This window comes from Rhinopithecus roxellana, chromosome 8 (assembly GCF_007565055.1).
Source record: "Rhinopithecus roxellana isolate Shanxi Qingling chromosome 8, ASM756505v1, whole genome shotgun sequence".
NCBI lineage: Eukaryota > Metazoa > Chordata > Mammalia > Primates > Cercopithecidae > Rhinopithecus > Rhinopithecus roxellana.
The window spans coordinates 40,549,942-40,605,318 of NC_044556.1; the positions used below are offsets into that span (position 1 = coordinate 40,549,942).

General features: G+C 48.5%; 1 protein-coding gene and 1 non-coding gene across 2 annotated transcripts; one reads left to right on the forward strand and one right to left on the reverse strand.

Moving 5' to 3' along the window:
- Positions 1-243: 243 nt before the first annotated feature.
- On the forward strand, positions 244-45,443 carry IQGAP3 (IQ motif containing GTPase activating protein 3). The gene is made up of 38 exons (XM_010356416.2): positions 244-299; positions 3,574-3,661; positions 6,472-6,628; positions 6,914-6,991; positions 8,344-8,420; positions 9,198-9,265; positions 9,356-9,469; positions 9,710-9,888; positions 10,353-10,431; positions 11,014-11,177; positions 11,998-12,085; positions 14,116-14,279; positions 16,398-16,555; positions 18,665-18,786; positions 18,890-19,053; positions 20,393-20,483; positions 21,982-22,149; positions 22,243-22,382; positions 22,487-22,657; positions 26,504-26,587; positions 26,749-26,820; positions 26,922-26,991; positions 30,360-30,568; positions 31,285-31,437; positions 31,736-31,899; positions 32,240-32,464; positions 33,633-33,773; positions 35,707-35,791; positions 36,192-36,424; positions 36,784-36,916; positions 37,050-37,152; positions 37,789-37,915; positions 39,624-39,711; positions 40,565-40,777; positions 41,773-41,939; positions 42,245-42,346; positions 42,797-42,905; positions 44,251-45,443. Exons 1-38 carry the CDS (start codon positions 263-265, stop codon positions 44,362-44,364), a joined length of 4,899 nt encoding a protein of 1,632 aa, XP_010354718.2. The 5' UTR covers positions 244-262; the 3' UTR covers positions 44,365-45,443.
- LOC115899489 lies at positions 41,440-41,539 on the reverse strand. Its single transcript, XR_004059186.1, has one exon. It is a non-coding gene; the product is annotated as a small nucleolar RNA U13 (small nucleolar RNA).
- Positions 45,444-55,377: the final 9,934 nt, after the last annotated feature.

Below are 55,377 nucleotides of genomic sequence, written 5' to 3' on the forward strand. Positions count from 1 at the left end.
GCAGGGGCAGCAGCTAGAATAAGACTGTTTAGCAGAAAAGGAGCCTGGGAGGAACAAGGCGAGGAACTGCTGTAAGGGGAACGGTACTGCCCCGGCCTGGTGTGCCTCTTCTCCCAGCACGTGGGCGGCCCCGCTCCGCGGACTGGAACTACGAATCCCAGGATTCTCAGCGGTGTGGACAGGAAGTGTCCTGTCCGGCGGTGGCGACGGTGACGGGCGGCGGCCCAACGGCGGGAGATTCAAACCTGGAAAAAGGAGGAACATGGAGAGGAGAGCAGCGGGCCCAGGGCGGGCAGCGTGTGAGTGCGGGAAGGGTCTGGGAAGGGTCTGGGAAGGGTCTGGGAAGAGTCTCGCAGTGGTGCCGCTGGTCGGGGGCTTGGCTGTCCTGGGAGAGATTGGGGCGTGTGTCGGGCGTGGAGCCTGAGGGGCGAGGGCGGTGGGACTGCTCAGTGGGACGGGAGTCCTCAGCCCGGGCGCCGCGGGCCAGAGTGGAACTGTGAGCGGCGCATTGTCCCCCGAATAATGTGCTTTAAAGCTTACAAAGAATTTTTCCCTATTTCCAAGTTCTGGGGTTCCGGAGTCGGGAGAATGTAGGTGGTCCTAATGGCTCCTTAAAATTCAGCAGTTACTGCTGGCTACCATACTTGTCCAGCGCTGCCACGGGACAAGACGCCTCAAGGGATCTGGGGGACTCTTGGGCTTTGAGATGCCGCTTTCAGACAATGCCTGTCAAACAGGGGGCTGAAATTACCCGGGCAGCTTGTTTGAAATGCAGATTCCTGGGTCCTGTCCCAGAGCTTCAGTTCCAGAAGGTCTGGTTTGGGGCCCATAATCTGCATTTATAACAAGCACTGCTGTGCTTCTTCCCTGAACCCAGGTGATTGTGAGGAAGGTAGTCCCTGGGCCACATTTTCAAAAACACTGTTTTAGAGAGAGAGAGACTGGAGTTGGAAGGACGGAAGGGGCAGAAAGGTTCTATCTGATTTTCTGAATGAAAGGCAAAACCTGCTCCTTCTTCCACCCCTCCCTTCCTCTCTATTAGGATTCAAAAAGCAAAGTCCATGTCCAGTTTTCTGTTAAAGGAAAACTAGTTCCAGACCTGAGAAGGACAAGAAAACCGTTTTTTGGTTTTTTATTTTTTTGAGACAGCGTGTGTATGTACAAAATCCCTCCCATCGCCCACAGTCCTCAGTTCATAACTCTGAGGTGATGTCATTCACTTACTGGTTTATTTTCCATGCTTAACAACCAACACTTGTTCCTTGTACACCCTGTTGGAGGAACTGATGGCTTTCCTGTGGTTGGCCAGTGTTTTCAAATCTGTATTTGGAGGGGTGTGTGTGTGTGTGTGCTCGCGCATGTGTTTTAATTTACTTAACTGCTCATTCAAATAAGCCCTGCCCTTGCCTGAATCATTGCAGAATATGCAATATAAGGAAATAGGATAAAAACCGGGAATGACATAAAGTACTGAGTCAAAGACAGATTGGCCAAGCTCTGCCTTTTTTCAAGCCCTCTGAGTTTATTTTCTTACTGTGTGTGTAGTTTTCTCTTACTCTTTCTGTTTGATTTTGTATCGTGTTTCTCAAGGGAAATAGAGAGAGGGGAAAGGAGAAGGATTAAGGGAGGCTAAACTAAGGTAAATTATGATTGCTGTCTCACTTGAGGGATTTGCTATTCTTGGATTTGGAATCAGTACTCTGTATTTTATTTAGCTTGAAGATTCTTTTCCTCCTTGGGTGACCTATACCAAAAAGGATAGTGAAGGTACCTTTGTGATCTTTTAAAATTTTCTTTGTCCTTCCACTTAATCTCAAGTGAGTGGCATGTTTCCCTCTGTTGGACTGCCTTTCTCCATGTTCTGCCTATTTATTCCTTAAGATCTAGTTCAGAGCTAGAATCCTTTGCTTCCTCTGCTGCTTCCATAGATTTTATTCATGGGCCATAATCATACTTATCACATTAGATTAATTTATTTAGATGTTTTTCTCTTCTAATAATAATAATCTTTGCGCGCTGTGGTTTACGCCTGTAATCCCAGCACTTTGGGAGGCCAAGGTGGGAGGATCACTTGAGCCCAGGAGTTCAAGACCAGCCTGGGCAACATGGTGAGACCCAGTCTCAACAAAAAATACAAGAATTAGCCAGACATGGTGGTGCCCTGTTTCAAAAACAAACCCACCAGTAACTCTATTGTCCAGGCTGGAGTGCAGTGGCACGATCATGGTTCACTGCAGCCTAGGAGTCCTGGGCTCAGGTGATCCTCCCACCTCAGCCCTGCCCCGAGTAGCTGGGACTACAGGTGTGCACCATCACTCCAGGCTAATTTTTGCATTTTTTGTCGAGACGGGGTCTCAACATGTTACCCAGGCTGGTCTCAAACTCCTGAGCTTAAGTGATCCACCTGCCTCAGCGTCCAGAAATGCTGGGATTATAGGCATGAGCCACCATGCAGGCCTTTATCTCTGCATTTCTTAAGAGTAGGGGGGCCGGGCACGGTGGCTCAAGCCTGTAATCCCAGCACTTTGGGAGGCCGAGACGGGCAGATCACAAGGTCAGGAGATCAAGACCATCCTGGCTAACCCGGTGAAACCCTGTCTCTACTAAAAAATATAAAAAACTAGCCAGGCAAGGTGGCGGGCGCTTGTAGTCCCAGCTACTGGGGAGGCTGAGGCAGGAGAATGGCGTAAACCCAGGAGGCGGAGCTTGCAGTGAGCTGAGATCCGGCCACTGCACTCCAGCCTGGGCGACAGAGCGAGACTCCTTCTCAAAAAAAAAAAAAAAAAAAAAAAAAAAGAGTAGGGGTCTGCTAGTCCAGTGCCTGGCATAAAGGAGGTATTGATGAATGAATAAATGAGTGAATGATGAATCCTGGTTGGTTCTATTACCTAACCTCTGAGAGAGTAACCAACAAGGATGACACAGGTCCAGTTCTTGGATAATTCAGTCTAATTAGGGATAAGAAAAGGAGTTAAGTTTAAAGCCAAAGAAGGCTCTGGATGTCTCAGCTGGGAGGCACTGAGGGAAGTTCCATTAGTAGACTTGAGGAGGAAGAGGACAGGAAGATGGCTACAGAGGAAAGAGAAGTAATGCCTCCAGCACAGGAGGCTGCCTATTAAAGGGTATCCTGGGAAGAGAAGGAGGGACACATGGGAGGTGCTTCAGGTCTCTGAGCAGGGTTGCCTAAACAAGTCCGTTGAGAAGACGCTTGGGCCGGGCACGGTGGCTCATGCCTGTAATCTCAGCACTTTGGGAGGCCGAGGCAGGCGGATCATGAGGTCAGGAGATTGAGACCATCCTGGCTAACACGGTGAAACCCCGTCTCTACTAAAAATAGAAAAAATTAGCCGGGCCTGGTGGTGGACGCCTGTAGTCCCAGCTACTCAGGAGGCTGAGGCAGGAGAATGGCCTGAACCTGGGAGGCGGAGCTTGCAGTGAGCCGAGATCGCGCACTGCACTCCAGCCTGGGCAACAGAGTAAGACTCTGTCTCAAAAAAAAAAAAAAAAAGACACTTCAATGCTAAGACCCCTGTAATGCTCTCTTCATTGACCTTATCCCGTTTAACTCCTCAGATGAACGCCTCACAGCTGAGGAGATGGATGAGCAGAGGCGGCAGAACGTTGCCTATCAGTACCTATGCCGGCTGGAGGAGGCCAAGCGGTGAGCAGAGTCCAGGAAGATGGACTCTTTTCTGCTCTCCCTTTCCACCACCCCACCCTAGGCATCTGCTCCTAAAGCAAATGCAACAGATGGAGAGTCTGTCCTGTGGGAAAGGGCGAGTTGAAATAACTTTTTAATTTTTTTTTTTGAAGCAAATCCCAGTCACATCCTTTTACCCCCTATAAACTGCAATATGTATCTCCAAAATATGTGGACGTTCGCTTATCCAACTAAATTATTTAAATCCTTGGAAGATCAATACCCAGCCCATTTTCAAATTTTCCTGCTCGTCTTAAAAAAAAAAAAGAAATCTGTTTTTACAGTTATCTTATTCAAATAAGGATCCAAAAAGTTCACTAATTATATCTGCTTGTATGTCTTCTTTAATCCAGAGCAGCCCATCTCCTTTTTTCAGTTCATTATATTATTGACTTGCTGAAGAAAACTGGGTCATTTTTCCTAAAGAATATCCTATATTTTGTCTCTATTTCTTTTCTTTCTTTCCTTTTGTTTTTTAGAGATGATTGTCTACTTGCTTTCTTATGTCATTCAGCTTGTTCCTCTGTACCCTGTATTTCCTATAAATGAATGTTGGCTTAATTAGATTTAGGTTCAACATTTTTGACAAGCAACATGGCGAAATCCCATCTCTACAAAAAATACAAATACTAGTCAAGCATGGTGGCATGTGCCCATAGTCCCAGCTACTTGGAGGGCTGAGGAAGGAGGATTGCTTGAATCTGGGAGGTCGAGGAGGCAAGTGAGCCAAGATTGCGCCACTGCACTCCATCCTGGGTGACAAAGTGAGACTGTGTCTCCAAAAACAAACAGGAAAGCCTGGATGGGCGCTGTGGCTCACGCCTGTAATCCCAGCACTTTGGGAGGCCGAGGCGGGCAAATCACCTGGGGCCAGGAGTTTGAGACCAGCCTGGCTGACATGGTGAAATCCTGTCTCTACAAAAAAATACAAAAAATTAGCTGGGCGCAGTGGTGCATGCCTGTAATCCCAGCTACTCAGGAGGCTGAGGCAGAAGAATCACTTGAACTTAGGAGGCAGAGGTTGCTGTGAGCCGAGATCGTGTCGCCGCACTCCAGCCTGAGTGAAAGAGTGAGACTCTGTCTCAAAAAAACAAAACAAAAAAAAACCATTTTTGACAAGAAGTCTTCATTAGTGTTGGTGGGTTCCCCCCCCCCAGATCCTTTTACCCCTTATATACTGTAATATATATATATAAAATATGTGATATTTAACATATATAAGATATGTGTTCCATATCACATCTTATAGAAAGAATACAATGTCTGCTTGTTTCACTTTTAGTGATGCTAAATCTGGGAGTTTAGGTGAAACCAACCTGATTTACACGCCATAAAATTTCCCATTAACTTTTCATCTAATGCCTTCATTCATTGTTGGTCTACATCAGAATTTATTATTTTATCAAGGGTGTAAAATGACTATTTTCTAGTTCTGTCATTTCTTCCATATTTACTAGCTGAAATCCTAAAGAACATTCCCTCATCATCTTAGGACTATTTGGTTACTCTAAAAGTCAATCTGTATAGGAAAAACAGGATACATACTTAATTTTTTGCTTTTAATCAATAGGATACTTTTAATTTTCTTAAAGGAAGTCAATAGGATGGGGCAATCAGGAAAAATCAGGTGTCTAAGGCAGGGAAGACATGGAACAACGTATTAACTGGCTCTCTTTTTGGAAACAGGTACTTTCCAATTAGACCCCAATATGTAGGGAAGTTTAGAGATTCCATCTGAGAAGACTTTAATCTCTCCCTCATACAACCACCAGTAATAATAACACTTTACATTTATATTCAAAGCGTTTTCACATTCATTAGCTCATTTGATCCTGGCAGCTGCACACTGAAGGAAATACAGGTGGCATTATCCTCATTTTGCATATTGTGCAACTGAGGCTCACAGAGGTGAAGTAGGAGAGATGGTTGGAAAGCAGGCCTTCATACTCCAAGAGCTGTGGTCTTTCTGTTCCTTTGTGCTACTCCCCTTCCATCAGCCCCACTACCCTCATCATCATCAAAGCTGGGTTATGAGCCATGTAGATCATTCAGGCAGACATGACCTTTCTGCACCCAGGTTCTCGGAGAACAATCCAGAATGAAAGAAGTGAGCACATTCTGTTTGGTTTAACAGTTAAAGATGTAACTAGAGCCAGGTGCGGTGGCTCATGCCTGTAGTCCCAGCACTTTGGGAGGCCGAGGCAGGTGGATCACTTGAGGTCGGGAGTTTGAGACCAGTCCAACACGGAGAAACCCCGTCTCTACTAAAAATACAAAATTAGCCGGGTGTGGTGGCATGTGCCTGTAATCCCAGCTACTCGGGAGGCTGAGGCAGGAGAATCACTTGAACCCAGGAGGTGGAGGTTGCAGTGAGCTGAGATCACGCCACTGCACTCCAGCTTGGGCAACAAGAGCAAGACGCCATCTCAAAAAAAAAAAAAAGAAAGAAAGAAAAAAAGATGTAACTAGACTGAGTGAGAAGCTATGTAACAGTTACGCCTCATTGAAGATGGACAGGTTCAGGATCTGTCAAGAAAGATTTGCTGGGTGGGTGGGGCTGAGGGTTGGCCAATCCAGATATTTGGGGCAGCCTGGGAGAAGGTGGGAACAGGCAGGCAATGGGCAGAGAGGGGAGCTGGAGGTAGGGCAGGAACAGGAAGCAGAGGAGGGTCAGGGGCCACTTAAAAGGAGGGAGAGAGGGAAGTTCCTGTTGTTCGAATAAATCACTGTGGTCTGCCAGAGTTTGTGAGAAGGTGCTCTCATGTTCGTAGCTGGATGGAGGCCTGCCTGAAGGAGGAGCTTCCTTCCCCGGTGGAGCTGGAGGAGAGCCTTCGCAATGGAGTGCTGCTGGCCAAGCTGGGCCACTGTTTTGCACCCTCCGTGGTTCCCTTGAAGAAGATCTATGATGTGGAGCAGCTGCGGTACCAGGTGGGAGGATTGGACTCCACCTTCTACCTACTTCCCCTCAAACGATCCCTTCTCCTCAAAGCTGTGAGGGTACAGTGACCATATAACTTATTGTCCAAATCTGGATAAAATGGAGTGTTATTAATCTATGTTTTTCTGTGCTGGTAAGGATGGAAAATTCACAAGATGCGGTCCTCTGGTTCCCCTCTGCCCATCTCTCCTGAATCTTTAAGTTGTAGTCTGGGCTCTACCCATAGGGAGTGCTGAGAACTGTGGAAATAGATTTTCTTTTTCCTTCCCTTTCAGGCAACTGGCTTACATTTCCGTCACACAGACAACATCAACTTTTGGCTGTCTGCAATAGCCCACATTGGTCTGCCTTCGGTAATACTGGGCCTGAAGATTGGTATTCATCTTTACTCCTTACCAGCCACCCCCCACAATCCCATGCTTTATCTCCCTGAACCCTTTAGCCCTATTTCCATGTGTCTTCTAAACTAATCTAAGAGAACAGTTCCTTGCAGCTGTGTGTCTTTGAATCAGGTTATCTTTTCTCTGCCTCCTCTTCCCTGTGAATGAAAGGAGGTGAAGTTTCCCTGGCCTGAGTGTCACAGTTCCCATTATGCAGTGGGGGGTGCAGGAGGGCCTGCTATGTCATGCTCATATTGGCCAGCCCTGTCTCCACCAAATTTCACAGTGTGAAGCAGGGGTATACACATCCCTAGGTGGTAGACTTTGAGTTAGAAGCCTAGGTCCAAAACCCCAACTGGACACATGATTTCACTCTTTGAACCTCAATTTGTTATTTGTCTGTAAAATGGGGATAGTGAGCCCTGCCTTGTCTACCTTACAATGTTGTCAGGAGGATCACATGGTCTGTGTGAACTCCCTTTGTGAATTGTGAAGAGCTATACAAATGAAGGCATGATAGTATTCTACAATGTATGGTTTCTTTCTGCTTTGTATTTCTTCACTGTAGAAAGGAACTATAATACAGGAAACAGCAGTAAAGAAAGACACTTTGATGGGCGGCAGAAGCAATAGATGTCATGTGTCTTCAGTGGGACTGGAATACTCTAGGTCTCTAAATTTGGTCTTTTATTGTGAATCTAAATGTAACCAAGATATATTGAAGTTAGGCCTCATTACAGTTGTCAGGTGGCATTGAGAAGCCATACCTGGTGCCACTCGGTTCTTAGAAGGTCTCTCATTGATCAGAAGCCGCTGGCTTGGAGACAGGGATAACAGCCTGACACTTTTGTGGTCCTTGGCAATATATGCCTCATGGGGCCCTCCATGGGAGTAGGCCAGCTCTCCAGCATACCACCTCTTTGGCAAGGGTCTAAGGTGAGGCATGCAGGCTCACTGTAGACATCTGGAAGACAGCTGGGGGCTTGTGTTTTTTTTTTTTTTGTTGTTGTTGTTGTTATTATTTTTGGAGGGTATGGCTTATATCCTGTAGCCTTGATAGCCTTATCTGGTGTTTGGTTAATCCAGGGCACCCTAGGACTATGTGTCTGTGACTGAGCCTTGGCTTAGTATGCATCTCCAGTGCCTTTCTTTTATACCAGGCTGACTTGAAATGGTTGGGGGAGACTGACCTAGATACCCCAGGTAACAAGGGAGCGCACACCTCAGGTTGGAGAGGAAGACCCATGCCTCGGCACCCCCGCCCCTCCATATTTGGTGCTGCTTAAAGGTTCCCAATGGCAGTAACTGACTGGTTTCTCTTCTAGACCTTCTTCCCAGAGACCACGGACATCTATGACAAAAAGAACATGCCCCGGGTAGTCTACTGCATCCATGCTCTCAGGTGAGAAACCTCAAATTTTATCATCCAGGTTCCTCTAGGTGGATGCAACCAACAATCAGCAGCAACAAACTCAGCGAGAAGGATGAAGGGTAGAGCACAGGGAGCCCTGCTCAGGAGAGTGAGCTTTCAGATTTTCAGAGTTGTGTTTAGATTTGTGTGCATGTCTATGGCACATTTATGTATGGCCTGTGTGGGTGAAGCGGAAGGGCAAGCAGGGTACCAGAGGCAGGAAGGTAGCAGGGTAGGGCCTTCAGTGTGTAACTGGGCATAAAGGAATCAGAACAGGACCTATTGAGAGCAACACAGGCAAGCCACTTAGTGTGGATGGTGTAGGCTCTTTGATCCTGCTTACAGCCAGCCATCAGCAACCAGTTGGCTAAATCACAGCAAGTGACTGACCGGTTCCTTGTGTTTCTCTTTCTGACTTCATTTCCCATGTCCCTTTGTGCCCCTGTGCCTTAGCTCAGCAGGTATCTGCTTGCTGTACCCTTCCTGTCCTCTGTCTCCGTTGAGTGACCTGCTACTGCAATGTGGCCTTATCTGTGAAGCCTTCCTAATCCCCTCAGACCCCCAACACCATCTTATTTACCTTCTGCAGCACTTTCCTTGGGCTGATTTATGGTCATATTTCTTTATGTGGGTTGGGGATGACTTGAGGGCAGGTGCTGAGTGGTCTTCATCTCTAGGTCCCCATAGTATCTCCTTCAAACCCATCGTGGGCAGAGTGTCAAAATGAATAGGCCCCAGTGCCTTCCAATGCCTTCCATTTTTTCCTAGTCTATTCCTCTTCCGGCTGGGATTGGCCCCTCAGATACATGATCTATATGGGAAAGTGAAATTCACAGGTAAGCCCAGCTCCTTCCCCTACCACCGCATCCTGGTCAGGGTCTTGGGGGTTCTGGACCTGATGAAGGGCACCTGTGGCATCATTGCAGCTGAGGAACTCAGCAACATGGCATCCGAACTGGCCAAATATGGCCTCCAGCTGCCTGCCTTCAGCAAGATCGGGGGCATCCTGGCCAATGAGCTATCGGTGGATGAGGCTGCAGGTAAGGACTAGGCTCTGCCCTGCCAGGAGTAGAGTCAGTGGGTATGGGAGGGCTCCAAGCCTCATAGCCATTGGATGGATTCTGGCCAGCTCTCATCCACAGATAGGGTCATAAGGCTACCTGGTTTGCCTGGCCCCTGAGGGTGGGAAAAAGGATGATGTTAGAGTGGCCTGCTACCGGTTGCGCTCCAGTCTGGGGTTCGCTCTGGCCTCCTGACCTTGTTTCCATGCCCCCTCCCAGTCCATGCAGCTGTTCTTGCCATCAATGAAGCAGTGGAGCGAGGGGTGGTGGAGGACACCCTGGCTGCCTTGCAGAATCCCAGTGCTCTTCTGGAGAATCTCCGAGAGCCTCTGGCAGCCATCTACCAGGAGATGCTGGCCCAGGCCAAGATGGAGAAGGCAGCCAATGCCAGGAACCATGTAAGGAGTAGTCTTGGGTTGCAGGGACCGAAAAGTTGAGTGGCTGGAAAGTCTTGAGTGAAACCAGGACTCCTGTCTGTCATGTCTCTAGGATCCAAAATTGCTTCTTAGAGAAACCATAACTTGTCAGTGATTTTAGAGAACTAGGAAAGGAACTTGGAAGAATGATGAGAATTCAGAAAAGACTGGAGAAGAGGTTCTTGGGGGATGATCTTCAGGGAAGCCTGAGAAGGGCACTGGAATGTAGAACAGAATGAGATCGGACTGGAGGTTCCAAAGGTTGGTTTGGCTTAAATGTGTCAGTGCCAGGTGTTTAGACCCCACAATTTTCTGAATTCTGAGCAGACTGACCTTTGGCCTTGGGAAGGTCCCCAGAAGAAGAAATAAGTATAGCCAGGGAGGGAAGAGCAGGACAAGAAGATTGAATTGGTTTCGCAGATTCCCTCTCAATGGAGTTTTTACAGGATGAAAGAGAAAGCCAGGACATCTATGACCACTACCTAACTCAGGCTGAAATCCAGGGCAATATCAACCATGTCAACGGTAAGAGAGATCAGGCAGGAGTGGTTTGGGGGTGCCCTCAGGGTAAGCCCCTGCACTGGGAGGTTGGGGGATAGCTTTTCTCAAGCCAGAAAGCCCTGTGGTCTTACTTGGGCCAACTCTTGCCTCTGGGAAAGATTAGAGTCCAAGGAGCATGTGCACTGCTTTCTGGCCATCAGTGTCTAGAGAAGTAGTCCGTGTCCGGGAAGTTTCTTTCTGACTGGAGAACCACAGAGAGGAGCAGCTCTTGATGCTGGGGGGAAGCTGAACTGGGGTCCTTCGAGAGGAGCAGTGTGGATAATACATGAGGAAGGGGGATCTGGGTAGGAGCTGTGTGAAGGCTCAGGATGGGTAGGCATTTGCCTGTTTGGGTGAGGATATCCCTGGGGTTTGGGGTGGTGAAGTGAGAAGGCTGTGAAGACCAAGCTGAAGAATTTAGGCTGAACCAAATGGGCCCAGGAACCAAGGGGGAAAGGGTGGGGGTAACTCCAGGCAGGCAAGAAGAGGGCAGATTCCTGGGGCTGGACTAGGGGATTATGAGAGGTGGCTTTCTCACACTGTCTGTTATGGAGTCTCTTTTTTCAGTGCATGGGGCTCTAGAAGTTGTTGATGACGCCCTGGAAAGACAGAGCCCTGAAGCCTTGCTCAAGGCCCTTCAAGACCCTGCCCTGGCCCTGCGAGGGGTGAGGAGAGACTTTGCTGTCTGGTACCTGGAGCAATTGAGCTCAGACAGAGAGCAGAAGGCACAGGTTAGCTTCTGTCTATTACCTACCACCCCCTCTATGTGACTGTAGAATGGGAGAGGGCCTCTTACTCAGGGATCACCACTGTTGGTCCTTTGTATTCTGTAAGTGCTGACTGCATGTTTAAATGGTTAAATCACCCCAAGGCCTAGTAGACCAGACTGATCAGCTTCTGTCCCTGAGAGTCCCCCAGACCAGGAGGAACCCAAGGACAGTCCCATAGGCAGTAATGTGCTCCCCCACTGCTGAACTGGTGCCTCCACTTAGCAATCTTGTTTTTAACGCAGTTGACTTTTCCGCCGACACTATTTGTGTTGTCTATGTTGTTATTTTACATGCTTGCTGAGCAAGAAAGGTTAAAGATGAGTTAATAGGGCTGGGCACCATGGCTCACGCCTGTAATCCCAGCACTTTGGGAGGCTGACGCAGGTGGATCACTTGAGGTCAAGTCTTTGAGACCAGCCTGGCCAATATGGTAAACCTGTCTCTACTGAAAATACAAAAATTAGCCTGTGTAGTGGTGGGTGCCTGTAATCCCCGCTACTCGGGAGGCTGAGGCAGAGAATCACTTGAACCCAGGAGGCGGAGGTTGCAGTGATTTGAGATTGTGCCACTGCACTCCAGCCTGGGCGACAGAGCAAGACTCCGTCTCAAAAAAAAAAAAAAAAAAAAAAAGGTTAGTAAGGATGAGTGAGCCAGCCTAAAGGGGAGAGGTAGGATTGAGGTTAGGTGGCTGGGTAGACCTGGGAGCTCATGCTGGCAGCTTGTAAAGCATGGTCTTGGCCCCAGAAGGGCTCCATTCTACTGTATCTCTTCCCTCTCTTAGGAGCTGGGCCTGGTGGAGCTTCTGGAAAAGGAGGAAGTCCAGGCTGGTGTGGCTGCAGCCAACACAAAGGGTGACCAGGAACAAGCCAGTAAGTCATCTCCAGGTCTGAGGGCTGCTCTGTGCATACCTCTGGCTCTTAGAAGAGTATCCCACCTCTTTGATGGCTTCTGTGTTGGGCAGTGCACACTGCTGCTGCTTCCAGCCTGGCTAGGGACTTCTCCCCTCACATAATCTGCTGTATTCCTGCTGCCTGGGGGGACACTACAGATAAGTTCATTAAGAACTTAGAGATAATGACATGCCAATACTGCACTGGGTTGGTCTCCTGGGGCAGGCAGTTTTCTTCCAGGTAGTTTACCTATAATTTTGAGTTTCAACCTGCTTGAATTCCTTTGGATTCTGAAATGTAGTAATTTTCCAGAATATGAGCAAGAAGCTCATCTTCTAACTCTGTTTCCCTTAAAAACATTATATACAAATTATAATTCTTTTTTGTTTGTTTTTGCTTTTGTTTGAAACAGAGGCTCACTCTACTGCCCAGACTGGAGTGTAGTGTGGCACAATCTCAGCTCACTGCAACCTCCACCTCCTGGGTTCAAATGATTCTCTTGCCTCAGCTTCCTGAGTAGCTGGATTGACAGGCATCTGCCACCACGGCAGGCTAATTTTTGTATTTTTAGTAGAGGTGGGGTTCTTTGTGTTGGCCAGGTGGGTCTCAAACTCATGGCCTCAACTGATCTGCCTACCTTGGCCTCCCAAAGTGCTGGAATTACAGGCATGAGTCACTGGGCCCGGCCACAAATATAATTATTTATTACAAGAATGCGAGTTTGTAATTGGCTTCCTCCAAGAGATCTATCTGCACTGCAAGTATGAAGAGAAACAGTGCTGAGGCAAAATGCAGTAGCCTGTGGACACTAGACCTATTACAGTTGCTTGCCTTAGTCTGGACTTGCTGTTAGGTTTAGAGGTTGCTCAGTAACCATTTACCTTCGTCTAACAGAGCTTTCCAACATTCACTAGGTTTCAGTAGCCCCCAGGCCATTCCTGACTGGCTGCTTTCCTAATCTGCTCAGTTCATTCCCGATTGCTGATTGCCGCTGCCAGAGTAATCTCTGAAGCACAGATCTGATCTTATCTCCCTTGTTGAACATCTTCAGACCTTCATGGGTTCTTGCATTATTTAGCCCACACTTTAGTCCTGTCTGTTTGTCCTGGCAGATAAGACCTTTCCAGAGTTCTTCGCCAGCTCTTCTGTTCACATTCCACCCAGTTCAGCCTAGCAAACTGTCTATTCTCCCTAGATTGCCCTCCAACCTTTCCCATCACCGGCCTCTGGTCCTTTGGGTTACATTTCTCCCGCATTCTCAGCTGTTGATAAGCAGGTGAAAACATTCTCCAGAGCTGTCTCTAAGGCTTCCTCCTCTGTGAAGTCTTCCTGCTCTCCCAGCCAGAATCCCTCCTCCCCTGCTCTGCCATAGCATTGTGTGGGGGTGGGGGGAGGTGGACTTCTAACATGACATTGACAGCAGTGCACTGTAGGTACTTTGGTATCCTTAGCTCTTCCCAGTGGATTGTGCTCTCTTTGATGCCAGTGCCCCTATCTGCTTGGCATTTTATTAGCCACGGAGTTTGTAAACTCAGACTATGTTGAGGCACCACAGCCCCTTTTAAGCTTACTGCTGCCCTTTGCAGCAAACGGCTCCACCTTGGAACTGGTTCCTTATTTCTCTGTGCTATCATCAAGCCTTGGTCCCTAGAGCCCCCTGACTAACCTCATCTTAGTTACGCTCCATAGCCACCTGTCAATCTTGTGCTTACCACCTTAGGAACTCACCCTCTGCCATGACAGCCACTCTGTGTTACATGCTGAGCTACTCAATTTCAAGGCCTGACAAATTGCTTCTTACAGAGCCTCTTCTTAAAGGGACCCAGCCCCTTTTCTTCCTGAACATTTAGAAAGGCATTTTAAACCTAGCAGAAAACCTCACAGGTTTTTGAGAGCAGTTACAAAGCAATTTCCCCACCAAGATCCCCCGGCAGAGCCTAGTTGGTCAGGAGAGCGGAGATGCCACTGAATGCCCAGCCTGTACAACCTGTTGCTCTCCTCCCTTACAGTGCTCCATGCTGTGCAGCGGATCAACAAAGCCATCCGGAGGGGAGTGGTGGCTGACACTGTGAAGGAGCTGATGTGCCCTGAGGCCCAGCTGCCTCCAGTGTACCCTGTTGCGTCAGCTATGTACCAGCAGGAGCTGGCAGTGCTCCAGCGGCAGCAGCAGGGGGTAAGCCCCAGAAATGTGGGTCTAGCTCTGCGGCCCCCAAGTAGCTGGAGGGATCAGGACAGGCAGCCCAGGCCACCCTCTTGTGAGTGCAATATGAGATGCTGGCACGAGATTAGGATGGGGAAAGAGCTATCATCCCTGCCTTACTGAGCATATTTTAATAGCCATTACCTTGAGCAAACACTGCTTTACATACTCACTTAATCCTTAAAAAGACCCTATGAGGGAGGCATTCTGTTTTAGAGATGGGGAAACTGAGATGCAGAGGTTAAGTCACTTGCCCAACACAGCTGTGAGTGCCAGTGCTGGGAGTGGATGCAGGGCCCCATGCTTTGAACCACTTTGCTGTCCCACCTCGTCCCAGTCCATACCTCTTCTCTGATAGTGAAGCGACAGGGCCCTCACTTAGGGACTTTCAGTCTGTCGGAGGAGTTAGAATACACTTGAGGGTCCAAAGAGAGACACAGGGAGGGAAGAGCAGATGACATAGGTGGAAGAAGTCTTCAGACCAAGGAAATGGAGGAAGCAGAGCTGGAAAAGCTTCCTGGAAGAGAATCAATAGAGAACTACACCCACAGCAGGTGTTTGTAGAGCGTCTACTCCCAGCATGACTTGGATACAGGCACAGCCCTCAGGAAAGGCATAGTTCAACATAGGAATGACTATGTACAAGGAAGCATAAAATAAGTACTAAGAAGTAAAGCATTGTGACTAAAGTTGTGGACTTTTGAGCTGGGCTGCATGAGTTCAAATCTGGCTCTGCTAGTTCTTAGCTATGTGACATTGGGCAAGTTAATTACTTTCTCTGCTGCTCAATTTCTTTGAATATAAAATGTGAACAATAATATGTTTACCTCAGGCTATAGGATTAAATGAGGTAACATATTGCTTAGAGAAGAACCTGGAAAGTAAGCTTTAGCTATTAATATTATTGTTGTTGATGTTCACAACATTCTGTTAGGAGAAGATAGGAAGGGGGCTGGACATGGGGGTTCACGCCTATAATACCGGCACTTTGGGAGGTCCAGGCAGGCAGATCACTTGAGACCAGGAGTTCAAGACCAGCCTGGCCAACATGGTGAAACCCCGTCTCTACTAAAAATACAAAAATTAGCCAGGTGTGGTGATGGCACATGCCTGTAATCCCAGCTACTCCAGAGGCTGAGGCTCAGAGATCTCTTGAACCCGGGAGAGCCAAGATTGCGTCACTGCACTCCAACCTGGGCCACAGAGCGAGACTCTATCGCAAAAGAAAAAGAGGAGAAAATAGGAAGGGTGCTCTAGACAGAGGGCACAGCATAAGCAGATGTTTGAAAAGGAGAAGAAGGCAGGGCAGGGAAATGGGGTCAGGGCTTTTTGGGTGTGTGGTGCAGTGCAGTGTGGAGGCGAACACTCCATTTTCATCTCTGTATACCCAGAGCCTAGTACAGTTCAATTTTTTTAAATTTTATTTTAAGACAGGGTCTGACTCTGTCACCCAGGCTAGAGTGCACTGGAGTGATCTCGGCTCATTGCAACCTCCACCTCCTGGGTTTAAGTGATCCTCCTGCCTCAGTCTCCTGAGTAGCTGGGACAACAGGTACGCACCACCATGCTCAGCTAATTTTTGTATTTTTAGTAGAGACAAGATTTTGCCATGTAGGCCAGGCTGGTCTCAAATTCCTGAGCTCAAGCAATCTGCCCACCTTGGCCTCCAAAGTGCTAGGATTACAGACGTGAACCACTGCACCCGGCTAATACAGTTCTTGATGTGCAGTAGGGACCAATGGGAGCTGGTAGAGCTTGCTTGTTAAGTGTGGGCTTTGAAATCAGGCAGCTCATTTTGACTTACATTATTGGTTGTGGGCTCATCTGTGAAATGGGGATATTAATGGTACTATGGTTCTATTGTCGGCTTATTATGAAAATTAAATGATAATGTATGTGAAGTACTTATAATTGAGCACATAGTAAGTATTCTCAAGCATTTCGTATGATGATTATTAGTGAATGAATCAGGCCACTGGGGTTTTGGGATAGAGACTCTGGGATATTTGAGAACCTTAGGGGCAGGATGGTGAATAGGCCTTTAGACCTTTCACCTGCCCACTTAGGAATTGGCCCTCCCACCCATTGTAGGAACTTGGCCAGGAGGAGCTCTTCGTGGCTGTGGAGATGCTCTCAGCTGTGGTCCTGATTAACCGGGCCCTGGAGGCCCAGGATGCCAGTGGCTTCTGGAGCAGCCTGGTGAACCCTGCCACAGGCCTGGCAGAGGTGGAAGGAGAAAATGGCCAGCGGTGAGAAAGGCTTAGCCACACGTTGGGAGTGAGGGATGGGGGAATGCAGCCAAGACTCAGCAGTCTTCTGTTGGAGACTTGCCTTGTGCATGATATCCCATTCTTGGGCCCAGGCCCACCCTCTGGGTCTGTTCACAGTTCCTTCGCCTGTGTTTCTTCCTGGGAGTGGATGGGGTCACAGTCATTCCTCTTTTCTTCATTGATTCATTCTTTCCTAGCAGATGTTTGAGTACTGACCCATGTGCCAGATATTACTCTAGGTGCTGGGGAAACACCAGTGAACAAAACACTTTCTCCTCTTGTCTAACTTACATGCTAGTAGAGGGAGACAAATGATTAGAAAAGAAGATGAGGTGGCCGGGAGCAGAGACTCATGCCTGTAATCCCAGCACTTTGGGAGGCTGAGACAGGAGGATCACCTGAGGTCGGGAGTTTGAGACCAGCCTGACCAACATGGAGAAACCCCATCTCTATTAAAAATACAAAATTAGCTGGGCGTGGTAGCACATGCCTGTAATCCTAGCTACTCTGGAAGCTGAGGTAGGAGAATCACTTGAACCCGGGAGGCAGAGGTTGTGTTGAGCCGAGATTGCACCATTGCACTCCAGCCTGGGCAACAGGAGCGACTCTCTGTCTCAAAAAAAAAAAAAAAAAAAGAAAGAAGGAAAAGAAAAGAAGAAGAGGCATAGAGAAAAATAAAATAAAATAGGGCAAAGTGGGTAACGGGTAGAGACATAGTAGGGACGGTTTTTCTGTTTTACATAATGTAGTTATGCAAAACCTCTTTGCTGAGGAGGTCATTTTGAAAGAGACCTAAAGGGCATAAATGATTGCCATGAGTCTATCTGGGGCAGAGGCCTTGAGAAAGCAATGTGCATGGTGTGTTCAAAGAACACCAGGAAGCCAGTGTAGTGGAGTGAAGTGAGGAAGAAAGAGGAGTGGGAGATGAAGACCAAGTAGCCGAGGCCTGACCATGTAGGACTCTGGTTTTTACTCTGAGTGAGGAAGGAAGCCATGGGAGGTTTTAAGCCAGGAGGGAGTTGATCTGACCTATTTCGTTTCTTTTTTTATTTTTAGAGATAGGGTCTTGCTCTGTCACCCAGGCTGGAGTGCAGAGGTGCAATCACAGCTCAGGGTCTTGCTCTGTCACCCAGGCTGGAGTGTAGTGATGCAATCACGGCTCACTGCATCCTTGAACTCCTGGCTCAAGTGATCCTCCCGACTCAGCCTCCCAAGTAGCTAGGACTATAGGCACATGCCACCATGCCTGGCTACTTTTTTAATTTTTTTGTAGAGATAGGATCTCTCTATGTTGCCCAGGCTGGTCTTGAACTCCTGGGCTCAAACTATCCTCCCATCTTGGCCTCCTAAAGTGTTGGGATTACAGGTGTGAGCCACCATGCCCAGCAATCTGATCTACTTAACAGGATCTTTCTGGCTGCTGTGCTGAGAATTGACTGTAGGGGTACAAGGGGAAAGCAGGGAGACCTGTTAGACAGCTATGGGAGTAATCTAGGCAAGAGATGATGGGGGCTTGGCCTTGAGCGGTAGTGGAGATGGGGAAAAGGAGTCAGATTTTGGATACATTTTGAAAGCAAACTGACAGGATTTGGTCATATAATAGACATGGGGTATAAGAGAGAATGGAATTAGGTATGACTCCCAGATTTGGGGCAAGATGGGAGAGATGGTGGGACACGCAGGTTAAGCAGGGGAATCAGTTCAGATGTGAGCTGTTGGGTTTGAGGTGCTTATTAGACATTCACTTGGAAATCACAAGATGCTGGCTGGGATAAATGAATGGGCTGGAGATGTGCTTTCAGGAGCATATGGTGTTAAAGTCATGGGTGAGATTGGGTGAGATCACCTACAGTGTGAGTATGGAGAGAGAAAAGGTCTGGAGACTGAAGACTGGGATGCTTCCATGTTTAGATGTCAGGGAGGAACCAGCAGGGGTGTCTCAGAAAGAACAGCCTGTGAGGCAAGAAGAGAACTAAAAGAGTGTGGTGTCCTGGAGGTCAAGTGAGGAAAATCGTTCAACTCTTTCCCCTGACTTCTGGCTGATGATTTACATGCTACTCACCTCTCTGCCCTTCACCCCGCTGCCAGTTACTTCGATGCCCTGCTGAAATTGCGACAGGAGCGTGGGATGGGTGAGGACTTCCTGAGCTGGAATGACCTGCAGGCCACTGTGAGCCAGGTCAATGCACAGGCCCAAGAAGAGACTGACCGTGAGTATAGTCTGGAGCTGGGTGGAGATGGCCCAACTTAGGCAGTCCTGTCCCTTAGCCGTAAGTCTAGGGGCCCCCACACACCTAGATCTCTATTTCTTAGGGGTCCTTGCAATCAGCCTCATCAATGAGGCTCTGGACAAAGGCAGCCCTGAGAAGACTCTGTCTGCCCTACTGCTTCCTGCAGCTGGCCTCGATGATGTCAACCTCCCTGTCGCCCCTCGGTACCATCTCCTCCTTGTGGCAGCCAAAAGGCAGAAGGCCCAGGTGAAGTTAGGGCTGGTCATCAGAGCAGGAAGAACATTCTCTGTGGGTTGCACTGTACCCAGTCTGGCAGAGCTCTATTCTGATGGACACAATGGCTTCTGGGTGGGGGTCGGGGGGTGTTCCAATCTGGTAAAGGATGGCTCCCATTGCCAGGGCAGTGGGCAGTTCATGGGAAGAGCACAGACCTGGGAGCCAGAGAACTAGGCTGGATTTCCCACTCTGACCCTTAGTGACCATGTGACCTTGAGCAAATCCCTTGATATCTCTGAGCTCTATTTACTCACCTGTAAAGTACTGCCTACCTGGTCCTACCCAGCTCCCAGAATGAGGGTGAAAATTAAATGAATTGACAAATGGGGCAGGATTTTGAACCTGAAACGCCCTGAGTATATTGCAGTAGAGAGTGGTTGAGAGCCCAGGCTTCTGGGCCAGACTACTGGAGCCTATGTCTTGGCAGCCTGACCCTGTACGTGTTACTTAACCTCTCTGTGCCTCTGTTTCATTACCTACAAGCTTGTGGCAGTAATGAGCGTATCTCATAGTTATGGGGTGTAACTGAGATAATATGACAGTAGTACTGGCTAACATTTATTGAGTCCTCACTCTGTGCCAAGCATCATTTTATGTGCTTTACAAGTATTAATGCATAAGAAAGTGCTTTAGAATACTGCCTGGCACATAGTCAGTACTCAATAAAATGTTAGTTTACAAAGTCTATTATTAATGAGGAGAGTTGGGAAGGAGTAGAATCTGGGGTTGTGTGAGGCAAGGAAGGGTTCAAGCCTTTATCAGTCTGACAGTGTGGCAGGCATGGGATTACTTAACCTGTGGCCTCATGTAATCTTCCCACTACCTTGTCGGGTAGAGGAGTGTGGAGCAAGAAAAGGAAAGAGAAGGTAAAAGTTATGGTCAGGATCAGCCTGAGAAGGTGCAATGAGGCCTAGGGGAGTGGGGCGTGGGGGCAGGTAGGTGGAGCCTCCAGTGTGGGCTATCCCTGGACATGACTGAGGCACAAGAGCACGGAATTGAGCTGTTGAGAAGGTGGTGGATGCTGAGGGTTTGAGGAGCTATGCAGAGCCTCTGTGGTTCTGGAGGTGCTGTGGCCAAACCGAGTAGACTTAAAAGCCCAGTAGGAAAAGAGAGCCTTCTGAGCCTGGCTGCATCCCAGGGAACCACATGCCACACGTGCCCACACACAGGACAGGGAGCTGAGTGGAGATCACTGTCCCTGTGGCTCCCAATGCCTGCCTGCGGTTTGGTTCCCTTAGGCATCTTGGCCTGGGAACCTAGAGAGATTAGCTTGGGGTCTCATCTATTTTTTTCTCCCTCAATCCACCAGGTGACAGGGGATCCTGGAGCTGTGCTGTGGCTTGAGGAGATCCGCCAGGGAGTGGTCAGAGCCAACCAGGACACTAATACAGCTCAGAGAAGTAAATGGACTGAGCAGGGGACCCTGGGAGGGGAGGGATGGTGATGTGGGCTCAGCAGCAGCCCAGATAGTCAGGCGGCCTCCCTGGTCATCTCTGTCTTCCTTCAACCTCTGTGGTGAGGCAGGCCAGAGTTAGAGCAGGAGGGCTGCTGTTCGGACTGCAGGATGGATTTCCTGGCAGTCAGCAGGGCAGGAAATTCTCAGGAGGTGAGAATCCATAGTTCACCCGCTGCCTCCCTCTATGCCTTCCTGTGGACACTTTCCCTGTAATGTGGGCGTGTGAGATCACGCAGTAGTCAGAAATCCCATTTCTGCTGGTAACTTGAGTTTGGGTTCCAACAGTCAATGAGCTCTGGCTAGAAAATGTTTAGACTTGGAGTGAGAGAAGAGGAATTGGCAGGAGTTTGAGGAAAATAGGCAGACTCAGTGCAAGTAGACAGGGGTGTGCTGATGTGTGGTGCTGGTGGTGTTAGTTCTCAGTGGCTGTGGTCTCTCTGTCCATCTGTCTGTCTACTAGTGACTGGAAGGCAGATGCTACATCAGCCATTCCCACCTCTTAGGCTCTCTTCTCCTAAGAAACTGTCCCAGGGTCCTCTGCCCATATCCTGCCTTTATGCTTCTCTTTTGAGACAGGGTCTCACTCTGTCACCCAGGCTAGAGGGCAGTGTACTGTGATCTCCATTCACTGCAACCTCTGAAGCAATCCTCCCACCTCAGACTCCTGAGTAGCTGGGAGTACAGGCATGCACTACCATACCTGGCTAATATTTTTTCTTTCTTTTTTTTTTGAGACAGAGTCTCGCTCTGTCACCAAGACTGGAGTGCAGTGGTGCAATCTTGGCTCACTGCAACCTCCACCTCCCAGGTTCAAGCGATTCTTAGGCCTCAGCCTCTTGAGTAGTTGGGATTATAGACACCTACCACCACAGCTGGCTAATTTTTGTATTATTAGTAGAGACGGGGTTTCACTGTATTAGCCAGGCTGGTCTCGAACTCCTGACTTCAGGTGATCTGCCTGCCTTGGCCTCCCAAAGTGCTGGGATTACAGGTGTGAGCCACAGCACCTGGCCAATTTTTGTATTTTTTTTATAGAGATGGGGGTTTGCCATGTTGGCCAGGCTAGTCTCAAACTCCTGGGCTCAAGTGATCTGCCTGCCTCAGCCTCCCAAAGTGTTGAGATTACAGGCATGAGCCACTGCTCTGGGCCTTTATGCTTCTGTTCAAGCTGATTTTCCTTTTATCAAGCCCCAACTCAGCCTAGACCCACGCTGCCTCCCTCGGAGTGCTTCCTTGACTGCTGCGGCCTTTCCCTCCAAGCACAGTTGCATGGTGCTGCTTTTCATGTATGTGTCTCTGTCCATCCTGGGATGTTCCCATCTACTCCTTCAGAAGGGTGATTTTGTGTCCTCTTTCACGGAATCTGTCCCTAGTGGAAGGCTAAGGCCCATGGGAGGGACTTGGGCGAAGGATTGACTGCTGTCTCCTGATGCCCCTGTCAGTGGCTCTTGGTGTGGCCGCCATCAATCAAGCCATCAAAGAGGGCAAGGCAGCCCAGACTGAGCGGGTATTGAGGAACCCCGCAGTGGCCCTTCGAGGGGTAGTTCCCAACTGTGCCAACGGCTATCAGCGAGCCCTGGAAGGTGCCATGGCAAAGAAACAGCGTCCAGGTAATGGCCCCAACCTGACCCTCCTCTTCTCTGCCTGCCCCAGACACCCCTTGTCTGCTCTGAACCTTTTCTGCTTGCTTGGTTTCTGCTTAGCAGACTCAGCTTTCTGGGTTCAACATGATATGAACGATGGCACTGCCTACTACTTCCATCTGCAGACCTTCCAGGGGACCTGGGAGCAACCCTCTGGCTGCCGCCTCCACACCTCTCACCTGACCCGGGAGGAGATCCAGGTTGGCAGAGCTCCTGCAAGGGTGGGGGATCTTGGATGGGAATGCCCTGGAGAAGAGGCTCCCACTCCCCGAAAGACCACAGCATCTCTCTCCTGCCTCCACAGTCAGCTGTCACCAAGGTCACTGCTGCCTATGACCGCCAACAGCTCTGGAAAGCCAACACTGGCTTTGTCGTCCAGCTCCAGGCCCGCCTCCGTGGCTTCCTAGTTCGACAGAAATTTGCTGAGCATTCCCACTTTCTGAGGACCTGGCTCCCAGCAGTCATCCAGATCCAGGTGGCAGGCTCTGGCTTTCTCAGTCTTCAGGGCCTGCGCTTATCTGGGCTCCAGGGTATCCACCCTGCTTCCTTTTTACTGACATGGGAATGATCTTTCGGCCTCTGAATAGTAGTGGTTAAAAGCATAGGTTCTGGAGCCAGACCACGTACGTTTGAATCCCAGCTCTGTCACCTCTTAGCTGTGTGACCCTGGCAAGTTACTTACCCTCTCTCCCTCAGTTTCCTCACTGGTCCCTCAGTCTTTTCATCTGAAAAATAGGGCTAATGAAAGCACCTACCGGCCGGGTGCGGTGGCTCAAGCCTGTAATCCCAGCACTTTGGGAGGCCAAGACGGGCGGATCACGAGGTCAGGAGATCAAGACCATCCTGGCTAACATGGTGAAACCCCGTCTCTACTAAAAATACAAAAAAAAAAAAAACTAGCCGGGCGACCTGGCGGGCGCCTGTAGTCCCAGCTACTCGGGAGGCTGAGGCAGGAGAATGGCGTAAACCCGGGAGGCGGAGCTTGCAGTGAGCTGAGATCCGGCCACTGCACTCCAGCCTGGGCGACAGAGCCAGACTCCGTCTCAAAAAAAAAAAAAAAAAAAAAAGAAAGCACCTACCTTATAGAGTTGTTATGAGGATTAAGTTGGGTAATATCTCAAGTGTTCATAAATTGTGCCTGGGAGGTAGGTAAGAACATGGTAGACGTTACCATGCTATTTATGTCATCATCATCACTATCTAGAGAGTGAGAGCTGCTTTTTAGCTTCCCCAAGGGAAGAGTGAAATAAGATTTAGCTGGGTGCAGTGGCTAACACCTATGATTCCAGCCAGTCAGAAAGCTGAGGTGGGAGGATTGCATGAGGCCAGGAGTTTGAGGCTGAAATGAGCTATAATGGCACCACTGCATTCCAGCCTGGGCAACAGAGAGAGCAGAGTGAGACCCTGTCTCTAAAAGTGTGTGTGTGTGTGTGTGTGTGTATTTGTTTAGTAAGACATCAAGGCTTAGACACCAGTAGGGCTCAAAGAAGTGGTGGTTAAACAGAAAAGGGGTGAAATATCCTTTAGGAAGAGAATAGTCTTCTACCTTTCCTCTCCAACCAGCCCTTCCCATTTTTATTCTTCCAACCCGTGGATGGTCCAGTGTGGCCTCTGAGACTGACCTGTAAGTAACTGAGACATGAGGCTGGTAGGGAAGATAGCCAGAGGCACTGTGCAAGCCAGGAATCATGGCAGTTGAGCAGATACCTTCCCAGGCAGATGTGATCTGGAGGGCCTCATGGGGGTGCTGGCAATGTAAAGATGCTTTCATAAACTTTTTGAATGCCGAGAGCATGCCACTTGGCACTAGGCAAGGGTGGGAGATGGGTGCGAGGCCTAAGGGTGAGTAATCACATGTCTACCCTCACAGAAATTGGAGTACACTTGATGTTAGACATTGTGATAGGAGGGACACAAAGATAACACCAGAGGACTCCAAGGGAGACAGATGTGCAGACCGGGACTGGCAAATGGCCCTTGATTAGACTGACGGTGGTGGGGGGTAATTGAGAGCTCAGGCTTTGGGGTCAGAAGGTGGAGTTTGCCTCCTGGTCCTACCACTTCTGAGTCATATGACATTGGGCACCTTATGCCCTCTCTAGCACTCAGTCTTCTCATTCATAATGATGGTGCTCACCTCATATGTTGATTGGGAAGATTCAGTAGGAAAATTACATGTAGCACTTAGTGTGGTAAGTGCTCCATTGATGGGAGCCATTATGAGATTTTGTTTTCGGGGCATTGGTCCCAGAACTCAATACAGAACTTTAGTGATCTGAATTTAGTGATCTGAATCATAGGGATTTCTCCATCCTAAGCCCAGTCTGGAATTTCACACTAAGGCGATGAAAAACCACACCGACAGTGAGAAAGAAGATGGAGTCAGAGGGAACATTTGTCACTAGTACCAGAGCTGTGTGGGCTGTGGCCTGGGTTCTGGGAGACAGAGAAAGAGAGAGGTAGCCCAGAGCCTTGAGCCTCTTGCCAGGGGAAAGGAAAATCCAAAATGAGGCTGCCTGGATGTGCTGAGACTTTATCTCCTAAGAGCTCTGACCCACCCTGGCCAGAACCCCAGCCAGGGTCCTGAATTCTGACCAATTCAGAGGCCTTAAGGAGCCTGGTGGAGGTTGTGTAGTGGGAAAGGGCAGAGAGCAGACCACTCTGCCTTTTCCCACAGCAACTTTCCAGGCAGTACCTGGAGGAAGAAAGGAAAGGGTCCTGAGGGCAGGCATGGAAATGGGGCTTCCTGACCTCTAGGCTCCAACATGGACAGCTGGCATCATGGACCAAGCTATCCTCTTTTACATCCTTTAACAAAAGAGGGGCCGTGTAAGCCTTGAGGGAAAGCTGGCAGAACTGGCTTTAGGAAGGGCTGGGGGCAACTGAATGAAAGGGGTTGCTCCCAAGTTTTACCAAACTGAGATAATGTCAGTGGTAGTGTATCTCCCAGGGCCTGTGCACTGGGAGATGCTGGACATGGGGACTAAAAGACAGGAAGGGCCAAGCATGGTGGTTCATGCCTGTAACCTCAGCACTTTGGGAGGCCGAGGTGGGAGGATCACTTGAGCCGAGGAGTTCAAGACTGACCTGAGCCATATAGTAAGACCCCATCTCTACAAAACATAAAAAATTAATCAGGCATGGTGACACATGCCTGTGATTCCAGCTACTTAGGAGGCTGAGGTGGGAGGATCACTTGAGCCTAGGAGGTGGAGGCTGTAGTAAGCCATGATGGCACCACTGCACTCCAGCCTTTGAGACCCTGTCTCAAAGGAAAAAAAAAAAAGATGGGAAGGATTTCAGTGGGTAGAGATAGGGCTGGGAACAAGGGTGGGTATAAAAGGTTTGGGGACAGAAAACCATAAGGCATATTTAGAAGAAAGTGAAAAGTCTGATGCATCTAGGATCCTTAAGAAGGTGGGGACCAGTGGAAAGTCAAATAGGGAGTGTGGGGTCAGATGGTTGAAAACTTCTGGAAATAGGCTGGGAGAAGAGGTACTTTAGGAAAATTAATCCCACACAAGCTTGGAGTGAAAGGGAAAAGGCTCCTAGGAAGGAGACCAGAATGGAAGAGGGCCTTGAGATTTTAGAGACCAAAGGAGGCATGATTTGTGCAGATGTCAGTTGGACCCTTTGCAGCAGATCAGCTAGGGGAGAGGCCATTGGCCTGACAGCTGAATTACTGGGGACCTTGGTGGGAAGATTTGCTGAGAGCTAGAGTCAGGAGCTGGATTGTGTTGTAAAGAGAATGTGAGTTATGAGAGCATTAGTGACCTGCTGCCCAGGTGGCCCCTGGCAGAGATGGTGAGCACACGGCTTTGTACCTGTACACACTTCCCATCCACACAACCACATTCATTTCCAGACTGCTCTCTGCCCACTTTCTGTGCACATGAGGGAGGGTGGAGTGTGTGATAGGGTGTGGGTGGTCTGCATATGGGTGTATGAGTGTATTTTAGGCTGATATGGGACATACTTTGGTGAAGTTGGTGAGTAGGTGTATGCTTTATTATCTTTTAGGACTGTATCTTATAGTTGAGTTTCTGTGAAGAGGTATTGGTTAGACGTGGGTGGGTGTGGGTATGTGGGTGTTTGTTCTGGGACCAGGGAGTATGGCAGAGGGCATTGTTGGCTATGTGCAGCCATTTGGTCTTCACCATGAAATTGGAAGTTATTTGAGAACAGGACCACTTTCCCCTTCTCCCTCTATTTAACTGCCCACTTCCGTTCCCTGGAGAGCCCAGGACAAGGATTTTCTTAAAAGCCTCTCTGGCCAAAGGAGACCTACTTGAGTTACTGCCCTTTCTCTCCTGATTTGCAGGCTCATTGGCGGGGTTATAGGCAGCGGAAGATTTACCTGAAGCGGTTGCAGTATTTTAAGGCAAACCTGGATGCCATAATCAAGGTAGCTACAGTGGTTTTGGCAGGCTTCTTTCTCTCAAAAGACCCTCTGAGAACAATCTTGCAGTATTGTCACCTCCTTGTGATCTCTGGATTTGGCTGAATTGGCCTGGGACTGAGGGTGGGCCCTAAGCTGGAGCTGAGGCAGTGTGTTTCTTCTCCCAGATCCAGGCCTGGGCCCGGATGTGGGCAACTCGGAGGCAATACCTGAGGCGTCTGCACTACTTCCAGAAGAACGTGAGTGTCACCTTGCTCCCCCTGCCCGCATACCCAACCTTTACCCATGAGACTAGAGCAAGGACAGCCAGCAACCCTTTTCCCATCTGTGTTCGTCACAGGTTAAGTCCATTGTAAAGATCCAGGCATTTTTCCGAGCCAGGAAGGCCCAGGATGACTACAGGATATTAGGTGAGCTGCCTGATCCACCCTCCCCAGCTGATGGGAGGGAGAGCACCCCACAGAGCCAGGCAGGTCTAGACATCCTTCTGGGACTGCACAGCAGGTAAGGGGAACGTAGTCACAAGTTGTCTGTGCAGGAACGTGGAGCAGGGGTTGTAACAAAAGCCCACCTGCTCATCCCAATCACAGATAGCCTTGTCACAGTGAAAGTTCTAATCAGGCTCTTTTTGTACCAAGCTTAGATTATCTACCTATTGCTACCACCAAAGCAAAAAGAAAAGGATCTTGCTTCTTTCCTTCAGGTTCCAACTTCTCCCCTCCAGACCTCTGTGGCCCAGCACAAACAAGGCCTGGTGAGGCACACAGAGTCCATTCTGTGGTGTGGGGAATGTGAGAAGCACCCAAGGGAGTGCCATCTTCCTGCTCCATATTCCCCATTAGTTGAGTGCTCATTTAAAGCTTTAAAGAGGTCCTTCCTGGCCCTTGTTCTACAAGTTCAGAAGCCCAACAAATGGCATCCCCTTCCTTTTTGTGAAATTGACAAGTAGGCCGGGCGCGGTGGCTCAAGCCTGTAATCCCAGCACTTTGGGAGGCCGAGACGGGCGGATCACGAGGTCAGGAGATCGAGACCATCCTGGCTAACCCGGTGAAACCCCGTCTCTACTAAAAAATACAAAAAAAAAAAACTAGCCGGGCGAGGTGGCGGGCGCCTGTAGTCCCAGCTACTCGGGAGGCTGAGGCAGGAGAATGGCGTAAACCCAGGAGGCGGAGCTTGCAGTGAGCCGAGATCCGGCCACTGCACTCCAGCCTGGGCGACAGAGTGAAACTCTGTCTCAAAAAAAAAAAAAAAAAAAAAAAAGAAATTGACAAGTAGTCCATTTCCACATTCACCTCTAGCCCCTGAGTTCCTGAAGCAGTAGACCCCTTTCCTTCCTGGCCTTGAGGCTGCACTCTTGGGCTTCTGGTGAAAAGTCCTGTTCAGGAATCCTCTCCTTCACCTCCTCAGTCCTTCTTTGCCCCTGACCTGCCCACAGGGACTTTGCCTGTCCCTTCTCTGGTCATGCACACTCAGGCTGTCTGCTTCCTGTCAACAAGCTTCTTTCTCTCCTTCCCTCTCCCCAACCTAGCCCATTCTATTTTGTCTCTGTGGCTACACTAATACCATTGTCCTGGCCATTCTTTGTCTTCTTTTTCTTCTCTTCAGTTTATGGTTTTTCTGGAAGAATTTGTTTTTCCCTAGTGCTGTCTCCTGACTTCACTGGCCCCCAAACTTTACTCAGAGCTCTACCATTTACTAGCTGTGTGGCCCTCAGCAAGTTACTTAACTTCTTTTTTTTTTTTTTTAATTGATTATTTATTTATTTATTTGGGACAGAGTCTCACTCTGTCACCCTGGCTGGAGTGCAGTGACACGATCACGGCTCACTGCAGCCTCAACCTTCCAGGCTCAAACGATCCTCCCACCTCAGCCTCCTGAGTAGCTGGGACTGGAGGCATACACTGCCACAACTGGCTAACTTTTGATTTTTTGTAGAGATGGGGGTCTACCCATTTTGCCCAGACTGGTCTCAAATTCCTGGGCTCAAGTGATCCACTCGCCTTGGCTGCCCAAAGTTCTGGGATTACAGTCGTGAGCCACCACACCTGGCCAATTAACTTCCTTCTTGCCCACTTTTCTCCTTTATAAACTGGACATAATGCTAATACCTGTCTTGTAGGGTTGTTTTGAGGAGTTAATATGCTGTATTTCATCGAATCCAAGATGCCATGAATTGTCTTGGATTCTACCTTTCTTCACTCCTCAAAGATTTGTCCCCAGGCCAGGCATGGTGGTGGCTCACACCTGTAATCCCAGCACTTTGGGAGGCTGAGGCAGGAGGATCACCTGAGGTCAGGAGTTTAAGACCAGTGTGGCCAACATGGTGAAACCCTGTCTCTACTAAAAATACAAAAATTAGCCAGATGTGGTGACAGACGCCTGTAATCCCAGCTACTTGGGTGGCTGAGGCAGGAGAATCTCTTGAGCCCGGGAAGCAGAGGTTGCAAGGAGCTGAGATCATGCCACTGAATTCCAACCTGGGCAACAGAGAGAGAGACTGTCAAAAAAAAAATTTTTTGTTCCCCTATTGTAGCCAGATTAATCCATTAAACCTGTACATGTGATCATGTCACTTACCTCTTTAAGAGTTATCATGATGCCCTGTTGCCTTGAGGGTAAAGTCCAATCTCCTAACCACAGCTTTGGGACTCTGTGATCCAGCCTTTCCTTGCACCTCTAACCTTACTGACCTGCCCCTCACCACCTACACCTTCTGCACTGTGTTCTAGATACAGTGGACTTCGAGCACTCTCCACATTCATCCTCTCCACCTCCTTTTCACCGACATCAGGGGTGTCTCACCTCCTCCTTGCAGTGTTTCTTCACTCCCCAGTGGGGTTGGGCAACCCACTTTTGTTTTCCCGAAGATCCCCATGTTTGCTCTTCTCAAAGCGCTAACCACATTGCAGTGAATTGTGGTTTATTTGTCTAGTTTCCCTACTAGACTGCCTTTAGGGACAGGAACTAGTTTTATTCATCTTCCAAATCTGACTCCTTCATTTATTATTAACTGTGTAACGTAGGGCAAGTTGCTTACCTTCTCTGAGTCTCAGAGTTATCACTGGTAAGAGAGGATAGTTACAGTGTACTGACCTCACAGGTGGTCTTAAGTGTGTAAAGCACTTAGAACAGCTTCTGTCTCATAGTAAACATTCTATGTATTAGTTGTTTTGTTGTTATTTCCAATAAATTAGCTCAGAGGCTTCTTTCATTTTTGCTCAAATACCAATTCCAAAGGCGATTCAAGGAGAATCACCAGCTAGCTCTGACCTCCCCTATATTATAAAGCCCACAGTCCATCCTATCTACTTGTCCTTCCTGGTGTGTACAGACACTCCTGACAGAGGAGCACTGTGAGGGCAAGCAGGGCTGAGTGGTGGCTGGCAGGTAGGAGGAGGAGCAGGTTGGCCCAGCAGAAGTGAGTGATAAATTGCGGTAGACAAGGGAGGTCTGGGAGGATAATCAGAGGGAGCTGTGGCTCTGGCTTTGGTGTCAGAGGTCCCTGGGATAGGCCCCGGCTGGGGTGAATCAGAGGTAGGGGAAGAGCAGCTATTATGTCATCTCCAGTTATAAGACGGGGGCTCAGGGACAGGCCTGGCTAAGAGGCTACCCACTGCCCTCCAAGTGCAAGCGGAACCAGTTAGAAGAGGACTGGGGTTGGGGACCTGCTGATTCCAAGCAGAAAGGGGACTGGGGTGAGCTAACTCTGGGGCAGGGACTGGCGAGGAGGCCTCTGATGAGGCATGCCTAATCCTGATGCCTCCTCCCTTCCTCCCAGTGCATGCACCCCATCCTCCTCTCAGTGTGGTCCGCAGATTTGCCCATCTCTTGAATCAAAGCCAGCAGGACTTCTTGGCTGAGGCAGAGCTGCTGAAGCTCCAGGAAGAGGTAGTTAGGAAGATCCGATCCAATCAGCAGCTGGAGCAGGACCTCAACATCATGGACATCAAGATTGGCCTGCTGGTGAAGAACCGGATCACTCTGCAGGTGTGGGGCCCACCAGTCCTCCCTTTCCCCAGATCTGTCTACCTCTAGAGATGTGATGCTGACCATTCTCTATTTGCTAATCAATTTTTTCAAAATTGTGTGGATTTTATCACCTGACTCAGTTCCTTGTTCCAGTGGCCATCTGCCATTCTAATAAATCATTTCGGGGGACCCATGACAGAGTAGAAAGAGCATGAGACCTAAAATCAGAATGCCTGGCTCTGCTGATTCCTAGGGATGGGGCTGTGGGTGCTCATTTCACTTCTAAGTCTGTTTTCTCATTAGCAAACTGGGAATAATGAGAATGTCCACCTCTCCAGGCCAAATATAGAGATAGATATGAAAGCTCTTTAAATCATAATTTACTATACAAATATGCAGTGACAGGGTAATAGTGATATAGTGATAGCTCCACCTCAAATGTGTGTAGCAGTCTAATAAGAAGTGATAGCAAAAGCCAAATAGACACAATTCCTCAGCCTGGCAACCCAGTTCTCTTTGGGGACTCACTCCCATGACAGGAGAGGAACCAGATGGAGTCTCAGGGCACTAGGAGTGGCCCTTCCTCACCCTAGAACTGCTTCTCTCCCCCAGCTTATGCCTGTTCCTTGAACAGCAGAAAGCCCTGGCTCTTCAAGGCACTGATTCTAGACCACATGTTCTGTGCCCTGGGATGGCCTAGGCTGGTTGTATCACCCATTCCTCCACCCCTGCAGGAAGTGGTCTCCCACTGCAAGAAGCTGACCAAGAGGAATAAGGAACAGCTGTCCGATATGATGGTTCTGGACAAGCAGAAGGGATTAAAGTCACTGAGCAAAGAGAAACGGCAGAAACTAGAAGCATACCAACACCTCTTCTACCTGCTCCAGGTTAGCAGAGGACTTTCCAAGGAGAAGTCTCTCCCATCTCCTGAGGGTCTGAGACTTCAAGGCCTTCTTGTCTGTGCCTTTGACACCATGCAAGGTGTCCTTTCCCACAATCTTAATTCCTTATCCCCAGGAAAAGAGACTGCCTCTTCCCGTTTGTCTGGAATGTCACTAGCACCTGGAGAAAGGGTGGTAGTGCTTTCTTCATTCCAGATTTCCACCGGGGGAAAACCTTTCTTTATCCTATCACTGGTCCTCGAAGTACATGGTCAGCCATTCCTGTCTCCCCTCTTGCTTGCAGACTCAGCCCATCTACCTGGCCAAGCTGATCTTTCAGATGCCACAGAACAAAACCACCAAGTTCATGGAGGCAGTGATTTTCAGCCTGTACAACTATGCCTCCAGCCGCCGAGAGGCCTATCTCCTGCTCCAGCTGTTCAAGACAGCACTCCAGGAGGAAATCAAGTAGGCTCTCCAGACACAAAGGAATGGGGAGAGAATGGGTTAAGAGATGCCCCTGTTGGCTTCTTCACAAGGTGACAGCTTGTTGAGGCTTAAGGGTAGAAATGGAATCAGAAGACCTCTCTTCTCTGCCTCCTGTAGAGAAACTGTAAAACATCTGGGACAGCACAGTGGGAGGATATGGGCTGACATGCTAATACAAAGAATGAGAGAGATATCAAGACATTCCTTAAGAGCGGGGACACCAGGGCAGGCTTTGAGAGCCAAAATCTCAAAAAGGAAAAGTAACGGTTTGTCCTACACAGAGGCAGAAGACTAGCTTCAATGACCTCTTAAACCACAGGTCAAAGGTGGAGCAGCCCCAGGACGTGGTGACAGGCAACCCAACAGTAGTGAGGCTGGTGGTGAGATTCTACCGCAATGGGCGGGGACAGAGTGCCCTGCAGGAGATTCTGGGCAAGGTTATCCAGGACATGCTAGAGGACAAAGTGCTCAGTGTCCACACAGACCCTGTCCACCTCTATAAGAATTGGATCAACCAGACTGAGGCCCAGACAGGGCAGCGCAGGTGAGCACATGGGCAGAGGGAGAGCTCTTTTTGATCAGCTGTGTCTCCACCCTACTGGGGAAGCTTGGGTGTACTTTGAAGGTGGCATATAAATGGGCATGCTGATTTATGCAAATATGATACCAGCTTTTTAGGCATGAATAAGGTAGTCTTTTAGACCCCCTCTGATAATTAACATGAAACTAATGTAAATGACTCCAGACCTGGTGGGCTTAACATAAAATGAGTACAGATGAATATGCAAATGTGCTTAATTGCTATGTTGGTGCTTGCAAATGATGTGTCAAATTTGCTGGTAGTAGGGCCAGGCCCAGTGGCTGTAATCCCAGCACTTTGGGGGCTCAAGGTGGGCGGATCACCTGAGGTCAGGAGTTTGAGACCAGCCTGGCCAACATGGTGAAACCCCATCTCTACTAAAAATACAAAAATTAGCCTTGTGTTGTGCCTACTCTTGTAGTCCCAGCTACTCGGGAGGCTGAGGCAAGAGAATCACTTGAACCTGGGAGGCAGAGATTGCGGTGAGCTGAGATCGTGCCACTGCACTCCAGCTCTGGGCAATAGAGTGAGACTCTGTTCCCCCTACCAAAAAAAAAATTGCTGGGAGTTAGGATATGGACTCCTATTTATAGGGGTATAGATGAATATTTCTATTTATAGATGAATAGGCAAATGAGATAGTGGGAGAAATAGGTTGCCCTTATCGCCTGGGGTCATTGCTCAGGTCTCTAGGTGCTAGGGAAACATAGCCACGGAGGCGAGCAGGCAATCCTGGTGGCTGTTCTGGATGGCACAGGAGGCTTTAGGTGAGGAAACTATAAGGCTCTGGCCCAGCCTCTCCATTATTCCAAACTCCCAAAGACTATTTGCAGCGCAGCCGCCTGCTTGTCATCTGTTCCCCTTAGAAGTGTCCATAGATTCCAGGTCCTCTGTTCCTTCCTACATTCTTCCAGCTTCCCTGTAGATACTCCAACTCTTCTTCACCTCTTCACCTTCTTCATTTCTCCAGTCCTTTCTCTCATTCTGGCCCTTTCACCTTTAGCAGGCTGAGCTGTCCTTAGCACATCTGTATGAGATCTTGTTGTTAGACAAGAGTTTAAGGAATAGGGCCTTGGGGAAGGAGGCCATTGGAGGGGGCTCCTGCTTATGCCTTGTCTCTCTCTGCTCATAGCCATCTCCCGTATGATGTCACCCCGGAGCAGGCCTTGAGCCACCCCGAGGTCCAGAGACAACTGGACATCGCCCTACGCAACCTCCTCGCCATGACTGATAAGTTCCTTGTGGCCATTACTTCATCTGTGGACCAAATTCCGTATGTGCAACAGCCCCACCCCAGCCTACACATGGGATTTTGAGAGGGCCAGGCCACCATGGGGAGCAGAGCAGGGTGATAGTCCTGCAGGGAGGAAGGCAGGGAGGGAGATAGAGCCAGGGGTACTCAGAGGGGTTCCTGGAGAGATGTGGGGAATGCTCCAAGCTCCTGCTAGACACAGAGGAGTGTCTAGGTCCTAGAAAGATGGTGTGTAGGTCTGCGTGTGGCCTGGTAAGATGTCAGTGAAACCAGAGGAGGGACCCTAAAATGATCTCAGGGACACTTTATTACCTAAGAGCAAATGAGGAGAAAATGGGACTCTTCAGTTCCTAATATCAAAAATAAATATGTTAAGCCCATAAAACACTTTATAGTTCTCTCTTTTCTTAAAATTTAGTCAATACATTTGGTTTTCTACATTTATTTTTTGACATAATAATTGTACATGTTCATAGGGTACAGTGTGATGTTTTGATACATCTATACATTGTGCAATGAATGATGAAATCAAGGTAATTAGCATATCTATTACCTCAAACATTTATTTGTGGTGAGAACATTCAAAATTGTCTCTTCTAGCTATTTTGAGATATACAATACATTATTATCAACTGTAGTCACCTCCTGTGCAATAGAGCACCACAATTTATTCTTTCTACCTGACTATAACTTTGTACCCATTGACCAACCTCTCCCCATCTTCTCTCCCCCTCTCCACCCTCCCCAGGCTCTGGTAACCACCATTCTACTCTCTACTCCTGTGAAATCACCTTTTTTAGATTCCACATATGAGTGAGATCACGCAGTATTTGTCCTTCTGTGTTTGGCTTATGTCACTTAACACGAACCTCTAGGTTCATCTATGTTGTCGAAAATGGCAGGATTTCATTCTTTTGTTTGTTTTCCTTTATTTTTTATTATTTTTGAGACAGGGTCTCACTCTGTTGCCCAGGCTGGAGTGCCCAGGGCAAGATGAGGATGCTGAAAGGGGGAACCCACAGAGTTTATAACCCTGCTCCCCAAACCTGGAGAACTGGATTAAGAGTTTACAATTAGGAGTAAGAAAAGATTGTTCTAGGCTTAAGAAAGGAAAGTACACAATGAGCTGTAAACTTCTGTCTCTGGTACCCTAGGAGTGGAAATTGCTTTTAAACGAATTTAATTACATTTGTAGGTGGCACATCCATAATAGGAATAATAATGATAATGAAGTCTAGCACATTTGAATAGTACTCTACCATTATGCATTACTCTTGCAGACATAATTTCACTTGATCCTCAAAAAACCCTATGAGAAGAGAGGGCAAGAATGATCATTCCCATTTTCTAGACCAGGGGACAGACTTACAAAGGGGAAGGAAATAGCCTAAGATACTATCTCTGGTTGGTGGTGGAGTCCAAACTGGAGCTTCTCCTCCTGGCTACTTGATCTCCTCGGGACCCTGCCTCTAGCCCAGACTAGGCCACTCACAGGTGCTCTGTGACAGCTGACAAGGTTGACTACCTCGGAGCCACCTAGACTGTCCTAGGACAGGGTTTTGGCTGTGAGTGTCAAATACCCAAGCTTTAGGTTAACAGTGCCTCTGGGGGATGGGGGATGACTATGGTGATCTGGGGTGCTCTGTAGGGGAGATCAGAGAGTCTCAAAGAAGAGGTTCTCAAGCCAGGTTGGAGGTTGTGTGAGACATGTAGTAGATAATAGGCCCCTGGTCCTGACTACTGACACAAGGCAGGAGGAATGGACAAGGCCCAGAGATGTTCAGAGGAAGGCAGCAGGGTGGTGGCTATGTATAGTGGAGGGACAGTGCTTGAGCTCCACTCTGGAGTGGCTGAGCCTGGGGGAGGAGAGATAGCCATGCACTCAAGCTCTTATATCTGGCAGAGAGAGATGGGCAGAGGCACAGGCACAGTGCACCTGTTTCTTTGTCCCCAGGTATGGGATGCGATATGTGGCCAAAGTCCTGAAGGCAACTCTGGCAGAGAAATTCCCTGATGCCACAGACAGTGAGGTGTATAAGGCAAGTGTTATCTTCCCACCCCCACCTTCCAATCCCTCCTTTGCTTTGCTGGTACCTGCGATCCTCAGACCAAGACAAAAACACAAAAAAATCCTATGCCATAAAAATCCAAGGACGGAAATATGCTGCCCCTTATAAATGGAGCCTGGCTTACCCTGGGGCATGAGCTAACAGAGTGGGCAACACTGGCTTCTTGTCAGGAGAGCTGGGTTCAAGTCCAAGCTCTTGCTCAGGTTTGCTGTGTGGCCTTGAGAAAGTTGCCTGCCTGCTCTGGGCCTGTTTTCTTTGAAGTGAGGGGGTTGGCCCAGGTATCCCTTCCAGCCAAGCAAGCTGGGAATGTGGGGCTGCACCAGTCAAGGTGGCCCCTGGACACTTCTGGGAGAGTCTCCTCTGCCCTCAGGTGGTCGGGAACCTCCTGTACTACCGCTTCCTGAACCCAGCTGTGGTGGCTCCTGACGCCTTCGACATTGTGGCCACGGCAGCTGGTGGCACCCTGGCTGCCCCCCAGCGCCATGCCCTGGGGGCTGTGGCTCAGCTCCTACAGCACGCTGCGGCTGGCAAGGCCTTCTCTGGGCAGAGCCAGCACCTGCGGGTCCTGAATGACTATCTGGAGGAAACACACCTCAAGTTCAGGTCTTGGGTCCCTTTCCTCTCTGTCCCCTTTCTTCCCTCTTCTCATCTTTGACATCCCACTTCTCCCCTCCAGAATCCATGAGGACAAGAGGCATAAATAGAAGGGAAGAGCATAATGAGTGGGGTGGAGGATAGGTTGTTGGAAGGACTCCCCAGTGGAGAGAAAAGGAGACTATTAAGAGAGATTGGCTTGAGGGGTCACTGGGACGGAGGTAGGGCAGGACAGAGGGCAGAAGCTGAGACTGGAGAGTCCAAATTGGCCTGAGCAATCGCTGGAGAAGGCTGGGGAAATGATGGGGACAGAAGATGTGTGGGGTGCTGGCCCTCCCCGCTCTCTCACATGCCCTCCCTTTGGACAGGAAGTTCATCCATAGAGCCTGCCAGGTGCCAGAGCCAGAGGAGCGTTTTGCAGTGGACGAGTACTCAGACATGGTGGCTGTGGCCAAACCTGTGGTGTACATTACCGTGGGGGAGCTGGTCAACACGCACAGGGTGAGGGGCTGAGATCTGGAGAGTGTTGACTGGGTGGGCAGGGGTTTGGTAGCCTGTGATGGGGTAGTGGGCTGGCCCCAGGGAGAAGACCTGGCTCAGACCCTGCATTTCCTTTTCTTCCTCTGTCCTGCAGCTGTTGCTGGAGCACCAGGACTGCATTGCCTCTGATCACCAAGACCCCCTGCATGAGCTCTTGGAGGACCTTGGGGAGCTGCCCACCATCCCTGACCTTATTGGTGTGTGCCCTCCTTGGCAGCTGGGGCCAGCTAAGGGGCCTGCAGGGAGGGAGGGACAGGCAGGCAGACAGGCCATGTGAGCGCGCCCATGCAGTCTAGGTCTTGTGCCAGGCGGCTGGTTCCATACTCTCCCTCTAGTCCTGACATGGGCACAGGGACACAGATTGATGTGGAGAAGGTAAACAGACAGTAGAGGGACCCGCGATCATCAGGTAAATGGCCAATTAAATGATGTGAAAGAGGCACAGGGATAAGGGTCTCATTAGGTTTCTCTGAGAAGGAGGCAGTTTCCAGGCCATGGAATAGGAGGAAGCCAACTTACTGGGAGGAAGGATAGAATGAAGATGGTGATTAGAGAGAGCCAGGAGCTACAGGCTGGGGGAGGCATGGCTCCTCTACCCTCAGGGCACCTAGGGCTGAGGGTGTGGGGGTGGCACAGCCCCAGTAACACGAGGGTATGCTCTGTGGGTAACAGCCCTTCCATCGGTGCTCAGGGTTGGGGGCACAGGGTGGTTCTGCAGGCCAGTGTGGGAAGATGGGCATGTAGAGCAGCCGATTTAACATGACCCGATCGGTGCGTGCATGCGTGCATGTGTGTGTATGCCTATCTCCCTCTCATTCCTCACCACACCTCAGGGGAGAGCATTGCTGCAGATGGGCACACGGACCTGAGCAAGCTAGAAGTGTCCCTGACACTGACCAACAAGTTTGAAGGACTGGAGGCAGACACTGATGACTCCAACACCCGTAGCCTGCTTCTGAGGTGGGTGACACCAGCCTCTGCCCCTGCCTACCTGAGCTCCCCAGCCCTGAGGCCAGTAAAATGGCCTTACTTTGAGGCGCCCATTTTACTTTCTTCCTGGGCTCCCTTATCTTTCAGGAAGTTCTCCCTGAAGCCTACCTTTATTCCCCTTGCTGCAGCCTTGGCTGTTTTCTGTCTGATATCCTCAGCTTTTTGCTCTGTGTTGTACTGAAAGTAAAGGAATGGTGAAGATATTGGCAACAGCAGATGTTTGCATATTGTGCTGTTTACCAAATGGCTTTTTTATTTTTTCAAGTAGAGACAGAATTTCGCCATGTTGCCCAAGCTGGCCTCAAACTCCTGGCCTCAAAGCCATCCACGTGCCTCAGCCTCCCAAAGTGCTAGGATTATAGGCTTGACCCACAGCGCCTGGCCCAAATGCTTTTTTATATGTTATCGTTTATTCTTAGAAACAAGCTATGAGGTAGATGGTGGCTTCTCCTCTTCATAGTTGAGGAAGGACTCAGTAGTTATGTGATTTATCCAAAGTTCCATAGCCAGTGGGTTGTAGAGCTCATGTTCTAATTCCACTTTTTTTTTTTTTTTTTGGATACAGAGTCTCACTCTGTCACCCAGGCTGAAGTGCAGTGACACAGACTCAGCTCACTGCAACCTCCACCTTCTGGGTTCAAGTGATTCTCCTGCCTCAGCCTCCCAAGTAGCTGGGCCTACAGGTGCTTGCCACCAAGCCCGGCCAATTTTTTTATTTTTAGTAGAGATGGGGTTTCACCATGTTGGCCAGCCTCGTTTTGAACTCCTGACCTCAAGTGATCTGCCTGCCTTGGGCTCCCAAAGTGCTGGAATTACAGGTGTAAGCTACCACGCCCAGCCTAATTCCACATTCTTGTTGAGTGTGATGGTCAGGAGATGGGCATGGGGCTTTTCTTCCCCAGTTCTACAAAAGTGAGGGAGGATCCCCAGTAGGGGTGGGCTGGTCATCTGGGCAGAAGTGGAGCCAAAGTGCCAGCTCAAACTCCCTGCCAACAAGGCAACCCCCCTTCCACCCACTCATGCACTCAATAAACAAGCTAGCTGACCAGGCGCAGTGGCTCACATCTGTAATCCCAGCACTTTGGGAGGCCGAGGCGGGTGGATCACCTGAGGTCAGGAGTTCGAGACCAGCCTGGCCAACATGGTGAAACCGTGTCTCTACTAAAAATAAAAAAATTAACCAGGCGTGGTGTCGAGCACCTGTAATCCCAGCCACTTGGGAGGCTGAGGCAGGAGAATCACTTGAACCTCGGAGGTGGAGGTTGCAGTGAGCTGAGATCATGCCATTGCACTCCAACCTGGTGACAGGAGTGAAACTCAAAAAAAAGTGAGCTGAGTATCGTCTTTGTCCTGCCCATCAAAGGGCTGAGAGCAGGGTCGGGCTAGGGCTGAACACAGCACCACCAAGAGGGCGGTGGGTGTCAGATGCATTGAGAGCTAAGGAGAAGGGATGGCTGGGCGGGAAGGACATGTGTGCTCAGCTGAAGGACTCAAAGGAAGGTAGTTAGTAGGGAAGGTATCCTAGTCTACGACATCCCCTATCCCTCGCTCTCTCTCCTTACCTCCTAGCAGCCATGCTATAGAGCATGGTCCACTTACTCTTAGACCTCTGGCCAGTCCCATGTCCAGGCCCTTCCCCTGCCCCTTACCTCTCCTCTGTCATTGCCTCCTTGTGCAGCACCAAGCAGCTGTTGGCCGATATCATACAGTTCCATCCTGGGGACACCCTCAAGGAGATCCTGTCCCTCTCGGCTTCCAGGGAGCAGGTGGGTAGCCGTACCAGCCCGCAGGCTCTGTCTCATTCATCCCCGCCTCACCCCAACTGCACCGCTGCTGCCTCCCTCCTCTGAACCTCACCCACAGTCGGCCAGAAGCAGACACCTATGCTCACCAGTAATGAAAACTGTGGTGGCCTACAGGGTGAGGGACACAACTTTAGCCTTGGGAAGCCTCAGGCTATAGAGTCATGGGGCCCCACCCCTCTCCCCACTGCACACACTGAAACAAGCACCAACACTAGGGCTATGGGGGGCGCTGAGAGGCAGTCTGGGAAGGCACCCCTGGAAGGCCTGTACTCAGAAGAGTGGTCTGCTAGAACGCCTGGAGGCAGGAGAAGGTAGTAGGCAGGTGGGGGGCCAGGTGCATGTTGGGCCTGCTGGAGCGAAGACTGAACCAGGGTCTTCCCAGAGAAAAGGTGGGGATGGCCAGTAGAGGTATGTCCCAAAACGGAAAAGACAGGGAAATGCCCCCAAACATCCTGTGCCATCAGAAAGATCCATTGTTGGGAAGTCACAGCTAATGTCTGTCCGGAATCCTTTATGCCGTGACCTGGGTTTGGGTCTTCTTTGAGCCACTCTTCCCCTATGGTGATCTATGAGGTGTTCTATGAGGCCCTCCCATGTGTGACACCATGTGTTACGATGTTACACCTTGATATTCTTCATAAGCTATGCCCTGCCCCAGCCATACCCTGCAGAGGCTGGGCTCTGGGGCACTTTCTTAATGATACCCAGAAAAATCTCAGGCCTCCCTTTGTTGCTGGTGCCCATGGAGCCTTCCCTGGTGTGGGAGCAGACTGGTAGGGCCTGGTAGACCCCTCCAGCATCCCTGTGTCCCCAGGAAGCAGCCCACAAGCAGCTGATGAGCCGACGCCAGGCCTGTGCAGCCCAGATACCGGAGCCACTGCGACGACACCGCTCACTGACAGCTCACTCCCTCCTGCCACTGGCAGAGAAGCAGCGGCGTGTCCTGCGGAACCTGCGCCAACTTGAAGCCCTGGGGTTGGTCAGCGCCAGAAACAGCTACCAGGGGCTAGTGGACGAGCTGGCCAAGGTAACAACCTGGGCCTGGGCTCCGTATGCCTTTGTGTATGTGTGTGTGTGCGTGTGCATGTACATGTTAATCCATAAATGTTGGTGGGCCCCTCCTGATGAGTGCCCACCCAAAGTTGTCACCAGCCAGAGGAAGGCTGAGGGTCCGTTTTGAAGCAAACATCTTTTTTTTTTTTTTTTTTTTTTTTTTGAGACAAAGTCTCACTCTATCATCCAGGCTAGAGAGCAGTGGTGTGATCTTGGCTCACTGCAACCTTCACCTCCTGGGTTTAAGCGATTCTCCTGCCTCAGCCTCCCAAGTAGCTGGGATTATAGGTGTGCAGTGCCACACCTGGCTAATTTTTGTATTTTTAGTAAGAGACATGGTTTCGCCATGTTGACCTGGCTGGTTTCAAACTCCTGACCTCAGGTTCCACCCACCTTGGCCTCCCAAAATGCTGGGATTACAGGCATGAGCCACTGCACCTGGCCAAATTTTTGTATTTTTAGTAGAGACAGGGTTTCACCATGTTGGCCAGGCTGTTCTCAAACTCCTGACCTCAAGTAACTTAGGCTCTCACAAAGTGCTGGGATTACAGGTGTGAATCACCACACCTGGCCTGAAGGAAAGATCTTGAAATTACTCAGGGAGGAGGGTGTTCTTGCAACTCTTTTTTTTTTCCACATTAGCTGGGTAATGTGCCTAGGTCAGAAGGTTTGAGAGAAGCGTATCTCATACATGAGCATGAAAACCCAATCCTCAGCTTATGACCTACAAAAGTATCCTTGCAACTTTCTTTTACCAAAAAACAAAGGCCTTGAAACCAGTTAGTCCTCAATGGACAGAGGCCCTGAGGACATGCGTTAAGGTTTTGGAATACCATCCTTGAGATTTTCCTTCTAGGAAAACAGCCCTGAAGCCTGTTCTTCCGAAGAGCCTCAGTGTGTAGCTCTTGGGCCCTAAGTCTCTCCTGCCAGGAAGGACCACTCATCCCTCCCTCTGTTCCCCAACCCCAGGACATCCGCAACCAGCATAGACACAGGCACAGGCGGAAGGCGGAGCTGGTGAAGCTGCAGGCCACATTACAGGGCCTGAGCACTAAGACCACCTTCTATGAGGAGCAGGGTGACTACTACAGCCAGTACATCCGGGCCTGCCTGGACCACCTGGCCCCCGACTCCAAGTAGGTGCTGCTTTCTCGTACTTGGATGGTTATGTGTGACTTCTCACCCCTGCCCATGTCACCTTTGCCCCACTATCTCCCAGCTGTGAAAGGGGAATCTCACCCAGCACAGCACGGTCCCTTCGTAAGTCTGGTCTTTGAGCCTCACTTACAAAGTCTTGGGCTCAAGTGCAGCCCTCCTCCTCTGTCTTCCATCAGTGAGAAGTCTTTCTTGGGGTCTCATTTCCTTTCCAGCCACAAAAAACAAGTTTATTTGGTGGTAAAGTGTTTGTTGGATGAATTCTCTGGGGCCTTCTTTTAATCAGGAGTTCTGGGAAGGGGAAGAAGCAGCCTTCTCTTCATTACACTGCTGCTCAGCTCCTGGAAAAGGGTGTCTTGGTGGAAATTGAAGATCTTCCCGCCTCTCAGTATGTGTCTTTGGAGGGCAGGATGTCAGCCCCTTCCTGTTCTCTAACTTGGGGGTGGTGCTGTGGGCTGGGCACTGGGTGGAAGAGAAGAAGCATGGTCCCGGTCTTGAAGGAGCTGCTAGAATGATGGTGGAGACAGAGCATGCCCAGACAGAAAGTGAAGGGCCGTGGACATGGTCTTGCACAGTTCTAGATGCCCTGAGGCAGAGGGTACTGGGAAAGCTTTCCAGAGGTGAGAACAGCTGGGTAGGGCGGGGCAGATAAAGAGATGGTGTGGGGAGCAGAAGTAAAACTAGGAGAAGACAGCGAGCTGGACCCTCTGGGAGTGAGAGAGGGAAAGCTGGCTCTGGATGACACTGCTGCCCAGGATGAGGAGCAGTAGGTGCAAGAATGTGGCTGTAGCCCTGGAAAGAGGCAGTGGGTTCCTGTTTTGAATCCTGTTCCTGACAGCTTCAGAAACGTCATCTTTGACATCACCCCGGGAGATGAGGCAGGAAAGTTTGAAGTAAATGCCAAGTTCCTGGGTGTGGACATGGAGCGATTTCAGCTTCACTATCAGGTGAGGGGACAGTCCCATGAGCCTGCAGGACACCTGCTGGGCTTTAGGTGCTGGCCTGAAGAGAGCAACTGGCCTCACTTCCCTAGTCCTCAGATGACACCAGCTCAGTTTTTCACCCAATCAGTATCGTCTGTTCCTGAAGAGAAGGGTGGGGGTCTTTGCAGCCCCAGCCCCCTTTCCCCATGCCCTGACACAGAACCCACTGGCAAGCATCAGGGAGAGTGGAGTGGGCTGCTGGTGTCAGAAGCAGGATTAATATTTGAAGCCCTATCACATGTCAGGGACTTTACATGTTACCTCCTTTAATCCTCTCCACAGCTCTGAAGTATTATCCCTATTTTACAGGCTCTAGGCTAAAAGGTTAAGAAGCTGGCCTAAGTCATAGGCCAGTGTTCAGGAAAGGAGTGAAGCAGTGGTGTTTTTGGGTTTTGTTGTTGCTTTTTTGGTTTTTTTGTTTGTTTGTTTGTTTGTCTGAGACGGAATCTCACTCCATCACCCAGGCTGGAGTGCAATGGCACGATCTCGGCTCATTGCAACCTCTGCCTCCCAGGTTCAAGCGATTCTCCTGCCTCAGCTCCTGAGTAGCTGGGATTACAGGCGCACACCACCACTCCTGACTAACTTTTTGTGTGTTTTTAGTACAGACGGGGTTTCACCATGTTGGTCAGGCTGGTCTGGAACTGCTGACCTTGTGATCCGCCCACCTCAGCCTCCCAAAGTGCTGGGATTACAGGCATGAGCCACTGTGCCCGGCCAAGCAGTAGTTTTAAATCCAAATCTTTTTGCTCTGCTGTTTTGCCTTTTGAGTAAGAAAAATGATTTTGGCCGGGTGCAGTGGCTCATGCCTGTAGTTCCAGAACTTTGGAAGGCCGAGGCGGGCGGACCACAAGGTCAGCAGTTCGAGACCAGCCTGGCCAATATGGTGAAACCCCGTCTCTACTAAACGTACAAAAATTAGCCTGGTGTGGTGGCACCTGATTGTAATCCCAGCTACTCAGGAGGCTGAAGCAGGAGAATCACATGAACCTGGGAGGCAGAGATTGCAATGAGCCGAGATCATGCCACTGCACTCTAGCCTGGGAGACAGAGTGAGACTGTGTCTCAAAAAAATAAATAAATAAAATAAGGAAAACAATTTCAAGCCCTGGTTCTGCTTGAGCTGACATTTGATCAAGTCACTGTACCTCTCTTGCCTCAGTATCCTCATTTGTGAAGTGAGATTTCAATGCCCTACTTCAGTGGCCAGTGCCACTGGTGACTGCAGAAGGCCCCATGATGTGAGTGTTTTGTACATGTACCACATTCAGAAGCCCTTAAACTCCCCTCCCTGCCTCTTCCCTCCTAGGACCTCCTGCAGCTCCAGTATGAGGGTGTGGCTGTCATGAAACTCTTCAACAAGGCCAAAGTCAATGTCAACCTTCTCATCTTCCTCCTCAACAAGAAGTTTTTGCGGAAGTGACAGAAGCAAAGGGTGCTACCCAAGCCCCTCTTACCTCGCTGGATGCTTTCTTTAACACTAACTCACCACTGCGCTTCCTTGCAGACACCCAGACCTCGGGACTGGGCAAGGCCCAGGGATTCTCACCTCTTCCCCAGCTGGGAGGAGCTTGTTTGCCTGGCCACAAACAGTGTATCTTCTAATTGGCTAAAGTGGGCCTTGCCCAGAGTCCAGCTGTGTGGCTTTTATCATGTATGATAAACCCCTGGCTTTCCTGCCGGATGGTAGAACATGGACCTTGGCCTGGGAAGGCCATTATTCTTGTGTCTGCTACTGCCCTCCCACGGTCACCCCAATATTACAAGCACTGCCCCAGCGACTTGATTTCACCTCTGTGTTCCTTCTCTTTGCACTCGCACAAAGCCAGGGCTGGGCTCCCCATCCCTACCTCCCACTGCATCAGCAGTGGGTGTTCCTGCCCTGCCTGAGTCTAGGCAGCTCTGCTGCTGTGATCTGCACACCCTTCAACCCAGGCAGGGACTGGGGGGATGCAGTGTGTGTTAGTGCCCACGTGGCATTGTGGCACTGTTGCCCCCCATGGCAGCATGGGCAAGTTGACCTTCCATTAGCCTCAAGTCTTGTTTTCTTGTTTGTGGTCTGTTTAATATGTGGGTCACTAGGGTATTTATTCTCTCTCCCATCCTTACACACTGGATCATTGTGCAGCCTTAATCAGGGTTTTAATGCTTTCTTTTTTTTTTTTTTTTTTTTTTTTTTAGCTCAAAGAGAGTTCTCATTTTCCCTATTCAAACTAATATCCATGCCATGTTTTATACCTTGGATTTAAAGTCACCTTAGGTTGGGGCAACAGAGTTCTCACTCATGTTTAAGATCTTGTTATTTCAGCTTCATAAGATCAAAGAGGAGTCTTTCCCTTTTCTCTTTTACCCTCAGGATTCTCATGCCTTACAGCTGACTCTTCCAGGCAATTTCCATAGATCTTCTGTCCTGCCTCTGCCACAGTCTCTGTTGTCCCCACATCTACCCAACTTCCTGTACTGTTGCCCTTCTGATGTTAATAAAAGCAGCTGTTATTCCCACATCTGTTGTTAACCCTTATTTCATTTTCTGTGGAGCTGGTCTTTAAGTTCTGGAACACATCTTCCCTGAGAGAACTGGGGAATCCTTCCTGCAGCCTCCCCCAGCCCCCTGCCTGCCTCCGGTGTGGGCCCACTCTGCCATCCTGAGCTCGTAAAAGCTTAATGAGATGTGGCATTTATTCTCTCTTCCCTCCCCCGGGGGACAGAGAGGAGGAAGGAATGCTTAGGTTTCGATTCTGTTTTTATCGGCCACTCTGAAGACTAAAGCTGAGAAGGGAAGCCACTCTAACTTCGACCCCACCCATTTTACACACAGTTCCAGCAGGTTCTTTTCCTGAGCTTTGGGTGGTGATATCAAAGGTGCTTAAGCCATAACTCCTTAGGTATTGTAGATTCTACACTCTGATCAAGATCTCCTTTCCGAGGGGAAAGCTCCCTCCTTTCTCCTTGCTTTCAGAAAGTAGGGAGGGAAGTCTGCTGGGGAGGGGACAGTAGAGACAGACACCTGCCCTGACATCTGAACTCCCAGGCAGCTCCTGTTGGGGACACACCTTTGCCTGGTGCAGTCTGCCTCCTTCTACTCCGTTCCATTCTGTCACTCAGGATCTGTCTTGCTGTCACATCCAATCTCAGTCACAGCCTCTCCCCCCCTTAACGTGTCACAGCAAAGACTTCAAGTACTGCCTTGCTCTGGGTGACAGTGACATTTACCAGTAGATCCAAGTTTCTACATGTGATCAGTCATCATTAAAAATCTCATACTCACCAAATGGCTGCAATGCTCCCCCACAATCACATGATCTCAGCCACATATACCACATATAGAAATGTCACAATAGCTACTGTTACTGAGAGTCTATTGTGGGCTGGGATATTTACATACATTTACTCCTCACAACAACCCTACAAAGGTTGTTGTGGTCTCCATCTTGGTTTAACATGATGAAACTGAGGTTCAGAGTTGGATCTGACAGCTACCCAAGGCTACTCAGCTAGAAAGGAGCAGAACGGGGCTTTAAACTCAGGCCCACCAGATATACATTCCCCAGCATTTTTTCTCTTCTCTGAGAGAAACATTTTTACTTCCTTCTACCTCCCCTTTCATGACACTCTCAAGCTCCCTGCACACTCCACTCTGCTGTGTGTCCCTGATAAGCTTGAGCTCATTAATGTCCTTGCTAACCTTCAATGCCCAATCTGAGATACAGTCTCTTAGCTCCTATGGATGGGATTATATGCCAGTGTAACCTCTTCAGAGGACAATTTGGGAATATAAAAAATATAAGTGCTTCTTAGACAAGGTGGCATGAAAAAAATTAAGTGCAGGGTGCCAGGATAATTCAACAGAGAAAGTAGTCTTTTCAACAAATGGTGTCAGGACAACTGGAAATCCACATGCAAAAGGAGGCAGTCGAACCCCTACCCCACACCATATACAAAAATAAACTCAAAATGAACCACAAACCTAACTGTAGGAGATGAAACTATAAAACTCTTTTTAAAAAGGCCAGGCATGGTGGCTCACACCTGTAATCCCAGCACTTTGGGAGGCCAAGATGGGAGGATTGCTTGAGTCCAGGGAGTTAAAGACCAGCCTGGGCAACATAGTGAGATTCCCATCTCTAAAAAATATAGGTATTTTAGGCCAGGCATGGTGGCTCACGCCTGTAATCCCAGCACTTTAGGAGGCCGAGCTGGGTGGATCACCTGAGATTGGGAGTTCGAGACCAGCCTGGCCAACATGGAGAAATCCCATCTCTACTAAAAATACAAAAATTAGCTAGGCATGGTGGCGCGCACCTGTAATCCCAGCTACTTGGGAGGCTAAGACAGGAGAATCGCTTGAACTCGGAGGTGGAGCTTACAGTGAGCCGAGATCACACCACTGCTCTTCAACCTGGGTGACAGAGCAAGACTCCACCTCAAAAAACAAAATAAAAATAAAACTTAGAAGAAAAAAAATGAAAAAACCCACAGAGTGGGAGAAAATATTTGCTAATCATATATGTGTTAAGGGATTTAGAACTCATAACAGGCCGGGCGCAGTGGCTCAAGACTGTAATCCCAGCACTTTGGGAGGCTGAGACGGGTGGATCACGAGGTCACAAGATCAAGACCATCCTGGCTAACACGGTGAAACCCCGTCTCTACTAAAAAATACAAAAACTAGCTGGGCGAGGTGGCGGGCGCCTGTAGTCCCAGCTACTTGGGAGGCTGAGGCAGGAGAATGGCATGAACCCGGGAGGCGGAGCTTGCAGTGAGCTGAGATCCAGCCACTGCACTCCAGCCTGGGTGACAGAGCGAGACTCCGTCTCAAAAAAAAAAAAAAAAAAAAAAAAGAACTCATAACAATAAAAAGACAACCTAATTAAGAAATTGGCAAAGGATTTGAATACACATTTCTCCCAAAAGAACATATACAAATGGCCTTTTTTCTTTTGAAATGAAGTCTCACCCTGTCACCCACACTGGAGTGAAGTGGCGTGATCATGGCTCACTGAAGCCTTGATCTCCTGAGGCTCAGGTGATCTCCTACCTCAGCCTCCCACATAGCTGGGACTACAGGCATTCGCCACCATGTCCAGCTAATTTTTGTATTTTTTATAGAGACAAAGTATTTGCCATGCTGCCCAGGCTGGTCTTGAACTCCTGGGCTCAAGTGATCTGCCCTCGTTGGCCTCCCAAAGTTCTGGGATTACAGGCCAGGGCCACTGTGCCTGGCCATCACTAGCCATTAGAGAAATGCAAATCAAAATCACTATGAGATCCCATTTTACTCCCATTAGGATGGCTAAAATAAAGCAGACACAATAATCAGTGTTGGTGAGGATGTGGAGAAATAACTCTCATGCATTGGTGGAAGGGTTAAAATAGTGGAGCCACTTTGATAAACAATTTGGCAACTCCTCAAAATGTTAAACATAGAGTTATCATGTGACCTAACAATTCCTCTCCTAGGTGTACATCTAACAAAATTGAAAGTGTATGTCCACACAAATATCTGCACATGAATATCTATAGCAGCACTATTCATAATAGCCAAAAAATGGAAGCAATCCAAATGGCCATCAACTGATGAGTGGATAAACAAAAGTGTTATCTCCACACAGTGGAATATTATTCACCTATCAAAAGGAATGAAGTACTGACACATGCTACAACATGGATGAATTTGAAAATGTGCTGCTAAGTGAAAGAAGCCAGACACAAAATGCCACATACTGTATACTTTTATTTATGTGAAATGCCCAGAATAGTCAGATCCATAGGAACAGAAAGTAGATCAGTGATTGCAAAGGCCTGGGAAAAGGGAAGAACACAGAGTGACTGCTAATGGGTATGGGCTTGCTTTTAGGGGTGATAAAAATGTTCTGTAATGAGGCCGGGCGCGGTGGCTCAAGCCTGTAATCCCAGCACTTTGGGAGGCCGAGACGGGTGGATCACGAGGTCAGGAGATCGAGACCATCCTGGCCTACACGGTGAAACCCCGTCTCTACTAAAAACTACAAAAAACTAGCCAGGCGAGATGGCGGGCGCCTGTAGTCCCAGCTACTCGGGAGGCCGAGGCAGGAGAATGGCGTAAACCCGGGAGACGGAGCTTGCAGTGAGCCGAGATCCGGCCACTGCACTCCAGCCTGGGCGACAGAGCGAGACTCCGTCTCAAAAAAAAAAAAAAAAAAAAAAGTTCTGTAATGAGTGGTGATAGCTGCACAACTCTGAGTATAATAAAACATCACACAATTATATACTTTAAAAGTGTGAATTGTATGGTCTGTGAATTACATTTCAATAAAGCTTGTTTTTCTTAAAATAAGTGCACATACCCAGCAAGGACTTTTTCCTGCGGATATACTTGGATATGTGGGCAAAGAGCTCTGGAGGATTTGTTGCAGTATTGTTTGTATTGGCAATAAACTCAGTAGGGCAGCCATGCAATGGAACATTATGCAGCGAATAAAAATTATCAGCTGGAAGCTGGGTATGGTGGATCATGCCTGTAATCCCAGCACTTGGGAGGCCAAGGCCAGAGGATCACTTGAACCCAGGAGTTCAAGACCAGCCCGGGAAAGCCAGGCATGGTGACTTACACCTGTAATCTCAGCACTTTGGGAGGCCAAGGCGGCCGGATCACCTGAGGTCAGGAGTTCCAGATTAGGCTGGCCAACATGGTGAAACCCTGTATCTACTGAAAATACAAAAAAATTAGCCAGGCGTGATGGTATGCACCTGTGATCCCAGCTACTCGGGAGGCTGAGGCAGGAGAATCGCTTGAACCTGTGAGGTGGAGGTTGCAGTGGGCCAAAGTCACGCCACTGCACTCCAGCCTGGGTGACAGAGCCAAAAAAAAAAGGCCGGGCATGGTGGCTCATGACTGTAATCCAAGCACTTTGGGAGGCTGAGGCAGGAGATCACCTGAGGTTGGGAGTTCAAGACCAGCCTGACCAACATGGAGAAACCCCGTCTCTACTAAAAATACAAAATTAGCCAGGTGTGGTGGTGCATGCCTGTAATCCCAGCTACTCAAGAGGCTGAGGCAGGAGAATCGCTTGAACCCAGGAGGCAGAGGTTGCAGTGAGCCAAGATTGCACCATTGCACTCCAGCCTGGGTGAAAAGAGCGAAACTCTGTCTCAAAAAACATTAATTAATTAATTAATATAATTAAAAAAAAAAAAAAGACCAGCCTGGGCAACACAGTGAGACCCTGTGTCTTAAAAACAAAAAACGAGGTGGATCTGTGTGTGCCAATGTAGAAAGCTGTCATTTTGGACTGACACACAAGAAACTTGGCGGTGGTCACCTTTGGAGAGTAGAGATGAGGAGAAGGCCCTTCTTGTACTATTATTACAATAAGCTTATATTGCTCTTTTTTTTTTTTTTTTTTTTTTTAATTTAGAGATTGGATCTCCCTCTGTTGCCCAGATGTGAGCAACAGGACAGAGAGGCAGGCTGCTTGTTCTGGAGCAGTGCTCCTAAAAGTGAGCACCACAAACTGTTACTGGTCCACAACTGGATAAATGCAATAATTGAGAGCAAACATTTAGAAGCTTACAGGAACTGCCAGTAATTTTTCATCTGAATGTAATAATTTTAAAAATTGAGGCTTGTATTTTATAGGTCTTTTTCATTTCAGTTTTCTAGAAATTGTTTTTCTTGCATTTCACAAAAATATCAGTCCATAAAAGACTGGAAATTTTAAAAAATGCATCCTTCACTACAGACAGTTTGAGAACTGTTCTAGAGGGCATACTTTAATAATGAGATATAAGAATGCATTTGCTCTGTTGAACCAAACTAGAGAGATTTATATAGCACTATAATTTGTCAATTTACATTAAAAAATAAAGAGACTTGAGTTGAGAATAGCTGAGATCATATTGTATATGCAATTTTAGATTCTGCTTTATTCACTTAGCCATGAAAAATATTTTCCTCTGTCTTTAAAATTTCTTCAAAAATATTATTAATGCCTATAATATAGCCCATATGTATTTAACATTCCTACAATGTTGAATTGTTTTCCATTTTCACTAGTATAAATAATTATGTAATGGATATCTTTGTAGACAAAATCTTTGTTACATTTTTTTCTTTCTTTTTTTTAGACAGGGTCTCACTCTGTTGCCCGGGTTGGAGGGAGTGGCGCGATCACGGCTCACTGTCACCTCCAATTCCTGGGCTCAAGGCATCTTCCCACCTCAGCCTACTGAGTAGCTGGGACTACAGGCATGTACCACTATGCCCAGCTTATGTTTTATTTTTTGTAAAGAGGGGGTGTTGCCCAAGCTGGTCTCAAACTCCTGGGCTCAAGTGATCCTCCCACCTCAGCCTCCCAAAGTGCTGGGATTACAGGCGTGAGCCACTGCACCCGGTCCTTTGTTACATTTCTAATTAACTCCTTAGAATAGAATACTAGAACAGAAGTTAGTTCAAAGAGCATATACTTTTAAAAAATATATAGGTTTTTTTCCTAATTATAATACATATTTTTGTGGGAAATTTAGAAAAGATAAAAAAACAAAAAAGGTAAAAATAATCCATGATACCATAACAAGTGGTGACCACTTGTAACATTTTGATATATTTTCTTCCAATCATATTTGTAATTAGAGCCACACTATGTATCTTCTTTTGTAACCTGCTTTTTCCATTTATCATTATAAACATTCTCCCATATTACATGGGATATAACTTAATCAACTTAATCCATCCACTATAAAATGACTAGATTGTTTAAGTTTTAGTATATAAAATAATGCTGTATTGCCTGGGCGTGGTGGCTCAAGCCTGTAATTCCAGCACTTTGGGAGGCCAAGGCAGGCAGATCACTTGAGGCCAGGAATTTGAGACCAGCCTGGCCAACGTGGGGAAATCCCGTCTCTACTAAAACTACAAAAATTAGCTATGCCCAGTAACAAGCACCTGTAGTCCCAGCTACTAGGAAGGCTGAAGCAGGAGAATTGCTTGAACCTGGGAGGTGGAGGCTGCAGTGAGCCAATATCGCGCCACTGCACTCCAGCCTGGGGACCAAGCGAGACTGTGTCTCAAAAAAATAAAATAAATAAAATAAAATAAAATAATGCTGTATTGGACTACATGTCTAGATGAGAAGTTGCTTGGTCAGAGTGCATTTTATAAAGGATCTTTTTACATGAGGCCTAATATCCTGCAGAAAATCTACACCAATTCACAGAAAGAAAGAAGGGACAGAAAGTGAGAGAAAATGGTCTATGCTACTGGGGCTAGTAGTTCAGGGTCAAGAAAGAAGCCCAGACTGACTCTGCTGCAAATCAACACAAATCTGTCTCTGCTGGGGCTTATGAAACCTCTCAGTTATCTTTCTACCAGTGTAGGTAAGAGGGCCTCATTCTCTGCAAGAAGCATGGACATTTAAAAAATATGTGTTGTCAAGCACAATTTGGTAACCTGAACTGGATCCTGGCACAGAAGAAAAAGGGACATTAATAGAAAACTGGTGAAATTAAATAAATTCTGGAGTTTATTTAACAGTAATATGTTCATAGTGGTTTCGTAGTCTGAGAAACATACCACAGCAATGTAAGATGTTAACCTTAGGGTAGACTCAGTAAGGAACTCACTGTACTATCTTTGCAACTTTTCCACAAATCTAAAATTAGTACAAAATTTAAAGTTTTATTTTAAAAAATGTATTACACCAATATAGAATCCCACTAAAAGTATGTGGAAGTGTTAATGTAACCACACCCTTGCTAGCAACAAATATTTTTTAAAAAATTTAATCCTTCAACAAATATTTATTAAGTGCCCTCTGTGTGCCAGACACTGCCCTAGGTACTTGGGATACATCATTGAACAAAGCAGACATAAATCAATGACCTAGTGGAGCTGACGTTGCGGCAGAGAAACACAAATCCTTTAGTATTTTATAAAATGCCTTGTGACTGGGCACGGTGGCTCACACCTGTAATCCCAGCACTTTGGGAAGCCAAGGTGAACAGATCACTTAAGATCAGGAGTTTGAGACCAGCCAGACCAACATGGTGAAACCCCATCTCTACTAAAAATACAAAAATTATCAGGGCGTGGTGGTGTGCACCTGTAATTCTAGCTACTCCAGAGGCTGAGGCAGGAGGATCACTTGAACCTGGGAGGCGGAGGTTGCCATGAGCCAAGATCATGCCACTACACTCCTGCCTGGGTGACAGAGCAAGACTCTGTCTAAAAAAAAAAAAGAAAGAAAGAAAGAAGTGCCTTGGAAAAAGGAAAAAACAGGGTAAGGGACATCAAGGGTGGAGGAGAGGAGTAAGGGATGGGTTGCGATTTTAAACAGGGTGACCAGGAGAGGCTTCCTTGAGAAGGCAACATCTCAGCAATGACTTGAAGGAGCTAAAAGATGAACTATCTGGAGACAAGGTCTAAAAAGTAAAGTGAAAGGACAGATCTGATATAACCTTGTAGGCTATAACAAAGTGTGACAGATACCACCAAACACTCACCAAAAACTCCATTTACTCTGCTACATTTCCCAATCCCCTTGCAGTTAGGCAGAACTATATGACTAGTTTAGGCCAATGAAAGGTGACTGAAGTACAATGTACCATTTCCATGCTTAGGCAATAAAAATCCCATATGAGTCCAGGCACAGTGGCTCACACATGTAATCCCAACACTTTGGAAGGCCGAGGTGGGAGGATCACTTGAGCCCAGGAGTTTGAGGCCAGCCTGAGCAACATAGCAAGACCCCATCACATGTTTTTTTTTGTTTGTTTGTTTTTTGAGACAGGGTTTCAGTTGGTTGCCCAAGCTAGAGTGCAGTGGCATGATCAGAACTCACTACAGCCTCAACCTCCTGGGTCCAAGCAAGCAATCCGCCCACCTCAGCCTCCCAAGTAGCTAGGACCGTAGGTGTGTGTCGCCACATTCAGCTGATTTTTTTTTTTTTTTTTTTTTGGTAAAGACAGGATCTCCCTATATTGCTCAGGCTGGTCTCAAACTCCTGGACTCAAGGGATCCCCCAACCTCGGCCTCCTAAAGTGCTGGGATTACAGGCATGAGCCACCACACCTGGACCTATCTTTTTTTTTTTTTTTTTAAGAAAAATAAAAACTTTAGAAGTATAAAAAGGCTGGGTGCGGTGGCTCACACCTGTAATCTCAGCACTCTGGGAGGCCGAGGCATATGGATCACCTGAGGTCTGGAGTTTGAGACCAGCCTGGCCAACATGGTGAAACCCCATCTCTACTAAAAACACAAAAAATTAGCCAGGCATGGTGGTGGGCGCCTATAATCCCAGCTACTTGGGAGGCTGAGGAAGAAGAATCACTTGAACCCGGAGGGTGGAGTTTGCAGTGAGCCAAGATTGCGCCATTGAACTCCAGCCTGGGCAACAAGAGTGAAACTCCATCTCAAAAAAAAGAAAAGGAAATAAAAAGTATAAAAATCCCATATGCGATTCTCTGATCTTTCTTTCCCAGATATGGTATCTGCGTTCCAGATGGTGCAGCTAGAAGATGGTAGAGCCTCTATCAGCTTGGGTCCCTGAGTGACTATGTGGAGCAGAGCCTCCTCTACTAACCTGAGTGTGATATGTTATGAGCTATCACCAGCTGGTAGCAACCTGGAAAGAAAGACAGTCACTATCTGCCACTGAGATGTATTATGTTAACCTACTGAGACTTCAGGGAATGGTTACCACTACAGCATAACTTAACCCATCTGGCCTGATACAGAAGGGCTTGACTTTTTTACTCTGTGTTAACTGAGTCAATTGTTACTTTGAAGAAGGGGAAGCATCATTGATTAGTTTTTATTTATTTGATAATTAGCGAATGCAGCAGGTTTTCTTTTCTTTTCTTTTCTTTTCTTTTTTTTTTTTTGAGATGAAGTATTGCTCTGTTCCCCAGGCTGGAGGGCAGTGGCACGATCTCGGCTCACTGCAACCTCTGCCTCCCAGGTTCAAGAAATTCTTCTGCCTCAGCCTCCCAATTAGCTGCGACTACAGGCACATGCCACCACGCCCGGCTAATTTTTGTATTTTTAGTAGAGCCACGTGTCACCATGTTGGCCAGGCTGGTCTCGAACTCCTGATCTCAAAGGATCCACGATCCACCCACCTCGGTCTACCAAACTGCTGGGATTACAGGCATGAGCCACCGCGCTCAGCCCAGCAGGTTTTATTTTCTAAGATGTCCATAACAAAGTCTCTGCTCCTTCATGCTCTTCTTATAGGGGCATTATCCATCATCCCATTGAGAGGGAGCATCCACAGCCCCTCCCTTTGAATCTGGGAAGGCCTCTAACTACAGTGAAAGTGAGATTATGTGACTTATGGCTTCCACCTGGTCCTAAGGGCCATTTGCTCTGGGAACCCTACTGTCATGCTGTGAGGAAGTTGAGGCCACATGGAGAAGTCCACATCTATATGATGTTCCTGTTGACCTTCCCAGCTGAGGT

Coding starts and splice junctions, on each gene's coding strand:
- IQGAP3 (XM_010356416.2), top strand. CDS start 263: ATGGAGAGGAGAGCAGCGGGCCCAGGGCGGGCAGCGT. Junction 8,421..9,197: donor TACTGCATCCATGCTCTCAG/GTGAGAAACCTC, acceptor ATTTTTTCCTAG/TCTATTCCTCTTCCGGCTGG. Junction 31,438..31,735: donor ACCTCTTCTACCTGCTCCAG/GTTAGCAGAGGA, acceptor TCTTGCTTGCAG/ACTCAGCCCATCTACCTGGC.